The 72,089-nt window shown below is 38.5% G+C and overlaps 4 protein-coding genes and 1 pseudogene across 4 annotated transcripts; 2 read left to right on the forward strand and 3 right to left on the reverse strand.

Moving 5' to 3' along the window:
- The first annotated feature begins 13,529 nt into the window (after positions 1-13,529).
- Positions 13,530-16,330, forward strand: LOC131682320 (RUS family member 1-like). The gene is made up of 5 exons (XM_058963707.1): positions 13,530-13,790; positions 13,848-14,030; positions 14,094-14,232; positions 14,300-14,611; positions 14,671-16,330. The coding sequence occupies exons 1-5, from the start codon at positions 13,724-13,726 to the stop codon at positions 15,221-15,223; spliced, it is 1,254 nt and encodes a 417-aa protein (XP_058819690.1). The 5' UTR covers positions 13,530-13,723; the 3' UTR covers positions 15,224-16,330.
- A 193-nt stretch (positions 16,331-16,523) lies between these two features.
- LOC131682321 (RWD domain-containing protein 4-like) lies at positions 16,524-17,463 on the reverse strand. The gene is made up of 3 exons (XM_058963708.1): positions 17,183-17,463; positions 17,025-17,131; positions 16,524-16,968 (listed from the first exon to the last, which is right to left on the reverse strand). Exons 1-3 carry the CDS (start codon positions 17,288-17,290, stop codon positions 16,566-16,568), a joined length of 618 nt encoding a protein of 205 aa, XP_058819691.1. The 5' UTR covers positions 17,291-17,463; the 3' UTR covers positions 16,524-16,565.
- Positions 17,464-23,126: 5,663 nt separating this feature from the next.
- Positions 23,127-24,065, forward strand: LOC131678611 (probable DNA replication complex GINS protein PSF2). The gene is made up of 3 exons (XM_058958830.1): positions 23,127-23,146; positions 23,241-23,523; positions 23,577-24,065. Exons 2-3 carry the CDS (start codon positions 23,279-23,281, stop codon positions 23,938-23,940), a joined length of 609 nt encoding a protein of 202 aa, XP_058814813.1. The 5' UTR covers positions 23,127-23,146; positions 23,241-23,278; the 3' UTR covers positions 23,941-24,065.
- A 1,928-nt stretch (positions 24,066-25,993) lies between these two features.
- LOC131679917 (uncharacterized) lies at positions 25,994-28,619 on the reverse strand (annotated as a pseudogene).
- Positions 28,620-29,019: 400 nt separating this feature from the next.
- LOC131682322 (TNF receptor-associated factor 4-like) lies at positions 29,020-48,535 on the reverse strand. The gene is made up of 3 exons (XM_058963709.1): positions 47,839-48,535; positions 32,701-32,805; positions 29,020-31,010 (listed from the first exon to the last, which is right to left on the reverse strand). The coding sequence occupies exons 1-3, from the start codon at positions 48,064-48,066 to the stop codon at positions 29,919-29,921; spliced, it is 1,425 nt and encodes a 474-aa protein (XP_058819692.1). The 5' UTR covers positions 48,067-48,535; the 3' UTR covers positions 29,020-29,918.
- Between the last annotated feature and the right edge of the window lie 23,554 nt (positions 48,536-72,089).

Consider the following 72,089-nt stretch of genomic DNA (forward strand, 5'->3'; position numbering starts at 1 on the left):
AAAATATTTCAATTCTATTCGCTTATAAAGAACATCCTAAAGTAGTGCTATGTAAACCAGATAGTGTTTAGTTTAGTTATTAGTATTTTATGTTTTAAGTGTATACTATATTTTATCGTTGTAACAAAACGGTCTACTCTTGTTTGACGACAATAAATAAATAAATAAAGGCAGTATTGGAGGAGCAGAAAAATGAATTCAAACGTAATCGTACGCTGGCGGAGGGAAAAAATCAGTGAGAGCTGGTAAAAAGTTCACTAAAGCTGCCGAAACTAAGTCTACAAAGGTTAAAAAGACTAAAAAGTGAAAAAAATAAGTTTTCCACTGATACATTTGACGTGTTTAACTTATTTTACCAAACTCGGCCAACCGAGCCCTGGGGTTGGTTGGCCGATTTTTCTTTCCGCATTTGTTTGCTAATAACTTTTTCCCTGATTTTTTTCATGAATGAAAAAAATTACATATGTACTCAAGGGTTGTATCTTGATGACAGCGCAAACCCGTTTTCAAAAAGTCTAACCAGAATGAGTACAGAAATTCCGAAAGCAAAACTCGGCCAACCAGCCCCGGTCTCCCCTAAACCATACAATATAATATGATGAAACCTTTTTTATCAATCAGAGATGCCAGGTACTTTTTTAAAATGTCTGCAATAATAATTTTAAAAGTCTGGGAAGAACAAAAATGTCAGGAAAGCTAGTGTAATCACAAGCCTTTTCATTCAAAAATCTGTAAATATCTGCAACCAAACTAAAAAATCTGCAAATATCTGCAACCAAACTAAAAAATCTGCAAATATCTGCGTCATTGAAGAAATCTGCAGCTTAAATTACAAGTCTGCGAATTTGCAGGCTTGTCTGCAAATCTGGCATCTCTGTTATCAATTGCGACAAGTATCTAAAATACACTGAAATGGTTTTGTCGTGGAAAGTTTTTTATCAATTTTTCACGAACATTTTAAAATAAAAGGTCAACTGGGTCATTAAGCTATATATAGTTTTCCGTTCCATTCGATAAATTTTAGGTCCAATATACATAATATAACATTATTTCAAAAAAATTTCGTTGTAATACTTAAAAACGATTTTTTTGTTTTTTAAAATAAATCTTATGTGAACTTGGCAACCATACATAGGAAAACTGCGGTTGTTTACACCTGGCCTATCAAGACAACACCCAAAATGAAAAAAACTATATGCATTGGATGGTGTTTATGTCAAATTAAAATAACCCTGCGGGAAAACCGGGAAAACATGTAATATTTTTTTCTGACAGGGCATCATTTGTCGTGGAATTCGATATGTCAAATGCTTCTGATAGTGTCAAATCCAGACTGTCAAAATATTTCTTTATTTTAAATTTTAATATTATTTTCACGTTTCCTGAGTTGGAAAAAAACATTGTTGCAATCACGAAAACCAGCTTTATCGATGTATGTAATAAAAAATATTTTTTTTCTCTCATTTAATGACCCAATTCGGGTGAGATGCACCGTGGTCCTTAACCCAAAAATTGCGAAAAAAGTATTTTGTGGCTCTTGTTGATGTTTTCGTGATTAGATGTCTTCAGCTAAGTTTCATGAAACTTCATTACACCTATAAAACAGTTAGCACCTTAACTTTTCTTAAGGGGGTAATCCCATTATCAGAAATGTTTTTTTATTCAACAGTATGATATTTTTCTTTCGCAACCGTGTGTAATCATTAAGTTGGAATAACTTTATCAAGGGTGCCCTTTACCTATGTATTTGTGGGGACGATATATATCTTTGCGTTGGTAGGTGTTCCTCAAAAGCTGTTTTTGCGGTTTCTTCGTACAATAAATTTATACCGGTTTGAGAAAACTTCATTTTGAAAAAATTCATCGTTTCGTTGAAATTTTCGGAATTGATATCAATACAAAAATAATGCGTTCGCGAAAGTTAGTGCCTGAAACTTTAATGAATAAATCTAAGTAACTAATACTAATAAATCGGCCCAAAAATGCATATCGCCCGTTGAATATATAGATAAATAGACTCATAATCCTATATGCAACGGTGTTAAGACCGTAAGTTTGTGGATATACCGTATTAGGAAACTAAACCTGACGGTAATGTTCATTTAATGACAGTCCGACGTGCAAAAAATACATTTTTGCTACGCATCCTCCACCATCGAGTGCGGCACCTCAACTGCAATTTTGATGCGGCATCTATCCCAATTGTAGGGGAGAGATGTCGCACGACAATATTTTCCTCTGAAATTGTAGATGACCGTGTCCATGATCAGAATGTCTCCTAAAAGGTCCCAACCATTCAACTGATACATGATTTACCAAAAAGATCGCCGCCATTCAAAAATAAGTTAAATTTTAATGTTGAACTGAAAATTTTCGGCACTTCGCGATGCAACTGGGCGCACATAATCATTAATAATATTTTTGTGGGTTAATAATCAGGATTATTTTACATCACCAGTGTTCTAATTCTTCGAAAGAGAAAACAAACTCGCAGTCATATTATCGTAGTAAATAAAGACGCTGAATCCCTCTAAATAAAGACTCCCCATCTCTATCTTTCTTCTTCTAGTTCTGGTTATTTACCGTCGGCCTATTTCCGCTACGAGGCCAAGCACCGACGCCAGAGAGGTGACGACTCCTACTATCTAGACTAGATATCGACCTATCAACTTATGGACCGGGGACCAATAGATTTATTTCCAGAGGGGGAACAACTTGACAGCTCCTATACAAATCGTTGAAACCACTTTTTTTTGGGTCTGTGGGTCTAAAATGGCGGATAAATCTTTATTCAAGAGCAATTTCTAAAAAAAGCGTAAACGTGTTCACAGTTGAAATTTTCTTGTTCAGATTTTTTTACTTCCGATAATTCATTTTTGAAGACTTTTTGGGTTTGGTGTTTTTTTATGATAAAAATAATGCATCTTTATTCCGATGCATTATTTTTAAATGATTCATGATTTTTTGGAATCATCAGCATACAAACCAAGCGGCGCTTATGCTAGTTAGTGAACATCTTCATTTAGTTTTAAGATATTAGGTAGTAATATTTGCATTGCAATGTAAACAACACACACAATGATACTAGACTGTTTTTCTCCCTATCCGATAGAAAATGAGCAGTCATCAGTTCTGAATTTTGTGGAAACCTTTGCACCGTAAATATCGCATGAAGTCAGAAAAAACAATCGAAGTCAATCCCGCCTTTGTAAAATACGAAGTGAAATATGATAATCACAAAACTAAATGTATTTAAGATTAACGACAAACTTTCGAAAATTGTCATATGCGAAAGATATTTCAAGGGCGACGGGAGAAGAAAAAGTTCACACTAGAAGCGCACTCAAATCAAATCATGCATATTACATTTTACATTCGGCACAATTTGTAATACTTTTATGAAACTCCAAAATGACGAATTAATTTGTTTGTATTTATATTAAATTATTACGCTGTTTTGAAATGATCATCTTGATTACCGCTTCCGAATGTAAATAAAGAAAACAAGTTCGTAAAAGACGTCACGGAATTATTTTCTCGCATTGAAATTTACAGTATCGCAATTTGTGGACGGCGTTCTATGGTGGTGACATCATTCGAAACACGGTGGTTTCATGCAACTTAGGCTAAACGTCAAGTTGCGGGAGGGTTGTTTATTTCTCACCTCAGAAAAATCTCAACGACATCAGCTGGGATTTAACCCGCACCAACTGGAGTGAGTGAGTTTGAACCGGAGGGGGAACAACTTGACAGCTCCTACACAAATCGTTGAAAACACTTTTTTGGCTCCACGGGTCTAAAATGGCGGATCAATCTTTATTCTACACGGTAAAAAATTGTCACGTCTAATTCAAATGATGTTGCACTTGAATCAGTTTATCATGTATCACTAACAATAGACCTTTCTTGTCAGACCTAACCCCCATTTTACTTAATTTTTATCAAAAGAGCTCACATTTTTAGGTACAAATCCGTTAAAAAGAGATTTTTAAAACTTTTCCTGACTTTGTAAAGATTTTTAAAAAATTAAAAAATGCAAGAATGTTGAATATTTTTTTCACCATTGCAAGAATGGTGGGGCACGAAATATCCGTTTCGGCAGCACTGTTTACCATATTTCCGATTAAGTTATCGGCAGCACTGCAAATGAAGTGGTGAATTGCGGTACAACATTCAATAATGAATCCAATAAAACTAAGTGAATCTCAAACTGTCAAATTTTATAAAACTGCTTGAAAATGCTTAACCTCACTTTTTGATAGTTTAGAGAGTTTGTTTACATGGACATAACTTTTTCATTCGACCACAATGCGAGCAACTTGGTTCGAATTGTTTGGTTTTTTCTGGTTCGCGGTTTTATTTTGAATATTTTGCGGGCGATTAATCAGTTCCCATAATTCAGCGTCGCGCAATATTTGTCTCCTCCACAAATGCTCACATGTCAAGTGGGGATATTCCAGCAAATGCATTGCCTAAAGTCACGATCTATTACCTTTCCAGATCGGATGCAGCCTGTGGCCATTTTTCAACCAGAGATCTCTCCCGGATAAACCATTGGAAATTTTATTCGGAATCCTGAATAGAGTCAGTATGGATTTCAGTTCAAATGCAACAAGTGATTATGAAACCGATTGAGTCGGAATTGGTTGCATTTGAGCTGGAATGCATTCAGAGTTCCGAGCTGCTGTTCCTGAATAAACTCTGCACACTATATCGAACTTTGTTGGACTAGTTATATTATATACCGACAAAATTTCCATTTCTTTGTACCGTTCCTTTGAGTCCGCTTTGTTGTAGGTTAGGTTGCGACCTAAAGTTGAGCAACATTACCACAATGGCCGGGAGTTATCGCTTAACGATCGTGCGAAACATTTCATTCTCTGTATAGGTCTATAGAGATCCGTCGAAACAACCAACTAAGCCCTCGTCGGCTTGAACTTAAATACCTAAAGAATAAACTGAGTAACCCGAAATATCCTTATCAGCCCTCTTACGTAGCACATACCCGAGGCGTCCCAAATAGATTCCGTTAGTACGATTAGGGGCATGAACATTTATGACGAGTAAGTCTCTCGTTAGAAGTCCAGCAGTGTACCGTATACGAGCAACTTGGATACAGGCTCCTTCTGCTTTAACGTGGGCAACAACAAGAGGATGCCACTTAGATACAAGAATCGCTAAATTTCTTTTCCGATTTATTGAAACGGAACCAGTATACCAAACATAATTTTTCGTTTCGCTTCTTATGGAATCAATATTAGCTTCCTGGAGTAAAGCGACTGCTACCTCCTTTTCGAAAAGGCACTGATCAATCCGCTCTCGCTTCTCTGCTCTTCGGCAACCTGAAACATTCCAAGTGGCCATTCGCAAAAGGCCCAAAATATTGTTTACTCGCATTGAGGGTTGGCTCCTTTCATCCGGTGATAAATGAGTTGAGTTTTGTTTTTGGGGAAGAGAGTTTGTCGCACTGTTTATGTCTCGTGGGTGGGGGAACTGGTTGGATGCATAGCGGACGAATAGGTATGGTTGTTTGTTTGGCAGGGAAGTTGTGTTTAGTGTGGGTTGATGGGATTGGAGCGAGGTCAGAGTTACTATATGTAGGACTTAGGATTGAAGGTACCGGATAAATTGAATCAGGAACTGTGGGTTGTAGATCGATCGGAGACGGTAATGCACTAACATAGCTTTCTGGGTTCGTCAGTGGTTCTTGGATACGAATACAGTCAATATCACCTGTTCCTTTTGAATGCGCAGGGGCGTCGAGATCGAAGTGATCTCTCGAAGGCTCCACAACAGTAGCTGAAAAGACATTCTAGTGATATCTATTTAAAAGTCAAGTGAAAGAGAATACACACCCACAGAGCAGGAAATGGGAGGTAAACTCACGCTATCGTAATGACTTCCTGTATAATACTAGGCAATTGAACGGTCCACGGTCGCGACTTCTGGTGTGAAGATGATTGGATGAGTAGTATTAGCTTGCCAAACAACCACTTCACAACAAAAAATTTCAATGGCAGCTGAGAGACTCTCTTCGCCGCCCCAAGTCCCATCCTGCGCTAGCATCTCCAGATACATCAAAACACATTCTGTCTCACTGATATTATCCGAGCAAACTTGATCCATTGCAGTGGGAAGAAGAAAATGCCAATATCTCTCAAGATTAGACTGCAAATGATTTGAAATTAGCTTCCGCATATCCATCACGGAACTTCGAAACTCTCTATCGGAAGGATGAATCTGAAACAGCTGGTGCACGAGGCTCCCGTAAAGGCAATTGCCATCTCCCGGAATTGGCTGGATCCACAACACCCGATCACCAGCATTTTTCTTAACTGGCTCAGATTTTTTAACGCATTTGGATACCATTTTAAAAATCGTCTCCTGTAGCTACCAAATTTAAAGACGCAAATAAAAATGGCGGATTTATGAGAATTTTTGTTAGCCTGCAGCAGGCTCGTACATATATACACGTATACATATACACTTCGTAGAATGAGCTCAAGATGATACAGGTGGGCACCAAGGTGGGCACATTTATTTATTAATTTATTGATTTATTCATTTATTTTTTTCCTGCTGTGTGCGTTTGCCATTTTTCTTTGACGAAGCCGGTGAACGGGGGGATGTTAGCATAAACAAATGACGTTGTGGGCTTTTGTGTTGCCATAGGTTTTGTTTGGGTTCGGTCATGGTTGTTCTTTATCGGTGGTTTCGAGAAGGAAGGTGTCCATAGGAGCTTGCATTGGAAAATCCAAAGTGGGGCTCGGCTTTTTTTCTTCTTTTCATCGTCCGCTGAGGAGTCGGGATGCTCGTCCGTAGGTTTGTGTTTGCTTCCAGTGGCCCGACCTCCATGTTTGGTTTTGGAAGTGTAAAACTGGCACAGTTGGGAGTGTCAGATGTTTCAACCTTTCTTTCTCTTCATCTTGTATTGAGCTAAGATTAAGTAGGTACTATTTGGAGAGGGGGGGGGGTCGTATTTGAATTGTGAACTGCAGATATTGTGTAATATCATTTAGTAGCGTAGCATCGATATTTTTTTCTGTTTCGCGTTCTCATTGCAATATCCGAACGTTTACTCAAACGAGTTGAAAAATTTGAAGTTGCGTGATGTGTGTGATAATATCTACAAAAGACCATTTATAAATTCTGCCACGCTACTATGGGGAAGAGCTATGGCAAATTATGACATAAATGGATGGGGAGCACTCCACGTGCCTTGACGCAATCGGCCGTTCTAAAGATAAGAAATTCCATAAAACATGTGACACTTTTACGTATAGTAACAGTAATGTGCTAAAAAAAAAGCATCATTTGGTTCGTATTAGACAAACGGGATATAAAACGCGGTAATATAAGAGAGTTAGTATTGGGCAATCTTTGCGTGACATAATTTATGAATGGCCCACAATACCACTTTTCCAATTTGCTGAAATTTATGTAGATTAACGCACCGCTTTAAACTCATTATTTATGGTCCATTTTATATAGCCGACAACACTCCCGACAGCCGGCTGTCCGGAGTTCAAGTTGTTTTACATTTGCGGATCCTACAGTCAATAAAGTATTTAAACTCCTTGTACATGAAAATATATTCTCAGTCGCATCGCTTGCTTGAGGCGAATCCTGACTAACAACCCATCCACAACCCAATCCGTGGTACTTATGGGAGTGTCACTGAGTCGGGGCCTTCCGTTAAGTAAGTACCACATCAACACTTCCTTTCTCATCCCAAGTTACGGTAAAGATGGTCGTGGCCAGCAATGGTGGCTCTCAGGCGAAATTCTCGCTTGGACTGGATCAATTGTTATTCCCAAACAATGTTCCTCAAGTAGTCTGGCTGGAAATGAGAGTCATCAGTCTGCAATCTACGAAATATACCGTGCTTACGCAACGCAACGCAAAGAATAAACTGAGTAACCCGAAAATGGCGGTTAGAAGTTTTCACGAAGAGGCCATCACTTCCTGCTTTGACGCTCAGTATTAATTTTCTGCTCAATCTCATGCGAAGGGTTTAATGTTCGGAAACCATCAGTAGGATAAAACAAAAATTATTTCACAATTGATTTGTAAATCATACATGTTCAAGAGCTAGAATGCACGAAAACAGGAATTGCGGTAGTCAAATATTATCCTTACATTTGGGACCTGGAAAATTCATCGAACGACAATCGTTTTTTTCTCTTGTTTAGTACCAATCCAAAATGTCGGAAGTAGTGCGCTATATAGAGCATCACTGTATGAATACAGCGTCCCAATTTATCAGTTGAAGTCCCTTTAAAAGAGGTTACTATGATTCTCTAAGCAGCTTGAGGTTGATTTCCTTTCCATTCTGACTTTGCAAGCTGTCACTGATGGGACGTGGGGAAAAGTTAGAGTAATGAGCTATGATAATAAGTAAAGCTGAAGCAATAGGCAAACAATAAGCTTAAAACAAACATTGGACGGTCGACTTGGGGTGCGCATTTGGGGACGCAGCCACCAACAAAAAGCTAAATATACCAAATACATAAAAAAATCAAATGCATAATTTTACTCGAACATGTCTTTCCTGTTTAATTTTTATTGGATTAGATAACCGAACTGATACTCCATCCACGTTATCACTATTTTTGACTATATGACTTACAAAACAAGACAGACAAGCCCCAATCCAGTTTGTGGTTCACCAAGGTTCGATGAATTATTGGTTAGTCATTTCGCATATAGTAGAATTCCAGAACTATCCCAAACGCAATAAGCGCTCAATAAATCAAATAATTCACTTTCAAACAGTTGGACATTGTCGGCGAGCACTCATTACAGATTGAGCAGCAGCGCGTGAAGGCAAATAGTAATAAAAAAGTAACAATGATAATAATAATGAGCGCTTCATCGCCTAAAGTAATCAGATCATCATGTGAAGACTTATCGCGCGATCGATGATCATGTTCGGTTCGGAAGTTACCGACATGTTTGTTTACATATACTTATTCATCAACCAGATAGCAATTGTGTGTGTATTTTCTATCCAGCGCCAACGTATGAACCAGGTTTCCAATCTTCATCCTTCTTTGTATTGAAAAGTTCGATCCACTTGTCGAGAATTTCTATTACCAGACGACAGCTAAATTTAACACCAACTTCTTCAGTGGGATGTTTGCAATAACGTCTTCCGCTAATGTGATTGAACTTGTGCAACTCGTTCGCAATGGTTAAATATATCAATGCTTGGTGTCCACGTTATAATCATCGGAAAACTCTTCGCCAATACCACATTGAGGTAAATTCATCAGCGATAGCCGTCGAAGTTGTCCTCATGTAACTAGCGTAGGATCGACGGTAAAAATCAAAGTACCTCATATCTATTGAAGCGTAATTTAGTTAGTTTAACTGAGAACTTGTAGATCCTGTAAAGCAGTAACTTACCCTGAATAGTTAAACAAACGACTGTCTCACAAAGTGTGTTCGATTCAAGAACCATCGCGGAAGTAGCACTAATCTACTATGGACCAAACATGAAAGTAGCACTAGTCGGTTCCATCACACTGTTTCAATCCGTCCTGGATTTTCTTTTTGACATGTGAAAGAACTGCATCCAACAGTACGAAGAGGCCTTGCTCGTGTGCTTTATCATCAAATATTTCCTCCCCTGACGTTCCATAGCGGCGAAGAAATTTGTTAGCTGACAGCCAAAACAAGTGTTAATTTTCTTTCAAAGAACACACACAGAAAAAAAAATTGGAAAAAAATAAGTTTTTCGCCTTTAGCAAAAAACCGACCAGCACATACTCTAAGTTGAAAAATAAAACTTTTATGTTTAATGGCATCCTTCCATAGCTTAAAAGTAAAACTTTTACTTTGATTATTTTTCTTAATTAGCTTGAAAGTTTTGCTTTCAACCAAACAGTGGGCGTTGGTTGTTTTTTTTGCTAAGAGCGAAACCCCCTTGCACCAATATTTTTTACTGTGTGCATCGGAGGACTGAAAAATAATGTTTTGACAGGTATATGAATGAACTATTTTAGCATCAGTGATGCCAAGTCTCTTTGTACAATAGACAGCAGTAGAAATATAAAAGTCTGTAGATTGTCACAAAAGTCTTCAACAAACTTGATAAAGAAAATGTAGTGTGTTGTCATTTTAACTTATCAAAAACGTTGAAGATTGGTTAAAATTAGCTGGCATAGGCTTTGTTCTGCGAAATATTCGTAATCTGCAAAAAATCTGCAGCGAAAATGCAAAATCTGCATTTACTTATAAATATTTGCATATCTGGCATCCGGAGCTGATATTTTATTATTCCCCACAGGAAATTCATCCAAATGGTGTAAAAATATGGGGAATCAAGGCAAGTTAGGTATTCAGAATATGGGGTTAAATGAGCAGTTCGGGCTATTTTTGATTTTTTCAATAGTTAGAGGAATCAAATCATCGCGGCAATATGCAGTAACGAATCGGGGATGAAAAAGGAAGCGTTCTAGCATATAAAATTTTTGACGAGAAAGGTCTATTGAAGTGATTTAGCATTGATTTTCTAAGGATTTATAACTGGTATCATAATGACCTGGTCTTTGAAAGCTATTTAATAGAAATGATCTTTAAATTGAAATGAATATCCGTTGAATTAGCACCACTGTACTATTCTATTGAATTTGAGTGGTTCCATCTTTAATTACAAGTGTCAAAACACTAAAGTCTTTAATCGACTACAAACGTATGCTCGGAAATAGGAGCAAAAATGGAAATTTTGAATTTCTAAAGTAATGTAGAACGTGAGTTTACTTGTAGTTAATTAATTATGTAATTATTTGTTCTCAGGTAATCCATAATGGGATATACCGTAAGGAGTACGTATATAGTTAAATGCAAGATCTATTAGAAGCAATGTACAACACATTTCAAATGAAAGTGATTTGCTGTTGATTTCGTAGTGCTTTTAAATGATCCATTCCAACAGAGTGACACATCGCATTGAAATGTTGAACAAGTAGTGCGAAATCAACTGCAAATCACTTTCCATCAACGTGAGGATTTTTTACCGTGTAGACCAATTTCTAAAAAAGCGTAAACTTATTTACGTGAAAATTTTCTCGTTCAGATTTTTTTACTTTCGATAATTCATTTTTGACGACTTTTTTGGGGGTTTTGTACTGTATTGCTATAAAAATAATGCAACCGTACTCCGATCAATTTTTTGAACTTATCAGCATACGAACAAGTTGTGTGCATAATAGTTAGCGAATACTTTCATTTAATTTCAAAATATTATGGTAATAATAGCACCGACATGACAACTAGAACGATTTCGGTGAAAATTTTTTGGAAAATAGTTTAAACTACAGACACTTTATATAACAGACTATAGCGGAGAGAAAAACAGTGAAACTAGCAACCATGAATGTAAACTGGCATCACGGAAGCTTCCATAAGCTTTGCATTGGCTTCCTTTTGTACTTCTTCTCTCAAAACCCTCATGTTCGTTTGGCTGCACTTTTTGACAGTCCGTTTGGCTGCAATTTTTGACATTTCGCTAGTCTGTGTAAAGTGTATGTAGTTAGTACTAAAGAGACTAGAATAACAAAGATACCCCATGTTCCGTTTGGAATTCCAATTTTACTGTCAATGTCATTCCAAACGAACAAGAGAGTTGTCAATCGTAAATGTTTAGCATTATGTGGCATTGTTTTTAAGGAAGTATTGTTATGCAATTTACTAAAATTACAAAAGATTTTAAAGATAAAAATTATATCCTCAAACCAAATTTTTTACAATACCATCGTGTTTAGAAACGCTAAAGAGAAAAGGGCTTGGTTTTATGGGAGCATGAAATCCAGCATGAGGGTAACGAATACCACATGATGCAAATAATAAATTTTGGCCTAATATGGTATTGCTGTTGCAAAATACGATTACCGCGGATATAACTATGTTTTAGCTGGTCGAGGAACTCAGCAGACCAGAAGTCGCATCGGATTTTTATATTGGTTAGAAGAAACAAATGGAATAACAGCAAACAAGTTTGGTGAGGCTTGCACATTTGCAGTGTTGCCTGTGACCTGTAGCCTGGTTGCTAGTTGAATTGTTTTCACTGAATTAAGATGGCGTCTCTTTGTTATTCTAGTTTCTTTAGTTAGTACCACTTGAGCCATGAAAAACACGCGAGTCCGTCCGTCTCAATTAGTCCCTGCTATTAATGTCCAATATGACACTGCTTCACGAGGCTACGATGCATACCCTTCCCGGATAACCGTCCAACCAGAACATCATGACATACCTCCCAAGCAGATGTTATAGAGAACATCATGACAGCATCAGAGTACCAATAATTATCCGAACTATCAACCGTCTTAACGCCCCTGCAATTACTGGCTGGAAATGAAATCCACTGCAATCAACCTTTTCCCTTACTATTGCCTATCCCGAGATAAACTAACGTTTCGTCGATTTGTTGCTATATGTGACACAAATGAGTGCGAACGAAACAAAAATAAACGTCAAACCGTTTTTTCGCTTGCACTAATGCAAAGTGAACATGCGCGTAATTAGGCGCACGGCTTGGTGGCGCATGGCTGAAATGTCTCGATGTGGATTTTAGAAAAAATCGCAATAATATAAGAAGGGAGCCTCTTAATGAGCCATTATAAATAAAATAATAAATAAATGTTGCACTTTTGACTTAACGAATAATTGTAATTGATAGTCGTTACAGTGTGCTTGTTGAGATCTAAGACAAGACGTGACAATCGGCTTCTTATTTTACCTTCGACTTCTTTTTGGACATTTTTACCCTGCCGAAATCTTCCGAATAGTGTTCCTATTTTTATTAATGAAAATAGAGTCTTGTTAATTTATTTTATGCCGACAATATTTTGTATCTTGAATCCACTATATTTACGAAGGGACACAGATAAGGTTAAGTAAGGTTTGATGAAGCCATTTTCTGAAAAATTTTAGATTATAGTGTGGTTTCTGTCTTACTTTCGTTAAAGTTAATTAACCACGTATGCGGTAAATGCATGATAAATACTTGTTTCACCCCCCCCCCCCCTATTGTCACGTCTTGTCTTAGGTTGAGATTGATACAAATCTTCTTAAACTTTATCTTGTTTTTGTCTTGATGCATTAAAACCCAACGATCTTAGGTTAGCAGGCCTTGATTGCTGTGGTAGATAATCAAGCTTCAGTTTTTGGAAGGAAATGGATGAGAGCAGACGTAAAACCTCTGGTCACGACACCATGTACTTTAGAAGTGAATAATCAGTCTAGTAAAGCTACCGCATTTGGGCCAAAACAAAAATATTTAAAAAAAATCTTGCAAACAAATAATAATAGTAATGATAACAATAATAATAAATCGCTTTTAAATTTCAAATTGAGAAAAAAACATTTTGGCACATTCAATATTACCCAACCTTTGAGTAATCCGCATTTTACCCAATTTTGAAGGATATACAGTTGGATGAGTTTTATTTGATGACGGGTATTTTTCCACCAAAAACACTTTAGTGTGTACGGCAACTGACAGCATACTTGTTTATTCAGTTGTCAAAACAAGCAATTAGAATCGCGATTAAATTTTGTCGATTTACGAGCAGAAGAAAAAAAATATTTGCCAAATCTTTCAGTTCTTATGTTTTTGCGCTAATCCAAATTATTTGCAGCAGTCATTGTTCACAAAATTTGCATCTCAACCAGTTCTACCAATCCGAATCGTGAACGGAACACCGCGCTCCGAAGCAGGATGAAGATCCACTTTCGCGAGCAGTATGGTTCAACTGGGGAGGAAATTCTCTACGTAACACCAGACAGTAAGTAGCAAACAAACTTTTTTTTGTACGCTCAAGATATTAAAATTATTTTTCCAGATCAAAATTCGGTTGTCCGGGTGAATGTGAAGGGGGAGAAACCAAAACTTCGAAAGCGATTGAGCTTGAAACGATTTTTGCAGAATCTGTTCCTACCCGCAGGCTATCCAGACAGTGTAAGCAGTGATTATTTGGCTTACCAGCGATGGGACACCGTACAAGCCTTCTGCAGTACAATTAGTGGTTAGTATGAGAAGGATGCTGAAATAGTTTGTTGAATGTAATATAATTTTATTTTAAACGCAGGGACCTTGACTACACACTCCATTCTAAAAGGGGTTGGCGTTGGAAGTGATATGGCAAATCCGTTGTCCGCCACCGTTACTTGGGTGCTGAAAGATGGTACGGGACATTTTGGTCGAATTCTATTTGCCTGGTGGAAGGGGTAAAAATAAATTAAATGCGCTGCAGAGCGCTGGGGGGTGTAATTCTTGACGATATTTATGTTTCAGAACGGAGTTGGACATAGATTCGAAAAAATGGCGCATACGGGCCGATATTCTTAACGATGTTGCCATGGCTATTGATCTGTTCGTGTTACCGTGCTATCCGAAAGCAGCTACCTTTATACTGTGTGCAACAACTACGATGAAAGCCATTGTCGGTGTGGCTGGTGGAGCTACACGCTCGGCTTTAACCCAACACCACGCCATTCGGGGTAATTTGGCTGATGTGGCGTCTAAGGACAGTGCGCAGGAGACCTGTGTAAATTTGATCGCATCGTTTATAGGGTTGTTCCTGTTGACCCACGTGCAGGAACAGAGGTTAGTGTTATTTCTCCATTTTTTCGGTTTGGGCGCTATTTTCATTGTAATATTTTTAGGGTTCTCTATGGTCTGTTCCTGTTCTCAATTCTGTTGCACATATATGCAAATATTAAAGCAGTTAAAGCCGTCTGTCTTCGCACTTTCAATGAAGCTCGCTATTTAATCACATTGGAGGAATACTTCAAGACTGGAACGATTCTTTCTCCGGAGCAGGTGAATAAGCTGGAACGGGTTACAATCGGCCAAACGGTTTCGCTCACGGCTCGAGTAGAAATAGGCTGCTCTGCTCGTGAATTAGGGCAGTATTATCGCAATTGTTACGACTTGGAGAACGTAATTGCGTGTTTTGACTCGCGGGAAAAGTTTCTCATTTCCGAAACGCGTCGCTACGTTGGAGTGTATTTGCACTTTACTGTCAAACCGTTGGACATTATCAAATCATACTTTTACGTGGCATCGTATCTACAGGACAAGAATCAATTACGCGATCGCTACTGGGAGATTCAGAACAAGTGGAACGAGTTCCTCAATCTAGCTCAGTGTGAGGGTTGGAACGTTCAAGCGCATCTGTTAAAAACCGACGAGTACCGTTTGGATTGGAGGATATAAAAGATACGTTTAAACACGGCCAGGAAGCGTCGTGGCTACTCAGTGAGAGAGATTTTAATTTAAACCAACCGTAGCAGTAGAACACAACCAGAAAGAACAGTGAGCAATTAATACATTTCAAAACCTTCCGTCTTGTAACTGACACGCGAGCGACTTTTAGGGTGCCAAACAAGCAATCTAGTCTCAATTATCGTAATTAAGAAACGCACTGCAAGCATGTTGGACCAAATTACCGAAAGAAGTTCAAAGTAAAGAAGCATTGAATACGAGACATCGAAAAATAATATAAGAGCACAGCGTTTCCCAGCGTCACTATCTAAATCTAACAAATTTTAGGAAATATCCTATTGAAACGAATAGCGTTAATAGTGCTATACAACTAAGCGAAACTGAAGAATACCGCAGAAAATATTTTTCTAAACATTCCAATTAGTGAGTGCTTCGGCCCGATGGCGGGCCAAAATTGCGACGTAGTGTGTAAGAGTAGGTCGAGTTTAACCAAAGATTTACCAAGTCACCCGTAAATTTGTTTGCGATAGAATCGACAGCAGCTAAGAACCCGAATTTTACTACTTTCGCTTTAACATTACAAATCAGAATCCTAGCGAGACCGTGTCGCGCAGGTTTAAGCCAAACTCACATCTTTCCGATCCGATTCAGTGACGGTTCAGTACCGTGGAAGGACACTAATATTCTTTCATGCAATTCAAATGTGAGCATTTATATACACTTGTCCGGCACGGTACTGTACTGAACCGTCACTGAATCGGATCGGATAGGTGTAAATAGTGCTTTAATTATTAGTCATATCATCACAACGACTCCTTCCAATAACGGTTGAAAACGCGTAGCGTTTGAGCCAGCGAAATGGTGATCAGTTGCTGGTAGTTTTAACATAGCTTCTCAGTCCACTCCTAAAACACATCAATTTGTAGTGATTTACGTATCAAAAACGAATATCAATTTCAGAAAGTAGAAGTTAGAATAGAATTGCTTTTAAACAAACGAAAAATTACGCTCGATGCGATTTTATGCTTGGTTTTGTACCTCGCATGCGTTTTATACTCCCTTGAGTCGCTTATAAAATTTTAATGCTGCTACGTATTTTCTTTTTCTACGATGACATAGAAAGCAATTTACCTTTTGCTATTCCACTTTCAAATTGTATAAGTAGATAGTAACCCGTGTTTACTTTCAAAATTTTCTTGAGAGCAACGTTATAGACACTCAACCTTGAATCATCAGATATTGGCAGACAAATGGATTTCTTTTTCCCTCTTCATCAAATGTACCTTCATCATAATAATGTTTGTCTTTTAAGCGAAACCAAAACTGCCGATTTTCATTCCACTTTCCCGCCCGTCTGCGACAAATGTTTCACTATATCCACCCAGTCCCAACCCCTCGGTCGATTGCCTTTGTTATCCACTCGATCCCACTGCTTCCGTTTCTGTGCTTTGGTCAGTTGTTCCTTTTTCTGGTTGCCTCCTCCACCACCAGTCCCACCAGCGCTGGTTCCCCTTTCGTCGGGATCCGCTTCGTCCGAACTACCCAGCTCTGCGCACTGTTGGTGGTTCGTCCCGATAATCTGCTGATCAGCCCCGCAGTTGAAGTTCTCATCCATCAACAGTTCATCGACCTTGTCCTTAAGGCACTCGAATAATGTGTAGGTCATACCGCAGCCAAGCCACTGTTCCCCTTCTTCCTTCAGAATCCCAATGATCTTATCTTTGACAGAGCGTGAACTACATTGAAAACACCGTGAAAGGTGGTTGAATACAATGGATATGATTAGGCTTACACGTTTTGATTGTAGAACGTATCCATGTTGATAGTGGGAAGCTCATTTGGGTACGTCTCATGCCAACAGATTTCTAACAGAAATGATTTACCTCCTTCTTCGCCGTACTGAAAGAAATTGGCAGTTGAGTAAAGATTTATTTGAAACTTTTATTTTACCTTGTATTGAAATGTTTCCGCACTGATTTGCTTAAAGGAATTATCGCCTTCATAAATGGAAGTTAGCGCCTCGCGTTCTTCAGTCTGCAATTCCTTTGTTTCGGACATTATGGAGGTGTAATTCTTCTAAGCGGGACTGTACAATGTTTAACTAACTATTAACTATTGCTATCGGTGTTCACTGGAATCTATTGAGAGCAAAACATATTTTTACTAACAATATAAAAATACAGCAAATATTACAACACCATGCATGCCTGAGTTTTGTTTACTTCTTGTTTTCTTTTTTGATATGTAATAAGTGACATTGACAGTTAACGTATGCTGTCAACAGAATTTACACCGTCAAGCGGGATCGTCCCTTTACACAATATAGTATAATAAACCGTTTTCGCATGTTTTCACCCAGTAAACCAAGAGGCGAGTAGGCAGGTTAAACTGAATGCTGGCGATCGGTACACTCAAAAAAAAGTAAACGTTATGCCTATTGATTTTACACATAGATTTTTGCAATTAACGGAGGCATACCCGGATAGAATTTTACAATAACATTTACCCTACAAACAATCATAAAACAATCAATATTATAGTTAGTACTGTTTCAACATTGTTCGATGCCAAGTTCTCACAGTAGATTAACAATAAAATTTCATGTACCAATAAATTTCACTGTTCAGCAAAAAACTGATACAGTGCATTCACATTAAATTTTACTGTTTTCGAGAAAAAAATGTATGAAGAAAAGTTGATTTTTTTAACGTTAAGATACATAACCACCCCCCTTTTTCACTGTAAAAGTCTATTTTACATTGAAATTTACTGTAAAAACGTTAAAGTTTATTGTTTTTGTATTGTAGCATAACACTAAAACTTACTGTAAATTATTGTAAAATTACTGTACTGTCACCGTGAAAGTCATGGTTTTGTTACTGTACATTTCTATTCGGGTATAGACACTATTTGCTGGCACATAACCCTAATGTGTGTATTTACAAGAAATATTAATCTTACATTCACATTTCATAACTATTAGGCACATAAAACCCCATTCTATAACAATATGCATATATAACTTATGTGTGTATACACAGTTTATACAGTTGACACATAGAAGGTATATGTGCGCATGATAACAATAGCATTTCTTCTTCATATGAATTTTAAGCGGTTTGAAGCAAAAAAAAATAACGTTTGGATTTTTTCAGTGTAGGCTATTGTTACTTTGTTCTACACGCGGAATTTTATTTATGCATCGATAGCATACTTCTCGACAAACATATGATTACGGCCTAAAAGCCAACTGTCAAAATCCACTTTGAATGGAAATTCCAGACAAACCGTTACGAGTCGAACACAGTTCACAACAGTTTATGAAAGAGAAAACTTTTCTCTTTCGTTTACTACCAACATCTGTGATTGGCGTGTAACGGTTTGTCCGGAATTTCCATTCAAAGTAGATTTTGACAGTTGGCTTTTAGGCCGTAATCATATGTTTGTCAAAACTTTTCTATCTGCCTCTAGTTTCTTCTGCTGTAAATTTTATACATTGTACATATTCAATATATTCTTTCATTGAATGCTTACTAGAAGTGTCTGCTAGAAAATGCATAAAAATCACAGCAGAATAAAAAAGACAGGAATAGAAAGTATGCTAACTATGCATATTATTATTTCTCAGTGTAGGCTACCCGCCATAACTTGCCGTTCACTCATTCTGTCGCTCCTGTCATCCGCTATGGAGATATACAGATTTTGACAGTAGTCAACATATGACGGGCCTAGCCGCATTGGGTTGCTTAGGTTTGAACAAAGGTTGGCTAGGAAAAAATGGCTGCCTAGCACCCGGCCAAACCATTCGGAATTTGATTCGGAATCATGAATGGAGTCAGTATGGGTTCCAGATCAAATGCAACAACCGATTCCGAAACCGATTGAGCTGGAATCGGTTGTTGCATTTGAGATGGAATCTAGGGGCAGATCACTCTAGGAATGTATAACAAATTTGCATCAAATTATAAAAAAATGCATTTAATTTCTATTTCATTTTCATCAACTTTGCACTCCCTCGCACAAAAGTTTGTTTAACAATCGTCCTACGCTGATCCACTTTGTTCAACGTTGTGTTGAATATAGGGCTAGTTTTTTGTAGGGTTTTGACGTCTTACACGCAACTCAAAATACATTGCACGCAACGCAAAATACATTTTGAATTTCTATTTTGATGGAAAGAAATTCATTTAATATCGCTGATTTTTCAAAATGCATCACAAGTGATCTGCCCCTAGGTTGGAATCCATTCTGACTCCATTCAGAAATTCGAACCAGTTGCGGAATGGGTTTAACTGGGCAGGAGCTTGCGTTCACTGTAAAAGTAGTGTGGGCAATAGAGATAATTGTATAGAGATGCGCCAAAGTTCCAATCGAACCCAAAACAACGGTTCCAAACGAGCAATGTAAACAAATATGACGGATTTAGAAAGTAACTCGTGGGGAGTAGATTATGTTTACATACATAGAGTGAAAACTTATATACATAACATACTAAATAACTTTAATGATACAAATGAAGTACAAGTAAATTTAAACACATTTTAAACATTTACAAAGCTTTTGATCGATTGTCTAGTCCCATATTTTATATAACTGGTAATCTACCGTTTTACGCATAATTGTCACATGTTACTTTTTGATCATTTTCACTTTTTTTTCATCAAACAGTCCTTTTTGAAGTATATTTTTAGAAAACACATCCAAATCATACAGTTTGTTCGAAGACTTCGTGAAAAAAATATCAAGTCTGTTTGTCTCATTGTTGAAATGCTACGCATAATCACAGAGAACAGACATCCATCTTCAGCATTCAACTTGTGTAAAATCTCTAACGGTTTCAAAGGTAGTTGGGATATCCAAACCAGGTGCGCTACTGTCGTCATGTTTTTTGTGGCTGAGTTCGACAGAATTGACAGCGGTTATTCCTCTACCCAGTCAAACTAGTCCGGAACCGGTTCGGACATCCAGCATGAATTCCAGCTCAAATGCATGAACCGATAGAGTCGGAATCGGTTATTTCCTTTGAGCAAGATTCAATACTGAATCCATTCAGGATTTCGAACCGGTTCCGAAATGGATTTGACGGCGCTAATGTTTATCGTATATTAATTCAAATGTTTACACACGTTTTTTAACTATTTTTGTTCGATCATGGATGTCTGTTCTCTGTGGCATAATTTTCCCACTAACAAAGAAACCCAAAAAAATGCACAATAAAAAAATAATTACGAAATACATTACGCTAAATGCCGGAAAAATTGATGGAAAAATACAGGTTCATTAAAAAAGAGATGGCAGTGGTAATATTAATTTACTGCAGTGAGAACAATCCTGTAAAGCTCATCATCACTATCGTCGCTTGCATAACATGGCGAACGTATCTAGGATAATGAGTCCTATTTTCGCAATGTTCCTATAATCACGCTACCCATTTGAAGCCGTTGGATAGTGCAGCGTTTGTTATGTTTTTTCAACAGATTGGGTCAAATGTTAGGGCGGAAATTGGGGCACTCGATTCGAGCTTTCGTTGCGATCAAACACTAGCATTCCATCGTTTTAGGCCATTTGTGGTATTAGGTTGTTTTTTAAGCACGAAGCAAACTTGTTTAAGCCAAGTTATACGCACTCCATCGAGTGTAGGTAGAGTAATTAATGAATTTGTGACATACCCTCCTTAATAGGGTGAAAATAGGAACTTTGCCTAGGGGCAGATCACTCTAGAAATGCATAACAAATTTGCATCAAATTTGAAAATTTCCATTTTTGTATCAACTTTGCACTCCCTCGCAGAAAAGTTTGTTTAACAAACGCCCTACGCTGAGTCACTTTTTTCGACGATTTGTTAAATGTAGGGCTATTTTTGTAGAATTTTGACGTCTTACACGCAACGCAAAATACATTACGAATTTCTATTTTGATGGAAGGAAATGCGTTTAATTTAGCTGATTTTTAAAAATGCATCACAAGTGATCTGCCCCTAGCACTTTACCCTATTTCCAATTTTGATGAAGGCAAGAAATCTCCCGAGTAACAAAAAAACTCACGACATACGGTAAAAAATGAGTAATAAACATCGTTTGCATAGATCGTTATGGGGGACTGATATGCGTGGAATCGTCCGGTTTCTGTTCGATTTCTCGGCATAACAGTCCCACTTAACAGTTTTCGTCAAAAATAAAATAATTGGATTTCTTTAATGAAAAACTGGACTGATTATGTTGGAAACGATAGCAATGAACGCAATTCTAGACAATAAATCATTATTTGTTGAACTGTTTCCCTCCAGATTGCTAATACAATTTTCATCTTCAATCGCGTTTTTTTTCAGTTGGCAGTTTTGCAACATGGGACAATTGGGCGTAGAATGGCAGTTGATGCAGTGTCTGAACATAATAAACCTATCGACCAGTTTTCTCCTATTGTCGTGATCAAGGTGCTTATAGTTCTAAGGTGATTCGTCTTTGGCAGTAACTAGGTGAGGAGTGAGGTAAGCGTGCAGCAGACTGCGGGGATGAAAAGTGACAGCGAACAACTTTGTTTACCCACTGAAATCCAAGCAAACATATGGAGAGAACTAGTAAACAATGTTGTTAGCTGTCGTTTCTAAAACCAACATGGCTGATCGGCGTTTTTGAGGATCGTATCACCTGAGAATAAAAACTCCTTGGTCGTGATATTCATCATAAATATTAATTTTGAATGGCATCAGCAAAGTTCCAACTGTGCGACAATATTGTTATTTTTTATTAACTGTATTTTCGATATATCCTCTCTGATGCAACGAAAAGCATTTGCACATGCTCAGTTATCTGGATCAATGCGTTTTCGAGTTGCATGAGTGAGTATTTTGCGAAATATTTCTCAATAGAAATTCGTCAAGCATTAATTAAGAGAGCAAATTACTCGCTGTTTACACAAAACTCCTGGTTAAGGCTAGTTCACATATCGGAAAACGTGTCACGGGATTTGTGTCCCTGTATATTTTAAAAGGAGCTCGGGATTTCAAATCCCATGACGGGAAATGAGTCTACACAAAAATGACAGTATTCCTGAAGTGTAAATCCAACCGCGGGAACATCGCGTGATTTTAAAAATCTCCATACATAAATCCGGCCGGAAACTATTCAACACAAATTGTTTCCGACGGAAAAAATAGTATTTTTATAAGAATTGCAATTCGCTGCAAGTTAGATACTTTTTGTATTTTTAAGATGCAGCAGAATTTTTGGTTTGACAGTTTGGAGAGATCTCGGCGGGAAATTTTCCCTGATCAAATCCCGACGCAAATCCCGTGCGAAATCCTGTGATCCATTTCCCGAACTGTAAACAAGCCTTTACTAAAACTAGCAGGCAAAATAACTTGATAAACCGTGCAGTCAAATTCACTGTTTTTCTCTCCGCGTGTAAGGACATTTTGAAAATATTGATTCTGTAGAATTCAAATGGGATTGACATATTGAAGTAGTCTTGTCAATATTTTTATTGACAATATTCTTGTCTCGTGTAGGGTTCGCTTTATGATTTTGTGTGTAAAGTGTTCAAAATTTGATATTGCGATTTTTTTTCTAAAATCCACGTCGAGACATTTCAGCCATGCACCACCAAGCCGTGCGCCGAATTACGCGCATGTTCACTTTGCATTAGTGCAAGCGAAAAAACGGTTTGACGTTTATTTTTGTTTCGTTCGCACTCATTTGAGTCACATATAGCAACAAATCGACGAAACGCTAGTTTATCTCGGGATAGGCAATATTTTCCTCCCAAGCTCACAACAAGAAATCTCATGTTTTGACTACATGCACATTTTTGAGTAATTGAGTGACTGCCACTCAATATTGAGTTGTTATGAATGAGCGTATACTCCAATACGAACTCTCCGAATAAATGAGTGAGCTAGATTTACCGTGTAATGCTGTAAGTTTTTGTTGATATCAAAAGCGCGCAATTTTATGAAAACAAAATAAAATTTACTGTTATCATCTATTTGTAATTCGTATTTTATTTATAGTGATAATTTATAATAAACTGTTTTAGAAAGTGTACTCAATGGAGCCGGATGAGTTGGAATTTATTGGTGAAAACTCGACTATCGGTGTTATTCCCAATTTCAACCATGATCCGATATATCTCATATCTGGTGCGGTTGGTCCCTTTCGGGGTGGACATCCGATACACATCCCACTATGGTTGGCAATTCATCTGAGACAGCAGCAAAAGTGCCGTATAGTGCCACCTGAGTGGATGGATCCAAGGCTACTGGAAGACATAAAAGAGGAAGAGAAGCGGACTAGGTAATTACATCTCCAAAAAATGCAGAATTCTCTATAGCTCACTATCTTTGCAGGAATTTTACCAAAATGCCCAGCGAACACTATATGGTGGAGGCGAAGCTAGTACTCAACACCGCCCCAGAGGATGTCCCCCAGTCAGATGAAATCAAAACCCTTATAAAGGACATTTGGGATACTAGGTGTGCCAAACTGCGAACGACGACCGATGTATTCCTGAAGGGCGAAGGAGAAATGATAAAGCTGGATAATGTAACCATAGTAGAGCTACACACTATCAGAACTTTTCTTCTGCATTCGATGGATCTACTCTCGCGGATACAGCAGGCCAAAAAGGGGTCTGGCGGAAACATGTCCTTACCAAATCAGACCCTGATGATGACCAGTATGAGTGGGTCACATTCACGACACTCACAGTAGGACTCAGAAGCGTTCGCTTTACCTGAAGTCCTATTTACGGTTTACTTTTTCTTAAAGGCAATCGATATTTATGTAGTCTATTAATCAATCGTTACAAATAAAAATAAAAACTAGCCCATGATCAACGGTCACGTTTTTCTTAACCGTAAAATAATAGACGGTAACACTAATAAAGTTACTGTGGTAGTGTTCATGTTGCTTCCCTCAGTATAATGAATGGCGACGATTAAAACAATGGGTTCAGTGGATTTTGCGATAGTTTCTTTTCAAACGTAGTTCTCTTGATCCTATCTACGCTGATTGGTACTGATTTATGAATAATAATCATTGCTCCTACATATACATCTAACCTTAGTAGTGATTGTTATAGTACGTGTTATCATTTTCAGTTCAGAAATCAGTTTTCGTCCAGCTTTCTGATAATGATGCTTCCTTTATTATAACTAGTTAGCTCTGCTTTGTTTTCACTATTCAGTAATGTTTCGATTATAGATAATAGAGGGTTATTAAGGAACCGGGGATATGCAAAGGTCGAGAAAAAATTGATATACAGAGGAGAGTTTACGCGTAAAGCTAGCATATCTTTGTTATGCTTTCTCGTGCAATACGGGCTACTACATAGTTTTCTAACCGAGAGAACATTTACAAGAAGAAAATTCTTTGAGTGCTGTCGTGAATTTGCTAATAGTGGATGCGTATATCGGCATCCTGGAATTCATTCCGTTTGGGTGTTGGATGGAACAAGAACTCACTGCCACAGTCGCATAATAGAATACTTGCGATCCATGGGCATACATGTAGTTTTCCTGCCACCATACACTCCGTTTTTCAACCCAATAGAATTCGTTTTCGGTTACTGCAAAAAAAAACTTCAGCGAAATTATGAGGAAAACAGTTCCACTTATAAACACTCATAGTAATAGACTCGCGGATGTAAAAACCGCAAAACTGGCAACTAGAAAAACAAGCGCGTTAAACTGGCATCACCCAAAAATGTGCAAGCTCGAACGTGCTCGACTGTATTCGATCACCTTTTTTTTATTAAAATATTTTTTCAAGTGGTTCAATATGTGAATCAAAAGAGAAGTTATACGTTTGATACTGAGCAATAAGAAATTAAGAAAAGCAAAAAAAATCCAGTTTCTTTAAAAAAACACAAATTTAATGAAAAAGAGCATAAGTAAAATGTTTTTTATTCTTTTATATAGAAAACAGTAAATATCTTTCTAAATAACATTGTAAAATACTAACACGAACATGAAAAGTGAAGCCTACTGTGAATAACAAAATAATTTTTTTATATAAAATCACAATACTTGTTCTGCTTATTTTCATTGTATGACGTCATGCTCGTTTGGCTCCGAATTTTGACAGTTTGTTTGGCTCAATAAAAGTACCTTCGCTGGTCTATTACTATGAGTGTCTATAGTTCCACTGACCTAACAATAAACATTTCGGAAACATTGAACATGTTCTCTGAATTCGATTGCACACGTATCTACAGTAAATACGGATATTATCCTGGTGGGAAATTCTATGTTGTCGCAGGACTTCACCAAAACAAACTATTTGAGGTTAGACGATAAAAATGGTCTGTACTAACAGGTTATCGTGCTCAATAAAATTACAAATTACAAATTAAATTAAAAATGAAATCTAGAGAAAATTTTCAATAGGACGTAAGTAACAAAGAGAGATTCTCTTTGGGGTCTTTCTCTTCTGTTCATTACTCAGCCATTTCAACATTTTCTACTCTACTCTTTGCGTAATATTCTAGTAAAAACCGTCGGCTTTTGATATGTACTGGAAAATTAGCACAAAGTGTTGTAATGACGTCGTAATAAACGAAAGAGAAAGTAAACAGAGGCTCTCAATGTTACTTACGTCCTATTGAAAATTTTCTCTAGAAATATTGGTAAACGAGTTATTTTTAATACATATATTGATCATGTGAAACATGTTTTATTTGCTTAAAAATGAACAAACGTACTTTTAAAAATCGATCGCTGTTTCTTCGGACTGCGAGTTAGATTATCGCATTGCGTATCACTCGCTACACATGGTCAATATCTAAACAATCAATTGCATCTTCCGCTAGTTGACGCCCGAAGCTATCCTCAGCCACAACCGCACCTTCTACATCCGAAAGTAAATTCGTATTAGTAGATTGCATTATGCTTAACGCATTCAATCGTAGTTACATTGCGTTTGCACAAATCAGCAATTGACTCATATCAGCCTGAAGGTTTTCCAATGCCTCCTTAAATCCGAGATTGACATTCTGTGCGATTCTTATATCATTCTGCGTGCTGTTCAATACATTTTGGCTTCTTGAGGGGTAGTTTGGAACAAGTGAATTAGATGTTGAGGAGGTCCTCGCGTTTTTAATGTTTCCCGCTCAAACGAATCCTTGCTGAAAGAGAAGCCCATACTGAGCAATTTATATCCGCAGAACGATATATGTCTTTATACATCTCCTTTAGCTCTTTCGTCAGGCTATTGAGCACCTGATTCGATGCAGCTCCAGCTCTATCGCGCTCCTCAGGCTTCAACAATTTGTGTTCGTAGCAAATCATACACATTTGCCGATGCAACAGATGCAGAATGTACACAGATATTAACTTCTTTTTGTAGCAACTTTTGTAGCCTTTCTGGTTTTTCAAAGAATTGAGCCGGTTTGTAATTTCGCTTTGAAGCTTTAGCACAGACTTTTGTCCGGAATTTCCATTCAAAGTGGATTTTGACAGTTGGCTTTTAGGCCGTAATCATATGTTTGTCGAGGAATCAAAACCTATGTTTGAATAAACCGGGCAGATGAAAAGATCACAAGTTTGCGTGCAAGCGTTATTTGGCACACAAATTCACAGAATAACTCATGTTAGAAAGAAGGAACCAATCCCTATGTTCGATTACACCGGTTATACGAGTTATACGAGTACACCGCATCAGTTCCTTGAATTAGGTAATGCGCAAACCTTTGGCTTCACCACAAAAAATGAATAAAAAAAATTAACTTTCTGAGGAATGGGGCATTCTGGGGAATGAATTTCTAGGGAATGATACATTCTGGGGGACGGAGGGGGAGCTTGGGTTGCTTATCTATCCTTCCAGCCATCGTATAGTAGATACACTTAATATGTGTATCTACAAATGCGATAAGCAAAGGGGAAAGTAAGGGTTATGTTCGTGGTCTGGAAGGAGACTTGCTACAATATACGGGTCATTCCTCGCGAAGTGTTGCCAAGGCCCTTAATTTTCTTTTGATCGTATCTCCGGTTCTGTTTGCTCTGGAGTCTGACCGCGGGATGGCTTTTGAGGAGGATTGTTCGGGGGGCTGGAAAGTGTGTTGGTTTTTGGCGACAGTGTTGCCAGCTGTATGGTTTTTTCGGTTGAGTATTGAAGGTTGATTTTTTTCTCAATGCATATATTTTGGTTTTGAGAAGTCTAGTGCCATCGTGTTCCTCGAACATTTTTGCATAACGAGCGCTTATAGTCTCAGTGTGGTTTGGGTGGGTCCTGGGATGCACGGTTTTGAAGGGAGGGGATCGCAATTTCCCATATAAAATCGCAAGCGCTTATCACTAAAAACCAACTTTAGTATTCCGAGTTCAAATATATTTTTTCGTGAAGTAGACGAGAAATGATGACAAACTACGTTTTTGTTTTGCTTCTAGCAGATCAAGGTCGATGTTTATGACCGTTTGAAGATTTTCTCAATTTTGGCCAATAAAAACGGATTTTTATATGAGATATTGCGAGTTTTTCCCTTCGGGCGGTGTGTCTCAGGATGCGCTCATGTTGTCTTGAGATGGTAGGTGTTTTGTGTGGGAGTGTCTGAGGAGCGCGGTGGCATTGGAGTTTTCAAGATTGGAATATACGTGTTGAGAGAGGGATTGACTTTTGGTATTTGGCTGGGAAAGTCGCATGGTTGCCGCCAAGGATTAGAATTTTTTCTAGATATCTTGAACAATTTTTTTCAGGGACCGTCTTGTGGTTTGATTCTGGAGTGGATGGAGCCAGAGATATGATCAGAGGGGAATCAAGGGTTTTGGCGGTTTGCCAGGGCGGAGGTGCTCCCATGACCCGAGGGGTGGTTCAACTGACACAAGGATTTGGGTTTTTGTGTGTTGGCTCTGGATGAGCGGTTCCTCCAGGTTTGGTTCGGGTCCGTGACGGTCGATTTCAAGTTTGCATTTTTTTTTGATCACGCGCGGAATGACCCATATGCAACTCGGTGCAAGAGAACGAAACGATCAGGAACCAGGAAGGAGGACTACGAACAAGGAAACAAACAACAGAAATCGTCTACTTATTTATTATAACTACGATACTAATCACAATTATTTTGCTTTTCTTGTCTCGTTTCAGCAAACCAAAATCTCTACTATCTCTTCATTTTCTGCCTCCGATTATCCTCTATGTAATGTATCTGAAGCTTGTGGGACTGGTTAACAGCCGGCGCCTGCTTGTGGAAGAAACTGGTGTGCTATACGGACTAGCACATACGAACAGTTAGCCTTTGTAGGTCCTCATTTGACAGAGTCTATATGGGCGGATGAACGCCTGCCAGGGTGTGGGCTGAGAAATGGGGATGGCATTCTGCAAAATGGTTTTATATTTCTTTTAATGACCCATTTGTACCTATGACGGGACTTACCAATAGATGTTTTCGTTCTCATTTTTTCTGTTCCTTCTATCGTTCGTCTCACATAACCTCTCTTTTTGCCTCACATAGTTTAAATGGACTGGCTGAATTTGGTAGTATCAACGCTGCATTTGACGTTCGACTTTTTGCTAGTCGCATGTCTCGTCTCAGATTTGTACTAGTGGTGACTATAGGTCTGTTCCAGTACCAGGAGAAACTGGAAGTACTCCGGAGAAAATCGTTCCTGTACTCTCTTCTTCTCTTTTTTCTTCTTCTGGTAGCAAACCGGAGTAAAAAGGAGCAAAGATTTTTTGCTCCTGTTTACTCCGGAGTGACTTCCGTGTACTGGAACAAACCTTATATATCATATGCCCAGGCAACAATGACTATTCAAGGAAAACCTGTCATCATAATATTACTAAACGAAACAACTTCCATTATTTTGATTTGTATTTGTGCTGATTGTTCGCCACTATTAATATGTTATTCTTAAATGCTCGATTGGTTAAATACACCCTTAGAACTATTTGTTTTGAAATTGATACCTATCATCTCCAGTGCAACTGTTCTTCACTCGAAGGGCATTGAGAATCCCATTTAATTAACCTAATGACTCGAAACGTTCGCTTATAACCTAAAATTTTTCTGCAGACCTCCGTGTTTAATAGCTGAGGGTAAAAACTAGATATTTTAATATAACTAAAAATTTTGACAGTGCAGTTTCCTCGGCGGAAACTAACGGAAAAGAAAGCAATAGAGGAGTGTCTTTTTTGATTATGATGTAAGCTTTGCATGACTTTCAGCAGTCCCTGTCCCGGAAGGATCATTCGGACCTAAGTCAACTTTGCGCAAAGCCATCCAAACAAAACTTTGGCATGATTCCAGCGGTAGTTTCCATGTTCGGTTTCAATCCTCATTCTGTTTAAAGAGGGAAAGAAAACTACGAGAACAAATAATAATCCTGAGCATACACACATACCTTAAAATCAAAAATGAAAAAAAAACTAAACTGATAAGTTAACAATTGCGTAAATTAAAAATTGAGATTTTCAAGCTGATTCGATTGATTTCGCGATCGATATCTCGGATGTGTACAGAGTTTTGGTACAAGCCGCGCAGTTTGTGAGTGTCGCGTGTCTCTGATTTTGTGGCTGTTGTATTTACAGGGTCTGTTCGCCTACGATTAGATTCGCTTGCTATATTTACAGGTCGCGAATTGTAAGGTAAATGCAGTTCATTGTTCTCTCGTTGTTCTTGTTGTTATATGCTTATAAACTAGGAGTCTTTTGATCATTTCCAGCAGTCGCTGGGGCTCGTTGGTTGCATGCTGCAATTACACGGCGACGATTTTGCTCGGATCCACTTTGACGCGTAGAAATACGGTATCATCACGGACAAATGGCCTACGACTGAGCAGTTCGTGGGACACGAATCGTGGGAATCCAAATCCTAGAGCATCCGGCTCGGTTGAGGGGCGCTGGAAATTTTCCCACGATGGATCCGGAACGAACGATTCGGCAACACCACCCTGACCACCCATGCTACCCTGCTCGAAGAGGGTGAAAGTGACCGAGTGAGAGAAAGGCCACTTGAGAAGCGCATCGTATTCACCCGGCAGAACTTTGATGTAAACGGACACGTGAGTTCCTTCACCGGGACCGTTACCGTTGAGAAACATTGAAGCTTGCAATTTGTAGCCGTACTGGCTGGTGTAGAATGGCGGTGAGACTAATTCGAGACCGTCTTTGCTCTTGGCTTCGATCATTTTTGCCGACCAGTCGGTAATCTTCCAGAGTAGGGTACCTGTATAATTGGTGCTTAGTTTCGCCATAGCGTTTTTCAACATCGTTATCTGTTGCCCCTGACGACCTGATAGGGCAACCATCAGCGACAGATGAGCTGATGTGTTTGACTCTAGGTGGGACTCTAAAAGATGGCGAGGTCCTTTGAAACGACAACCGGCTTCTTTGAAAGTACAAGGCACCGACAACGCTTTACATTCATCACGCAGGTGTGACTCCAGATCAGCCCTAGCGAATGGACCCGCTTCGCAACGTTGTGGGCATGGCACCGGGCTACGGGGACACGTGGCTCCATGAGCGGACAGAGTATCAGCACTGAACTCGCGGCTACAGTGAGGACAACGTCGCAGCCGCTTGCCACAGTCTTTGGCACGATGGATGGTCATGCGGCCTCGGACGACCCGCGCACCGCATTTCGACTCGCAGTAGATCGGCTCCGAGCTACACGTACCAGCGTGCTCCTCTAGACCGATGCCGGTGAACTCGACGTTGCAAAATTCGCAGATGGCACGACGCAGAATGCAGGTGAAGGCCAGATGATCGGTCATCATGACCCGCGGGATTTGCGAACCGCACTTGTTGGGACATGGGATCGCATCATGCTTGCAGGTGTTCAAGTGGGCCTGGTGTGACAACGAAAGAGAGAAGAAAATAATTATTAGTGGTTTGCGTATTTATGGGTTCGAAATGGCAACTGCTCTCGCTGGAAGGGTGAAAAAGAAAGCAGGAGCAATACAATAAAAAAACTCATGTCTAACTGTGCTCTCGCTCATGGTGGAAGTAGTAGTAGTAGCAGTGATAGTAAGTACGTTTAAAAGAGGCTTAACGGTGTTTTTTTCGATCCGATTCCATGCATTGGCCGGTGAAGTTTTAGATACCAAATCTACTTGAGGCTTGTGGCTCCGTCGTCCACCGGCAAGATTCTAATTAATATTGAATTAGCGCGATAGCGCGTCCGTTCGTCCGGTCAGAAATGATTCTGGCTGTGCTGCGAATAACGTGGACGCGAGTGAAAAAAACAGCCAAGATCAATTTAAAGTCAGAGGTACAGTTTTGCGTAGGCTCGACCATACCAAAAGCAAAGTGTTGATTAATCTGCTGGTGGCCATTTGTGGAGTGCACCGTTCGAGACGAGAAATGGAATGGAAATGTACAGGTTGGCCGTGAGATTGGATCTCCCGCCTGTTGTGTACCTAGCTGTCATTATTTACCTCACTTTGGGATTAAAAGAATTGATTGTATAATGTTCGGAATCAAGCATTATTTACCCTATTATGGAATATTACTGTTTACCATGCATTGCTCGAAAAGTCGAGCAATGTAAATATAAATAGAATCGAATATACGAGAGCAGGTCTCTTTTACAACTGACAGTTTACCGAGTGAAGTTCCTTATCCGAAAGTCCAAGTGAGTTGAGGGAAGATTAGTCCGTTAGATATTCCGGTGTTTGTAGGATAATACAGTACAGAGAGCTGGTATGCTATTGTTCCTAACCTAGTGCGGTAAAGAGCTATAGTTTAAGCCGTATTTGAATGACAATATCTCTTCGGGGGTATCATCGTTCTGTTATCTCAATATCCTCTCGGGGCTGTTGATATGTCCGCTCATCGACAAGTGTCTTTTATTTCCTTGGGAGTAAAGCATACTTCCGTATTGTCTATGTTCTCTGTGTCGTTATTTTCATTATCCCTAACCTTACCACTTCCCCAATTCTTTCCTTTTAGGAAATTTCTAATTCCTGAAGGAACAGAATCATGAACATTTAGTTCACTCCGAAAAATGTTCCTTTAAGCGCATATGATTTCCAAGGAAGCATCAGAACAAATTAAACCAACTGAAACGTGGGGTAGTCCAATCACATGGGATCACTGTATGAAAATGGATCTGTCTTTAAACCTGTTTCACGAAATCGAATGTTGCGCATGAGCATGAGAAAAAGTCACCGACTACTGCACTACCAAACAAGTGTGAGCGGATCACAGTGATGCCATCAGTGTACCTGAACAATTGCTCTCGATCACTGAAGTTGTTGGCAACTAGGCGACATTCCACTGCGCAGTGTCTAACTCGAGAGATGGCACGAATAATCGGCTTAGAGTGCCCCCCTTCCCTTCCTTCCCCATAGGTACTGGCTGCATTTGGTCTTTTTTAATCGCCTCTCGAAAGTAGGCAAACCCAACAGCCCACAACTACTTAGTAGGTAAATAATAAGCACCGCAAACTCGGCGAAGAAAACCAGTTTAGGGCACTTAGCGCAATTCTCGAAGAAATAGAAACGCAATAATGGGTCCGTTGGAGGAAAGAATAATCACCTTCAGTTTGCGCAGCTCGTCGGACCATTTGCAGCCCTGCTTGTGATGGATGCAGAACACCAGCGATCCCATGATGGCCTTTTCCGATTCCGGGTCTGGATAGATCTGAAATAAAAGATACAGAAGTGGCGTTAGAGATTTGTGTTGAGGGTTTCATAGTCTGAAACTAGCAATTAAACGTCTCGATTAGGATTGTATTCGAAATCGCTGGAATGATTTGCATTTTGAACCGAAAGATCCTGGCCCGGATTCGGGTAAAAAAATAAGAAACCAATTATGACCACACACCTAACCCCTTTCATTGGGACGTGAAAGTTTCGGGCTAAGTTTGCCTTTGAAGAACGGAAATCAAAACAGAATATTGAGCAACCGATTAAGCAGTCATGTAAACACCGGACGATTCGGTTTATCCTCCATATAATTAGGTCCGCCAGAGAAGTGCTTTTATCGTTTACTGTTTGATGAAAGAGTGACGAATCAATTCGTTTTAGTCGGATACTCAAACTATGATGTTTACTCGAACCATCGGGTCCGATAAGACTAGAGGTTTTTTTCCACGCGTATACCTTCCTATGCGTAAAGGTGGCTCAAACTGCCTATTCATGACATCAATCACAGCCGGTCCTACATAGCAGTCCGTAGGCTGTAGTACGCTTCGCATTGAATGAATAATGTGTGGGAAAACGACCAGCTAAAGTGGCTCGTCAATCTCAACCACTCGGACAAGTTGACCTTGTTACACTTAGGAGACCACGCGAGCAGTAGAAATTGTGTATTGGTACTTTTCTCAGTCCCATTCTTATCAACTCGTAAACACAGTCGTAGTTCAACGATCCATTAGCGTACATACACACCGGATCAACGACGCGCCAATCAGTGCGATTAAAAGACAGTTAAAGCAGCAGTTTCAGTCAGTCCCATTAAATTCTTCCGCTTGGCCCCCGTTGAACCCCGGGGTGCTTTGAAGAGCCACGCGTAATCGTAGTACACGGCGGTGCGCAGTTACTTGCTCGATTCGAATGCCTGCTGCACGAAAGGGTCACCGGAAATGGGGCCCTGATTCAAAAGAAGAAACTCGTTTTGTTTCTTCTTTCCTCTCTTTAACAGTCCGTTCTGATTGGGGATAGGAGATTGTGGACCAACGCACCGTGTGCGTCGCCACGATCGAAACTTCTCGTTGATCGATCTACCTTTTGTACCGTGGCCGCCTGTCTGTCGAATCTAATCGATAATTAATTGTACGCCTTCTACGATCAGCGATCAAAGGCGGGTGTGGCGTTCGTTTTGCCTGATGACCCAAGAACAAATTCAAACGGACGATTAGAGGTGTCATTGACAGTTTTGTTTTACTGAACGGCGAGGCTCTAATTTAGAACACGCTTCACGACTTCTGCGGTGGTTCCAGCAGGGGAAAGGAGTTTCCTGTCCGGAGATGGAAAGCGGTACAAGAAAAATAAAATGAAATAAAAAAGAACATCAACAAGAAGCACGTCAATTTATCGAAAACGGATGCTTTCATAAAAATTTATACTTTTCGAGTGTTTTCCTTTTCTATGTTTCTTTTCATGTAATCATAATATTTACACTAGCAGAACGCATTCCCATCCCTCTCGGTTATTGTGTTTGCTCTTCGCGAGATTGCTTCCCCGCACTTTTCACTGTTTGCCGTGAAGGAATCTTTCCGGGAAAGTTATGGTGATTTGCCAGGCAGCTAATAAATCAATAACCTTTATATTGTTATTCTCTTTTCTCTCGTCTATAATTCGTCTGCCATCGGCTGGTTTTTCTGTCGGTGTTAAGTTATTTAATTTACAGCCAAGCACGCTGATGTTTTCTCAGAACAAACCGAGCATTTGTCCCCTGTTGCCAAAGAAAAGTTGTACAAGTCTCTCGCTTTTTTTCCTTTTAAAAAGATAAGGTGGTACACAGTCATAAAAATCCGCATATCTTCACACGGGAAGGTTTATGCCCGGGTGATCTTTCACCAGATAATCGAATGATGGTAACGGCTTTGCGAGAGTTCACCGTGCACGGAACTACCAAACCTTAGCTTGTTATTATCTTGAACCTCGCCGTGACTAGTATTTACATTCTGATATTTATTTGAGGTGAATCTTTTGCGCAGCTCGGCTGTAGTTATTTGCACAGTTCCGTCGGTTGTTAGACTATCCGGGTAGGTAGCTTCTCTAAAAAATATGCACATTTGTCTGTGACTGGGGTGACTGCCTTCTGGAAAGCAAACAAGCACGCTAACGCGATTCCTGCAATATCCCGAGTGCCTACTAACTGGTGGTGTTGTGAGTTTGTCATCGGCATAGCTATCACATACACTAGGTACACTGAGATCAAGATCTCGTATAACCTCCGTTTGCAGCAAGGAAACATTACACTCTGCTCAACACTACTAGGACCAACTTCTGAATTATCTCTGGCGGATTTTGCAATTCTAAATCAGCAATGGGCTCTCTCCACGTAGTAGATCCAAAACACTGCATTTACTCTTGTCAGCAAAACTTACATTTTCGTAAAAATAAAAAGTCGCAAGACGTGTGACTTTTTAGATTCTAGTGTCTAACAAGGACCAATTTCGTACTGGATTGGACTTATCTAACATTAAATTGGCGTAACATCACCCACGTCTTAAGCCCGCATGCGTAAAAAATTGGTTATGTCCAAATTTTTCCCATTTGAGAATTTTTGCAAAGTGCGAGACGTTTGGATCTTGTACCAAAAGATAGTTTCGGATCAGATTCCTTGTCGGCAAAAAAATTCTTTGCTAACTATCGAGACATCATTCAGTAACAGAAGTTGTTGACCTTTTACGCAAGACGTGTGACATTTTGAATTGTAGTATCTAACTAACGCCAATTTGATGCTGGTTTAGACTTATCTAACTAGCATTAAGTTGGTGTTAGTTACTGACGAGGAGAATCCGAAACACCAAAAACCATACTTTAATTTCAGATTAGTTCTTTCTGTTGTCTGATTTCACCATAATTTTGTTTAAATTTTTAAAGTTGTCGGTCTAAAACATGAAATGAAGCCAATACATAAGGAATGTTTAATAACAGGTTGTGAATGTTAAAGTGAAGTAAAAGTAAAAGAAAATTTTGATTTCGCAGTGCGTACAACTTTTTATTGAAAATCTTATTAAACTTGTGAGTATGTAGCCCAAACACAGGTGGCAGCACAAAGTCTGTATAAAAAAATATAATTTCTGTGCCTAGTGTAAATAGCAAAGCGTTGTTTCGTACAAGTTCAAATCAAAATAAACGAATAGAAAGCATGCATTACAATGACCTGTATTCGAAATTTTGGGGAAAATTGTCCTCAATCGATTTGAAAGCCGGTGTCGGGCGGGTTAAAATTTTTTTTGCGCTATTGCAGCCAAGAATAGAACCACTGGGAACCTGGCGACTAACAACATGCTAGGAGTTCCTATGTCAAGGTATTGATCCGTACCAATGACTTAACTGGGACGGACCGTAAGTTTTTGCATCATATCCTTTATCCATTCTATATTGAGTAAATCACTGACATATAGTTACCTTTTCTGATTCGCTATTCTCGATTGTGTACCAAAGTTTTAGGTTTCTTCTGGCGGTTGTACAATAGCCGTGAAGGAGGAAGTCTAATTCTACACTAAGTAACGGCATGTATTAATATACCGGCTCTTCCACGTCAAGGTATAACTTCCAAACTGGAACTATATACCGACAAATCTACATTGGCGAATACCTCCACAAGACTTTTTGAGGTTTCATGAAGGTCTGATACTAGCTTTGTACTACTTTGGCTTTCCTAAACAGTGGTAAACATTTGAACACTCCAGAACTTCACTCTGTCAGAAAAGGTAGGGCCATCGCAAGTTAAAACTTTGTAAAATCACACTCCTGGTCCTTTCTTTAAAATCATCCAGTGCAGTGGGTCACTCTTTCGAGTTTGAACCGTTCATACGGTAGTCGGTCTTTGCCAGTATTGCTCTTTTCCCATCCATTCTTCTTCTGAACTGCCGATGGATCAAAAGCCCTTGTCGTTGTGTTTATTATATTTATTACGCATGTCGTTTGCAATTTGACATTTAACCCAATTATGGAAACGTGTCTGATAGGGAGAGTTGAGATGCCAACTCGTCATTAACATTTCGTAGTGAATTTTCATATTCATTTGGGATATCTTTTATACTTGTTGTACGCTTGCTTTGTACTGTACTAGTTTCATTTTACAGAACAATCTGAAACACGCGGATGAGGTACGGCCACACGATTTGGCACCGCATAGTTCCCGTGAGCTAATTGCAAAATTCATGCCACAATGTTGAGCACTGAAATCCGCTACGGCTGATATTTGGAGAATTTTCTTCTCAGGGATTCTAAACGATGTACTTTTCGTGTGAATGCTGCCTCTTGGTGGCCAACTGATGATACAAATTCTCATATACACGGTGAGTCAAGTAAACCCTATCGTTTTGAGCCTTTGCGAATTGCTCAATTTGAATAAAATAGTCAGTAACGACGCTGAATCCCTCTGGATAAAGACTGGTCACGTCTATCTATCTGTCAGTGTCATTCCAATCGAGCACGAGACCTTTCAATGACCCTCGTTCCAAAAGGATTCGAAGCGATTTTCTTCAGATTTAGTGCTTTTGACAGGTCTTGTGCTCGATTGGAATGACACTGACAGATAAATTATAAGAAACATATAGAGATGGCGAGTCTTTATCCAGAGGGATTCAGCGTCTTTATTCGTTACTTTTGGCAAAACGCTTTTAAACGATTGTAAACAATACTCGGAGCTGTCATTCAGCCAATTTATAGACAGCTGATGCCAGTGCGACAGTTGCGCGAACGGTCTCAAATTGGTTACACTTTGAGTGCGGGACCCTGTATTTCTAAATGAACATGTTCATATCTAATTTGGTAACCGGAGAACAATTGTTACGGAACTAGTTGGAAAAGGACATTATATTCGAACAAACAAACGACGGCAAATAATACGCGAAATTTTGAATTTTATAGATAAGAAGACCGAAAGTCAGGAGCTTTGAGAGCTCCGTGTAGTTACCTGCGTCTCCAAATTGCTGATCGATATTATTTACTATCAGTTTCGATCAGAAATTTAAAGACGCAGACCACATGCAGTGCTCCAAACCTCCTTCTTATCTACGGAATCACAAGTCACGTACATTACTTAGAGACGCTTTGCTCTATAGTCTAGTCTAGTCTATACATACGCAGCCAATACATGTGGGGATCTTGAAAAATTGCAGACATTTGCCTCCAATTTTTCTTGTCATACTTGTGATCAGGCATTGCATTTATCGCTCATATGAGTAAATTCGTCCGGATAATTTGCTACTGCGACAATAAAAACTCACATTTTCACACGAAAAGTTATTGGCACTCACACAACTTCTCCGGATAAATATAACGTCTTATTTCTCCGGGTAAATAAAACCGCCGGAGAATGAGCGAATGAGTTTATCACGGTATCCTTTTTGCGCTCGCTGCCTTGCTGTCGCTGCTCCAAAACACGAAAAAACAAGTCCATCCTACTTCTTTGGCACTTTTCTTTGAAATTGAGTGTATATTTTGACGCTTTTATTGATTTCCACGAAATTAAAATATTATCACCTTCTCCGATGAGAAGGAAAAAATCAAATAAATTTTATCCGGATCATTATTCCTCACGCTGTTTGTGGAGATGGAGAATTTTATGACTCATCTTATCTCGGAAAAATTGGACATCGGATAAGCTTCTTCTCGCGTGAGTACGAGAGAATTACAATGCCTGCTTGTGATGCATATGGTGCGACACAATTATTATGGCCGCTAGGCCAACTTTACGCTTTGCTTTCATTGAGAAATTCAACTAGACGAAATAAGGGTCGCCTACATTGACGAGATACACAAGAATAAGATTCTCTTACTTTGGAGTGAATTCCAGAAAGAAAAATTATTGATGAGTATTTTTGTACTGATATATGGTACCATCTAGGGCATTGAAAAAAAAATACTCACTTTTAAAAGTTTCAGAGGCCCCCCTTTCATATTATGACAAAGGTTAAAGTAAACTCAGATATCATATTTCACATCATTTGGACACATCTAGATCCCCGCCCACTTCGCTTGAAGTTTTTTACATTGGCTCTATGGGAAAATATGGGGGGGGGGGGAATATATTAAATTCCATGAATTTAAACTTTTCTGCAAAGAATAAATTCTTAGCAGTTAAGTTAAAGTAGCTTTTTTTTTCCAAAAAATAAGAGAAGCTGGAGTTTTGGGGCATTTTGTCCCGCAAATTCTCCTTTCCTAATAACCATTCTGCTCTATGCTGCAAAGCATACATTTTTTGCAGTTTATCTGGTGTGAAAAAAATCTCAGAAAATGAACACTACCTTCGAGATGTTGTGGTCCTAGGGCATTTTGTCATTCATATAAAATTTAATCATTTTCTCGTGTATATATCCCTATTATTCTTCAATCAAATTTTATTAAAAGTATCTTGCTGAACGTGAAAAATTCTCAGGAACCATAAAGAAAAAGAAGCGTTGCCAGCAAAATTCAGAAATATTTGATTTTTTGACGTTTAGTTGATTGCTTTTTTCATCAAATGCTCTAATACTCTAACTTCCCGTATTTTCCCCAAAAATCAAACATTTACTATGGAATTTTTTACACTTTCTAGTATATTTAATAATAATTTATTGTTAAATGGAGTTGATATGTGCTATTTAATGATAAAATGTGGAATCGGGACTAAATGGCAAAAAATCTAATACATCTGAATTTTACCGATGGTAAATCCACTTCTATTTTAATTCAATAAATTAAATATGATTGAAGAATATTAGAGATATATGCACGGGAAAATGATAAAATTTAATATGAATGACGAAATGCGCTAGAACCCCAACTTCTCGTACTCTGAGAAAGTGAATAAAAAACAGCAAAATATGTATGATTTGCAGCATAAAGCAGAATAGCTATAAGAAAGAGGGGCTTTTTGGGACATAATGCCCCAAAAGCCAAACGTCATGCATTTATTGAGGCACAAAAACATCTCCATAGAAGAATAATTTCTTCGAAAAAAGGTATAATCTGTAAATTCTTGAGTACTTTAAAAGGTATAACATTTCACTTGCCTCGCGTCTGTCATCGCTAATTTACCCCAATCGTATATTTTAAAAAGAAGTATGTTTACAAAACAACTTTTGTTTGTGAATCTTTATCTACACGAATAATAAAAGCTCCGTTAACGTACTATCGTAAAATATAATCATTCGTGGAATAGATTAAAAGCACCTTGAATAACACAACATGTTTAAAATCGAAGTTAAAAATTACTTAAGATACAATACGAAAGACAACGCCATTTGGCTAATGGAAACAGAGAAAAGGGGCCTCCGCCAATTTAGCCCAACCGCCAACTAGCCCCGGACTCCGCTACCTACAGCACTGTATCTTTTTCGTAAAAGAAAAGTAAAAAATATTTTTGGGGCCTTAAAGGATCAATCCGGGCACCACAACAATAACCCTCTCATTTAGCTCTAACTCAGACCCTAGAGTAATATTCCCTACACATTATAATGAATAATTTGTCATGCATTTTTTGTACGTTTCATTTCGGTACCTAGCGACAAAAGGCACTTTGCAGCCTTAATTTCTTTTTCCCTTTGACAGTCGGTTGTCGAGAAAATTCAGCTCAAAACAATAGTGCGGAACCGGCAAGGGGAAACCGGTTTTCGGTACACATGACCGCTCGCGGTCCTCTTAACATACAGACACAGCCTATACTATAGGACTTGAGTGGGTACTATATGATCCATAGGAGACACATGAATCATTCACGGGTGACTTACCGGGTTTTTGTTGTTGTGCGCGCGCAGTAGAAACCACGACCGGAGAAAACGCAGAGGAAGGTAATTAAAAATGTAAACTTTTACGGTTAGAGCAGCAGAAAGAAGCATCCAAAGGTGACTTCCAAAACACGGACCGCAAAAATCATGGCCATAGTTTTCTCTTGTGGGGAGCCTTGTAAAAATTCATAATAACCATAAACAATCAGGAACAATTGTTCACTTAATTGAAGCTCGGCAGATCTTCGCATCAAAAAGGTTTCGCTGAATTGAACACGAAATTGAGCCACCCAACAAATTAGATCATTCGAAATCAAGGTGTTAAAATTCACTCCTCCTGAGCAGCATACAAACTTGCGGTTGCGCCGAATGAATCCAGCGGCAGCCAACGCCTACTTTGTATAGGGGTTCGCTCAGGTCACAGCACCCTGGGTGTTGGTTCGACAAGAAAACCGTCTCTTCGTTGCCATCCAAGCTGCAGATGGTCGTTGCCATCTGTTCTACGACCAGCATTTTGCAGCAATATGCAAAATTAAATGAACGACTGAAAGTGCTGACGTTGGCGTTTCAGGGCCAATGTTTTAGCAACTTGCTGTTTAAAACAAGAAACAAAAATGTGCTACCGAAACGAAAGAATGCAGGTAGAATTTGCGTCGAGTGGAAAGTTTGCTCAGCAATTTCTACTGCTTGTGTTGCTGTTCATTGAAATTAACATTCTAGATAACTCGATGGCAGTCGTAGAGTGTAGGCGAGATCAATATTTTACTGTTTGTAGTGCTGTTGTTTCAATTTAACCAATAATTTTTTTGTTCGTCAGGAAGTTGTCCATCAGCTTGCAAAAAAATATCGCAGGAATTTGCAGTATAATAGATGATGCATTTGCTGTAAAACCACAACTTAAATCAGATACATTGCCTGTGGGAAAGTTCAAGCATATTTATATTCTTTCCACCACCTTCGGGCAGCCTTGGGATATTTCTAGGGATGTCAATGATATAATGGTGTTCTGAATTATGACTAAAAATTAGTTAACTTTGCCATTTTTTAAAAAAAAACCTAATTAACTTTGTCAATCTCGCTTAATATTTGTTTTGTCTTGTCAAAAGTTTTTTAAGTATATGTCTACTGAGAGAATTATTTTTTTTGCATAGGAAAGCTAAAATGTGGTCAGTAGAATCTCAGCACTAGCCCTGCAATTGTTCTGTGCACTAGGCATGGAGTACGGGCTTTACCGAGAAAGTAAGTTTCGCAGCGGAATGTAGTACCAAGGTCTAGCTTCTTCATGTTTTTCATAAAAAAAAAGTTAAGGTATTTGAGCTATAAAAAGTAATAACTGTAATTCTCATACAACCTGCGAGCAGTACAAGTTTACGCAGTGCCGTTGCTCTGACGCCGCTCAGTGTGCTTTGTTCGACAACGACCTCTGTATCTCCTAAAACATGTAGAATTAGTACTCCTATTTTGGATACATATTCTTGAAAGACAAGCTCATCAATGAAAAAATAAAAAAATGAGCCTGCCCATCCCTTAGAAGATGGGCATCCCAATGTATTCGCGCTTCACCCAAACCACCACCGTAGAGAGCCCATGACGAAAAGGATGAAAGGAACGGATGAGCAACAGTCAGTGCTGTTTGGTGACTTCATTAGAACAAATGTGAATGGAATTTCAAATTATTGTGCATACCATTCCCAGCGCGCTCAGAGGAAACCGTCGCGTCACAGATAATCAGACATTACATTTGATACGCTTGCTAAATTGACACGAGGTGTGATCAGGAATCGCTCCGTTTGTCAGTGACCGAGTTCGAGCGACCGATCGGTGATGCAAGGGAAGCGAAAAAATGGAAATGATGAAATATTTATTGCCGGTGGTAAGTAAATATTAAGACAAAGCTAGTATGAAACGGAAATTGAACCGTGGACTGCAATAACATGCTTCGTCAGCAACGATTCTCTGACGGAAGTTTCGTACGATCAGGTTTCTGTTCGATTATATTTTGTGCAAAGATGCAAAGATTACTCAAATTTACTTGATCCAATTATTATACCTCGATGGTTCATTTCCGTCGGCTGTTACGTTTGTTTTTGTTCCCAAATGATAAACAGAAAACACGGACACATTCTTCTGCCGCCTCGAATCTCTAGCTTGGGTTGTTAAAAATTTACAGGTCATTTCCCATAGACCTAATACGATACGCTTTGAAGATCGCGATCTTTCATTATTTCGATCCCAGCAACCAGGTCTCTTCAGTGCAGATCGGGGAAAGAGATCACTCTGTCAAACGTTAGTGTCGGCGCGATCGACACCAATCCATACAGCAGCGTGGTGGGAACTGGGAGGGGCGGCAACATCGTTCTGTGCCGTTTAAAACGTGTCTCGACAGGTCCACAACCAGCTTGCACAAGTCCGTGTTTTTGCAGCCTGACGGTGTAGGTTTTGTGCCTTTTCTGAATCATGAGGTAGGCTGCGTTTATACCTTGGGAATTTTTGTATCATTGTGGCTTACTTGGCCTCATTTTTTCACCAGCAATTTGACGTGCGCTAATCTGTTTAACTAACGCTATGGCAACGTTTCTTCAATGTAACTTATTGTAGGTCCTATTTTGACAATTGATTGTCAAACTACATGGCTCCTCCATGCGTCTGATTTGACGTCAATGGTTCTCTGGGTGATTTTTGTTCGTAATCATTCGGTCTTTCTGAACACACAAGTAAAATATGAGAATGTCGAACTTGTTTACGTTACTACTAAAGAAGCTGAATCCCTCTGGAAAACTCGCCGTCGAGCACGAAACCTGTCGAAAGCCCTCAATCCGAGGAAATTTTCTTCGATTTCTTCTCGAACGAGGGTCATTGACAGATCGTGTGCTCGATTGTAATGACACTGACAGATAAATTGTAAACAAAACGATAGAGGTGGCGAGTCTTTATCCAGAGGGGTTCAGCGTCGTTAGTTACTACGTGCAAAATTACTTAACTGTCAAATCGAAATCCCATTAGCCGAGAGTTTCTGGTTACACGCCGGTCATTACGAGCGGGATTAAAACACAACCGACCGGAACGATCAAATTTAAGAGCTACCCATCAATGAATCTTGACTTCATTCCCAGAGGAGGCCTTAGCCAGTATCCGAGAAGATGGAATCACTAAAAATAAAACTTCTCTTTTTTATCTACCATACTCTACCACGCGTTGATCGTTTCCTCTTCTGGTTTTATTATTATTTTCACAACATTCTCAGCCTTAGCTGCATTGTCTTGAACCGGCCGCCGCCGCTGATGGGGAATGAGATGAGGAAACTGAGAAACGGTACCACAGAAAGAGCAGAACCGAGCTCGAACACTCCCGGAATCGTTGAAGTGAAGTGCCCACCGTAAACACCCCCATCCCCTCCTTTTGCTATAGCAGACCGATGCAAGGTATAAGGAAAAGCGAGAAATTACTCCAAGAATGTAGAAAATAAACAGCAGCCCCACACTACGGGAAAATGTATGTAAAAATCGATAAATATACGATTCCGTAAACATTTGCCCATAGCTCAAATGGAGATCTTAGTGGTGGCGATCTCCTACATAGGTGTGGATTGCAGTGGTGGAAGCCGGTCACCACATTTTTTTTGTTGCAGCTGTTTGGAACCATTCCTATCGATGGCCGATCGCGAGAAAGCTATGGACCAAACTAAACGAACAATGTTTGAGGTATAATCAGGGCCGTACCGATGTCTTTTGGTGCCTTTGGTGGATTCTCAATTTTACGCCCTCTTGGTATTTACTGTAGATTTCTTTTTTTAGTTTTCTTTTCGAACAATAATTGGGTACCTTCAAATAGTATGTTTTTTGACATAGAACAATGCTTTTATTTTCGTTATAGAGTTATGGACTTCCAGCAGCTTCCGGGTCTACTGTTCTTCACCACCCAGCGTTTGATGTTCCGGAGCAAGTAAGGAAGTAGAAACTTTCAAAGTTTGCCAATAAATACAGGTTTTGGCAAGCGAGCTGCTCATGTGGCAAACGGAGTGCGCCGTTCGTGATTACCGGGACTGTAAACGGGGAGATCTGCGTCAAGGAGTATCTACTGAAGCGTCGGCTACCTCTGTCGAAGCACCCTGATGGCCCTACGATCTTCTGGTCGAATCTAGCTTCGAGCCACTATTCAAATGTTATCCTGGAGTGGTACGAAGCCAACGGGGTCACTTTCGTACCCAAGGATATGAACCTCTCAACGCACTGGAACTAAAGCCCATCGATAAATACTGGGCAATTACTAAGAAGTCACTACGGAAGCATCTCAAGGAGGTCAAATCTGAGGAAGACATGAAGAAATGAAGGTATCCATACAGAAGAAACTGCAGCCAGATGTACAGAACCTAATGAGTGGAATTAAGCGTAAGTTGCGAGCATACGGTTATGGTATTAAACTTGAATGAAATAAATATGCCAAAAGCTTACTAATTGGTTATATTTTACTGTATGAAAGTTTGAAAAGGATCAGTCTACTAATTAATTTTCTTCAGCGTTTTCCGTGATGCAATTTGATGTAGGACACCCTTTAATCGTTCAAATACGAGAGATGCGCGAACGCGTCTTTCACTGTATGATGATTATTTCTTTCAAAATATTGACAAATGATCTTAAACATGTTTGAAATATTTACAAAATATAATATAGGCAAGTAACTTGCTGTGAAGAATCCGAAGGATTAGAATTGGTCACAATTTTGAAATAATACGCTGCAATAAAAATGTCAGTTTTATTTTTCCGACATGAGGTCGGAATTCTCAGTGGCCCTAAAAACCCCCAAGTGATAATTTTCAAGCGAAATTATACAGGCAAAAATTATTGTCACAAAGGCTAGTGACTAATAACTTAATCTCTTTTGGGAGCTTGCAAGTTAGTCTTTTACGTGTGTTAACTTGTAATGTTTCCAATTTAGGACTAGTGTCAGTCTGGTGCCTTGGTCAAGTACTTAATTCCAAAGTAACCATAAGCATTAAGCCATTGTACAATATTGGCTATTCATTTGCACTAATGTTACATTGAAACTCCATTATAGTATTAACAATGCAATTAAGCTTTATATAAGCATCATGAATGCATACATGCTCAGCCGGAATATAGCATTATCGCTTGCTTGGTATAGGTATATAAAGCTGATATAAAGCATACATACTTCGAAGATCGTTAAAGCACGTTTGCTTTACATGTACTTTATAGAGCAAATATAAAGCCGATATGATATCGTAATGCTGTGGGTTTATTAGTTATGCAACTCCTTTTGAAGATTATATTGGGCATATTTAATTTCATTAGAGTATATGCAATATAGCCAAGGGCAGCAAAAGCAGCACACTTACCGTAAAGGAAGAGGCAAGGTACATCTGTTCGAGACTTACTAAAGGTAATTTTTTTTTAAACATTTTTCATATCATGTGAAAACAAAATCCCATTAAGGATATTCATTACAATGCATTAGAAGGGAGTCAATTGCGGTTTAAAACAGAACATTTCAATTTGATATGTTTCCTTTTGGTTCATCATACCGAAATGAAACATTAGAAATGGTTTAAAACCCATTTCGAAAAATGACAGCCAATTGAAGCTTTCTAATAGCATTAGTAGTGCCAATATTAGGCTTTTAAAATTGACATTTGTACGCTGGCATTAGTACCGCAAAAACGGACTGTCAATCTCTGCACAGTAATAGCACAATATTTCGCCCTTTTTGGCATAATACCAGCATTATATCAGTATATAGAGCTTCCCGGTTCTTTATGATTGCCCCATATGTAGATCTAAAGCAGATATTAGGCTACGTTACTGGTTGGGCAACAGTTTGTGCTGAAGTTTCTGCATATGTTTTGTGTTTTGTCTTCAGTACTACCGCGAAGGGGTTACATGGTGTGTTGATTATTTACAGTACCGACACGAGAGTGTCTGATTGTCATAAGTACAGTGCGTTGTCTAAGAATAGGCAAATCCAGGTTCTAGAGTAATGAAGGAAGGAATGGGGTACTTCAACCGCATTCTCACCACTCGAACACCGTGGAGAATTCCTTTTTGATATAGAGAACTCCTACATATTACGAAATGTTTTTTTTTAAGAGCAGATGTTCTCAGAGACAGACCATGCTTCATGTTGTAGCATAAAGCAAAGGTTTGCAACGATAAAGGTTACAAAAAACAGTCTAAAAACGCCTGTAGTAATTTGAAGTATTTCAAAGGGAAATTCGGAAGAACCGCCATTCTGAACAAGAATAGCGGATGAACGAGAATATAGTTGAATAAGCTCCAACTTGATTGATGTTTAATATCTATCCAAGTGGAAGTCTCGCGACAAAAATGATACTTGTTTGCTAAATCTGGTTTCGCCTATAACTGCGTGGTACACCAATGAAATAAATCAGTTGATCGGCATTGACCCAAACAAATTTCTCCTTTACTGGCGTTGACGTTATCGACACGTGTTCAGCAAAACCGACTGCTTAAAATACCTGAAAATAAGCAGCTGTAAGACTTTGTCGAATGTCTTCTCTCAAACTGGATCAAATTTATGCCTCTACCGATTAACGACCAAAACCTAAAATAAATCCACATATTTGCGATAATGAGTTAGTTTTATTTGGTCACAGCTGGAGCGCGCTGCCAGCTAAAAGGAAACACAGTTTGAGATACCGAAATTCCACCACTCGTTATCGCCATCGACGATCCACGCGGACATCCAGCTCAATCAGCTGCATTGTTTTGGTGGAATTTGGAAATCTCCAAGGTGATAACAAATTGCGTACATTCCAGTACTCCGCACTGCGGGGTTTTGTCGGTGTGAAATCATGTGCCTAATTGTTACTACTTGATACGTAATTTAAAGTCCTTTATGTGAATTTACTGTAATATAGCCCATACAAAACTTAACACCATAAAACGTGCGATCTTCATTCTAACAAAACTATCAAAACGGAAAACTTTATTCTCTTCTAAATATGTTAAATTTCTATTTTTTTTCATTAAATGTATGTTTTTAAGGAAACATACATTGTAATTGAAGATGGTAAAATTTATCTGCTTCTTTTCGATTAGTTCAAACAATCCCTAAAAAATAAGCATATAGTATCATAGTTTTTAAGTAAAACAATAATTTTTTTAAGTATTTATTCTATTGATTGAGGCAAAAACATGATTTAAAAATGCCAGCTAATTCTGTATTTCTAGAAAGTTGTTTAAAAAAATTCTTCAATAATTGATCAATGTCCCCCCGTTCTACGATATCCACACAAAACTTACGATTTGACTGATTTCCGTTATCGGCACATTCGGTGGCGGAGAAGGCGACGAAGTGGTGGACGAATTGGACGAGGAAGTCGTCGAGGTCGCTGTACTTTTGTTCCTCGGTGGTGCCGGGGGAGGCGTTATTGGCAACACGTTGACGTTGCACTCCTTCGAGTTTCGGTTCGGAGAAATCCGGGCCGGAAAACTGAGCGTTTTGGTCCACTGCGATAAGCTCCGTACCATGGTGACGGTCGGTGCAAATTTTCGGTCCACTTTCCAAAAAAAAAATATAAACTCAAGCTACCATCGGTTCTGTTTGTTCTGGTTAACACTGAACACTTCCCTTGCTAAGCGATCTTCACCGGAAGCGTATCTTCCTTCTTTTCTCGTAAAAATGCACTCTCTTCGGTATGAATACCATAAAAGCTGATCAGATGTAGTGCTTCAGTAGCTTCCTTTGCAGCTGGCGCTTATTAGGCCGTAAAACACTTGACACTTGATATCCGTTTTCCGATCGTCACGTAAAACGATCTCCCAAATCTCTAGTAATCTTACAAGGCCGAGATGCAACAACAAAACTGATTAAAATCTTCGCTTCGATCACATTACGCAATAAGAAGACTTTTACAGGAAGAGCACTTCACGAATATCAATCCTAAAATTTTCATTCGTTTTTCTAAACAGTTCAAAAACCGTCTGCACTAAGAAACGAGTTGAGAGCAACTGATTCGTATTGCTGATCGTCTGGAAGGGGCAAGCTAGCACTGCAAGCATAAAGCTGCACCCGTCGATGGGCTCGATGCTACAAACACAAACATAACTGGCGAAGTTGAAAGCCCTGAATTTTACGTGTCTCGCTCACGCCAATGGAACCGGGATGGCAATGTTTATGTTCGCTCTCTATTCTGTCTCCGCTTCGTGTTCCGTTCGGTTGGCACTTCGGCGTTCGGGAAATGAGTCAAACGATATGCCGGCTCCAGCCAGCATATGCTTCCATCAGAATGAATTCGGTAGCATAAAAACTGCGTAACCCGAATGATGTGATGTACAATGTATACTAGGACAGGAACAGAAATTACCCTTACACTTTGGTCATGCAATTTTATGAAATGCTGTCAGACACTGTCTTGGTTTTACTTCTGTCAAATTTTGGAGATTTTTTTTACAAACGGCTATTTGGCACGACTTATTGCGGTTGCTTAACAGAGTGGTGAGTCATTTAAATAATTACGAAAAAATAAAAATAAATGAAAACGAATATTATTGAGTGTCTATCGGATCTCGTCCACGCAACTTTCTATTGCGCGTGGATACCTTCTTTGGCGGCGGGAAAAAGTTGTCTGCACACCTACTGCATCGTGGGGGTCTTTTACTTTTCTCTTGTCATTCACATCAGTGCAGTGCAGTGTCATCATCGTTAATGCTGGCTTGGTGTTCACGATCAGGTGTTCTTTCTTGCTTATTAAGATTTATGACGAAATAATTCGGTACCATTTCAATTTTAACGGTCAAGAGCACTCGCGGGTCACCAGCGTAAAGTCGTCGTCTTGGGTAACTACGGCCTGAATAGCTACCAAAAATAAGCCATCGAAAATAAAAGTCGCAAGTATATAACATGCTTCGTATTACCCGTTTCAAAAATATTAAAATATAAATATCGTAAATAAACTTCAAGCATTAAAAAACTTGGAGAGAGATGCTTCAGCATAAGAATCGCTTAAAAATGTTCTTCCGTAAAACTCGGCAAGAATGAACCTCCAGTATAAAAACCGGTTAAAAATAAAGGAATCGCTTACAAGAGAATCCGTATATCAAGATTAAAAGTCGGCTAAAAAAAGCTACTTTGTAAGAATCGGACATATTTCTTTCCGGTTTTGTACTGAATATTTTTTTAACCAACTCTTACAAAGGAAAGTCCCAGTTCGATTTTTATGGTTGAAGTTTATATCCGCTTTTGATATTCTAATATTTTTAAACGGGTTTTACGAAGCAAATTTCATTTGTTTTTTAGACATGGAAAGCCAATCATTTCACCATGTTAATTATAATGACGCATCATTCCATTGACGGGGCTATTTTTAATATAGTTTGTCCTAAAAGATTGTTCTTGGAATAAATTACGAGTCGTTTATATAGCAAAGCGTGGCAAATTCGCGAGGTTCTTTGAGTGTATATATGCTAATAAGCATGCAAAGTGCTTTATACGATGAAAGAGAGAATGCCGTCCAGTTTAGTTTACGAAGTGCGCACAAATGAAATTGTTTTTGGACTGATTCGATGCGTTCTGCGTCACGTACAGTGTATGGGTCCATGTAGTATGCTGCAATATTCCAAAATCGGTCTGACGTATGTATTATATAATGATTTTATTGTGTAAGGGTCCTCAAAATTATTGCTGATGCTTTTAATAAAGCCAAGCAAGCTATTTGCTTTATTTATTATTATATTGTAATGTTCCACAAATGTGAACTTGAAGTCTAATATTACGCTTAAATCTCGTACAATTTTGAAATTTTCTACAAATCGGTTTCCCAAGTGTATGTCTATGGAGATATTTGAAGCTTTTCTGCTGAAGGTTATTGAGTAACATGTCTTTACGTTAAGTTAAAGTAGACTTTTGCGACAACATGTGTGAAAGAGATTGATTTCGTTTTGGAATTTCTTTTGTCTGTTTAGAGGGTTAAGGGGGTTCACTCTTAGGCAGGTGCTTAAAGCTGCAGCCTAAACAAGAAATATGCCATAATGTAGAACATTTTATTATTTATTCTATACCCAGGAGCGGTCCAGAAAAAACCAGATTTTTTAAATGAAAAAAATGTAAAATTGTAATAGGTAATAACCACAATTAATGAAAATCAGTGAAAAATTTGGTTTGCAGTCATTTATAGTTAGAAATTAATTTTTAAAATCGTTAAAATAGTTTAAAATTTCGCAACAAGTTGAAAATTTTCTGGGGGAGTGGTCTGGACCCCCATTACCCTCCACCTATGGACTCGCCCTGTACATAGCATTTTAACTTGGAAAACGTAATGGTCCAGGCTGAAGCTATTGATGTTATATAAACAGTAAAGTATTGATTGCCATCGAATAATTAATTTATTCATAATATTGTACGTTTTATTATTATTTTGATTTTTTCGACCATGGGACGACCGTCTTAATTTATGATTTCGCAAATAGTTTCCGATTATGCGGCGTTGACCGGGCCTTCCGCGATTATGAAGAATAGAATAGTTATTCAGAGATAACAGTAAGTTCGTCGCTGAAGTCATCGCTGTTTCTAGACCCTTTATTATTTATTTTGTTTTTTTGGTACGGCTCATAGCCTTAGCTTAATGGAGCCGTGGATCTTTGATATGCTTACAAAATTTATACAATATAAATAAAATCAAATGTCACTGATTATCCGTTGAATCTCGTGCATACAACTTTTAATTTCACGCGGAGATCTTCTTTCACGGCAGGAAAACATCTGTCTGCTCGCCTACTGCGTTAGAAGGGTCATTCTCTCTCATCCTTCACGTCAGGGTCATCATAGTGAAGGGTGGCTTGATGCTCGCGATCAGATGTTCTTCGCCTCATCTAACTGGTAACCAGTGTAAACCCGTCGTCGTTGTTATTAACTTCCTCACCGATGTAGGTTATAGTTGATTTTGGGGTAATGGATGCTTCTTTTACAGTTTTCATTATGGCCTGAACAACGGGTACAAATTAAGCCACCGTTTGTGGTTCAGATATTGGTGTTGAAAACTTAATTTTCGTTTAGGTATTCGTAGATGAGTTGACAATCGGTTGCGATGCATTCTCTCCTGTTTCTTCCACGTAAGATTGTTCACGGCGTGGTGCCTGATTACAGTACTTGCACCAGGACTTTTCCCATCATAGGTGGATTGCATAGCTTGTTTAATGGCAGTGCCGTGAGTTTTGAGTTTTATGGTCAAGTAGGAGGGGAAAGGTCTTTCGACCCTCTTCCTTACCACAAAAACGCCATTAGGCATATCCAGGAAAAAGTTTCTCCAGTGTAACGGATTCTACTTCTTTGTATTGCGACATGCATTTTGCAATTATCTCAGAAGGGGTACGAAGTGATAGGTCATGTAGCCTTACCTCTTTATAGTCATTTCATATATACATGGAATTGGAATTAACGTTTCACATTCAACAACATTAAGTTGTTCTTCAAAACGAAACGACCGTCTTGGGTTAACGTTTTGGACAATATCAATACTGCATTGCGGAGATGATGATACTGAATATCGGCGACTTCCTTAAGCCTAAGCTGCATTCTCAGCTTCAGAAGGCTTTACGAAAACTCTATCCTATTGAACAAAATTTAAAGTGAATAGTGCAGCGTTGGGTCAGAGAAGAGCTTTTATTGTCAACTTTACTCATAATAGCAATAATAAATACAAAGTTTTCTTTATTCTCGAGACAATGCATAATAGATCTAGTTTGGGGCGAATGACATACCGAGTTTAAAGCGCCGATAAACAATTTTGGATAAATCTAAAAACTGCTAATTGTCGTTCATTTGGTGCGATTGTATGCCTAACTGGCTCTGGAAGAGGTGAAAAGTATACTGTGCTATATAATATATATACCAAACCAGCTGCGTTGGTGTAGTGCCGGTTTGACGTTTGAATTGAGAGAATTATGGGATTAAGGGGAGGGGGAATAGTATGCAAATGCGAAATCTCAGTGTGCGTATTTTAAACGTCAGATATCTCAATGGAATGAAATACTATGGCGTCTCTGATTAACTGAGGTACTATGCAAATAGTGTTCCCTTTTCTGATCACCATCGCGCTCGGGTCACTTGAACAAAGCTGTGGGAGCAGACAGCTGTTTGTAGTTACTCGTTCGGTGGAGTGAGATTACACTTCCATTCACATTGTCGGCTCTCGGTTATGCGTGTAGATTGTAGATGTATGTATGGCTTACTTTCGGAAGAACCGGATAGCCTTCGCGAAGGCAGACAAGGCAACATTCACATACGGATAGCATAAGGTGTTTGGTACCATTATTGGTAACAGCGAAAGAGGATCAAAAGGAGAGAAGGAAATATGTCGATCTTCGGCACTAAATGGCGATGGTTCAGCTGCAACTGTAGTTGATCCTAAACACAGCTTTACCTCCCTTCGAGGGTCGATCATGTTCTTGCCTGTTTTGTTTTGTTCGATCCTGCAGTTGAGCTGTTTTCTTCTTAGCATGCTGCATGACCTCATGTCTGTTCCTGTACAGCTATGAACTCATCTAATTTCCTTCTTACGCTGGGGAAGAAAAGGCTGTTAGTGTTATCATATCACTTCTTTTATTTTACTTGAGAATAAGGCATACAAATCTATTGTACTGGTGCGAAGGAACGCACAGCCGATATGGCCAATGTCGTTGCGTTCATTCCGACACCAGCACTAATTTGTTGCTCATATCCGTTGAAGCTCAACATGAAGAACAGCGTGAATTCTTTTCTTCTCTGTTTCCACTGATAATGTCCTAATGGATTGAGGGACTCAGTACAAGATCGACTCAAGTTGAATTGAATATAACGGAAAATAACCAATTTGAAAAATTCTTTCCCTCTTTTAATTATTATCGATAATTTTAAATTGCGCATTACAATTCACGATTTTATGTCACTTGTAGTAGTGAGATTCTAGCTATCGCATAAAATGATAATGGTTATAAACATTTGATCAATAGTTTAAATCGATTGTGGATCTGTAAACTATGTCCATATATATATATATATATATATATATATATATATATATATATATATATATATATATATATATATATATATATATATATATATATATATATATATATATATATATATATATATATATATATATATATATATATATATATATATATATATATATATATATATATATATATATATATATATATATATATATATATATATATATATATATATATATATATATATATATATATATATATATATATATATATATATATCCCAATCATAACTAAATATATGTCCGTTTATCGTGAGACAAGCCGCAAAAACTCATCAAAGTCTCCGCATTATTTAATTTCATAAAATCGATTTTTTTTGTTTTTGCATCAATCGTTAGAATTATTATCTGAGAATTTTCTTGCTAAGTTTCAGTGTATAGCTGATAAACGTCTTTTAACTGTAAATTTCTTTTAATTTGATTTTTTTGCTTCAAAAGCATAAGCATAAGCATAAGAGATCGCCCGTAGTTGCTACTCCGTTATTGACCAGAACCAAATTAGGTTGCAAAATATTCATTGGAACAACATGTTTGGGAATAACATGATGAGCCACATTTTACAATCTATTCTGATCCCTGCATGCTGATCAATACCGACGCCGGCCACGTCCGAATGCAGATCTTCTGGGAAAGGAAGGAATGTTAGTCCGATACATGTTGCTACTAGAGACCGAGGAATTCTCTGCATCTCCACATGTATCATGGGATGGGGAGAGTTGTTAGTAAGTGTGCCAATAGCGTTATCATGTAATAATTGCTCTGGGCAGCCGGCTGCCGAGAATTTGGGAAATTTATCATTTGTTGTATTAATACGATTAGCAAAATAAGCACCTTGAACTCCGGATAGCCGGCTATAAGGAGCACTGCTTATATTTTTTAATAATATTCAATCACACAACGAATTTTTTCGTGATTTCTATCGTGTCGGTGCTGATTTTACCCGGCGATCGTTTGAATAAAATGAGGAATCTTATACAGAAGGTTCATCAGAATCTTCCACAAATATCGCGGAGTTGGTGGTTTGGAAGGGAACAGGGTCTAGGATTCGCTCCAAGCAAGCGATGCGTCCTGTATAGCATAGTTTATTAGGTAGTAGTTTAGTTAGTTTTCGAGAACACGATCGCTCGAAAAATAAGATCTACCGAGAGTATCCTATGTTTTCTAAACAAAAGCAATTTCACATCCACACAACCGATCGTGGGAGTATTGCCTAGAAAAGCTAATCTTATCTGTGTAATGGGCCGGATCACTATTTATTGCGACATTATTTAGACTAATTTCGCTATTCCTTCTCTACGATATATTTTTTGGGTTGCAAACTACCGAGTGATAAAACGTTATACAGACAGAGAGCTATGATAGCTCTAGATGTTATAAATCAACGAAAGTATTTCCTATTTCTAATATCGGATTGTTTGTGAAATACACGTATACGAACGATTATATCGAACATTGAAGGGAAATACAGAGGATCGTTAACCTGATGCACGGGCTTGTTACCAATAACGGAACTTGAAATTAGATTCATTAAAACAGACGCGGCGAATTTTCAGTACGTATTGACCCGCGATCATCGATACTAGTCAAATTAAAGTCTTATTGTCGCTGATTTCCGAACAACTTTTACGGTATTGTTTTCTCAGCTATATCGCATACTCTCATTCTGCTACTATCGGCAGAACGCTGATAGCTCCCAGTCGTCGCCGGTCTAATATCTGCAATCCCGAATATAAAAGACTCAAAACCTCTACTCATTTGCAATAAAATAATACAGTAAAAAAACAGTTGAATATCCAAGGCGGCTCATTTTTAAAGATAGCACCGCCGATGAAACACTCAATAAAAAATAGGTGACAAGGGACGCGGACGAAATTAGCTGAGCACCGACCGGCTTGTTTGCCACCTATTTTTCGGGCGAAGAATTTTGGGACGACACCTGGTAATCGCTAGTCGCTGGTGAAACGCCAATTATTTGAATGTCAATTTTTCTTATTGCCATATTTTTTCACTTTTCGGATCGAATTTTTTCTCTGAAAAACAATTTTTCACTATTTTTACAATGTACACTGTGTTTCTAGATGTTTTCTGTACACTTGTATTGTCCTTGCATCGGGAATCGACGGCCCGTAATGCGAGGAAAAGATATTTTTTTCATTTGCCGGAATTCTATTTTCACAAACTGTCAACACTCGCGTCTGTCGAAAATATGCCGAAAAATGCTTTTATAAACCACTTCACTTTGTATTGGCTCTCAAACGTGAAACTTTTTCGCTCGATGCGCCAACTGGATTTCATTTTCGGTACTAGTCAAATGATGATGAAAACATTTTCTTGCATTGATGATATAGTATGGTTGTTCTATTTTAATTGTTTTAAAATAAATATCACATAGTTTCACAAAAAACTTGATTACAGGTGATAAGAAAACACTCGTTCTTTCGTTTGACACCAAAACATTCAGTTGAACTCAATATTTTATTACGAATTATTGAGATCCGGAATTATTTTTGTATTTTTGAGGTTAGGTTGGTTGTTTTAGATATGGAAAATGTTTATCTAGAAATTGGACTTATCAGTGGATAACCTCGACTACCAACAACTACACTCTTTAATCCAGTGATTTTTGCCCACCTTCGAGTTTTCTATCGAAATTTCAATCTCTGAATTTCATTTTAGTATAAATTGAAATCGGAAGAACAAATGTGAGTGAAGTAACAAGAAATTTACCATCTGGATATTTTTCAGAGGAAGGAAACATATTTTCTTCACCAATATTACTTTTTATTAGAAGAAATAACGTTTAATTATAATATTGATTGAATTTAAAAAATTCAGAATTTACTTTCCAATGCGTTTTGACAGATGAAAATAAAAACATCATCATTGAACTTCCGTGCCCTCTGGCGGTCGACATCTAGCGTTAGATCACGAATAATTGTTAAATTGCACCGTTATTAACACTTTTGATAACCGGGAGACAGTAAACTGTGCCAAAAATGATGAAAATTAACCGACTCGAAGGGAGCTCTACGAGAGTCAACCGCTCGCGACGAAGATACACACTCGAATCTATTTGATTTTTTTGCTTCAAAACACTATAAAGTCCATTTTATGAAAACCATGTTTTTCAAAATTCCATGCACTAGTAGAAAAAAACTGTAACAGCTATATATACAAGAAAATCAATGTTTTTTAGATAATTTAGTTGTGCACAGACTGAACTAAAAATGTGCTAAAAACCTCGTTTTGCAATGTTAGTACCCCATTTACTGCGAATACTTTATAAAAAATTACTAAACTATCTAAAATTTCAACTATCAATCACCATAATAGACTATACTGTGTGGAAAAGCCTTCCGAATAAGCAACTATTTAAGTTTTTTGTTTCAGGTTTCTGGTAAGTGAGTTATCTGCAGTGAGCTGCCACGCGAGATTATTTATAAATCCGCCATTTTTATTTATTTTGCGAAATGAGAAATCTCAGTATGCGCATTCAAAAAAAAATTGTTGAATAAGTACATGTTCAAAAATACGCTAAATATTATTTGTTTCTTTTGTTGCAATCATGTTCAAAAAATCCTAAAACCACCTTTTTATGAGCCACCGTTGAGGTGACCCCCTTAAATGAGGATTAAAAAACTTCATAATTTCTGAAGTGTTCATATATCACTGATGTAAGGTGTCTCGGCAAGTTTGATCGATAATATGCCTCTCGAATTGTCTTTGAGAAAATGAGGTGACGGAAAGTTTAAAGCTGCAAATTACAATTTGAACAATGTCATAATGACAATATCCATAAAATAATTCAAAAAAATCATAAAGCTATCAATTTTTTAGGAACCATTGGCATAATTTTAGAGAGCACATGCCCCGTGATGAAAACAAGTATGGCGGGTGGGCTCACAAAAAGTAAATACTTACATCACTAACAAATCAGAACGAAGTAAGGCATCGCGTGGCTTTGTTTCCTTTGTATCTTTCTGTTTGTTCAAAAAATAAATAAAAACCACGCTAACACAAGCAAATTTTAAATTAATATTGTTATCAGTGGCGTAAAGATGTCTATGAGCAGAGAGTTCCAATTATGGGCGCCTTCCCAGTTAAGCTCAGTCGGAAATGAACCGGAATTCTGGCTGGTTCGTTAGAATCGGTTGTTGTTGGTTGGAGCCGGAATACGAACTGGAACCAGCCAGAATTCCAGTTCAGTTCCGGCTGAACTTTACTGGGTTGGTGCCTAATTTCGTTTTCTTTTTCATTCCGACTTTCATGCAATAATTTAGAGTTTACCTAGGAATAACACACGTATAATGACTGATCAAGATTTCTACGCGTCTTGATGCTCGCGATCAGATGTTCTTCCTTGCTTCTTGCACTTACAGGTCAAGAATGTTAACTCGTCGTTTTTCGCATTTGCTGCCTCGCTGTAGTGCTGGCTGTTGATGTTGAGGTACAGGACTGTACATGCGTTATTCTTAGTGATTTCTGGATATATTTTCCGTAATATGCTGTCTGATAACAAAACCGGTACCGGTACCGTATTATTTTTGTTTTGTGTAGGTGCAATAAGTGGTTTGTGTAATGATAAACGCATTGCACAAAATGTGATTTTGTCAACCATGGCAAATAAATTTATTTCGGCTAAAGTTCTGGCTATGCTGCTCTCTCGACTTGACAAACACATTTTGTTTTGTTTTGGTTTCGATGCGAATGGAATTAAAGGAGTGTGCAGCAGAAACTGTAAAATTCAAATATTTTCAGGGCCGTAGCATGGTCTTCTTGCGTTTATGACCGAAATTCAGTTCTGCGTCCCTTTTGGTGCTTACATTTCCTGGCGGTAGATTTTGTAGCAGATTGGCAAACCACTGGACGAGCTTTATTCCAGCTTCTGCTAGAAAGTACAATCCACTGCCCAATGCTTTTCAATGAAAAAAGGTACTTTCTTTTCCAATTCGACTTTAGTACTTACATGGAAACGGCACAGTTATCCTTATTATTATTTTATGACTTATCCTCACTAGGTTTATTAAACAGATCAAGACTCTCATGGAGGTGACGTCTTTAGAGAAGGGAAACCCCCACCAGCACGCTACGTGTCTACACAGGTGAAATGAAATTGTTAAATGTTGCGTCGTTTGTAAACGCTGGTAGCATGGCGCCCGAGGACAACTTGACAGCTCCCATATATTGAACTCATAAGCAAATTTTGTGGTGATTTGATGATGTCATGGCGGCTCGAATGCAGCAAAATTTGAAAAAGGCGCATCCCATTTACTATTTTCCATATCTAAAAAATAAACAATTTAAGCATTTCTATCATCAAATTTATTTCGCTGTTCACATTAGAAACTGTCCTCATTCCCCCATACTTAAACAGAAACATAGATTCCATTTGGAATTTAAAAAATCCAAAAGAGAATAAATCAATTTTCGGAAATACAAGAAGATGACTTTCACAATCAAGCCACTACCACTTATATTAGAATTTCCGAAAATCTTCCGAAACTAATCAACATCTCCTAAGTCATGAAATCCTCCGGTAGAGCCGAGTAACATGCCAGAATAATTCTGAAGGGATCCATACCATCGCAACATCTTCAGGACAGAATTATTGCAAAAGATGAACAAAACGCTGGCAGGAGTCGAACAAAACTATACATTCCTGGCAGCATTCTTGCTGAAACCGAGCACTACTGGTTTGCTGCCAGAATTCTGATAAAAGCACACAAATTTTATTCAAAACCAATTTTGCTAAATGTGTAGAAAATCCTACTTCCTAATTCTTCCGATCACAATACTAGAATTCTTGACTTTCTTAATGAACTTGAAACAAGATGTCGCAGGTTCACGAATTGTTAAGCTTGGTGATTTACTTTCATTGGCCAAAATGTTTTTCATTTACATTTCATTTATAACACCAATGATTTACCGATAACAAACTTCACACAACAAGAAAACCAAAACATTTTTAGGAAGGAAGAGAGCCGGTTGTTAAAAACAACGACTTCCAGCTAAATTTATAATAAGATTTATGTAACTTTGCTGACGGTTTCCAATCAGGGATAAATTTATTCTCAAATAATAGTTTTCTTTACCCACATTTTGGAATACGCTTTTTCTAAATGTTGTTCTAGTCGCATTAACGGCGCTCATAACACACGTAACGAAACACGCTTTTCTCTTGAAACTTTTTCGTGTCGTTGTTCGTGATAGTCGTACAAAGAAGGCATACTAGCGCCACCATCAAATCGGTGGTATATATATATATATATATATATATATATATATATATATATATATATATATATATATATATATATATATATATATATATATATATATATATATATATATATATATATATATATATATATATATATATATATATATATATATATATATATATATATATATATATATATATATATATATATATATATATATATATATATATATATATATATATATATATATGAAACAAGCACTATCTGTCAAGTTGTCCCTGGGTTGGTAGCATGGTCAGCGAATATGTCGGAAGCAATGTGAAGTTAAGTGTCTGTAAGATAGTTTGATAGTGTAGTGAAAACAACAGAAGATAATCAGAACGAAAAAATGCGAAAACTCATTTGCAAAAAATCGAAAGCGACGCGGAAAACCGAAATTTTGCTGAATATTTCGGACATGGCCATTAATACGGAGCACCGATAATCACCGACCCCCTAATATTTCTCAGAATATCGTAAGCCTTTCTAATTGTCGTAGATATTCGTGGAACCGCTATCCTAAAACATTAATTTTGACAACTGAATCTAATTATCTGGTTTTTTAGAAAGGAGATACGTTTTTCATTTTTTACCACCCTAAAAAAATCATTATAATGGTAAAACCGTGATTAAAGCAACAATTAAAAGTGAAAAAATAACAGGTAAGTATAGTAGAAAGCTTGAGGCTCCTATTTTATGGAATGATTTTTGTTTGGGTGAAAGCACATATTTTCAAGACGCTCACTACTTTTGTGCTAAATGAGCGTGCGGGGCTATTCGGACCCCCTATTCCATCAAACACCGTTCAGCGGCTTGCGGCTACGCCGACGATTGCGCATGCCACAGCAAAGAAAATACATGATGCGCCAATCGACAGCTGTGACATACCAGATAAAGTTTTTGTAACGCAATTTATTTTTGTTTCCTATGGAGTTTCTTCAATAAATATTTTATAGGCAAAAAACACTAAAAAATAGAGGTTTGAATTGCCCGGTAGGGAGGTCCTAATTACCTCTACATTGTAAAAGGATAGCAAAATGTAGAGTTTTGCAAATCTTTGCCTAGCGTTACCATACAGTGGTGCAAATGAACTATCCACCTAAAAGGGCGATTTGCTTAGGTAGGTCCGAATAGCCTCGGATTCCCTTACACTAAAGTTTTGTGAATTTTTAACATAAGTTCACTGCAGATTTGCCTGCAATATTATCATGTATCATCATTATTGATTTCAACCCGCCTCTATCATACAAAAAATCGAAAAAGTTATTTGAATATTTGTTCCTTCAGTAACTGTTATTCAAATTCCAGTTGCAAATCTTGAACTTTAGAATCGTGAATTCAGTAGACGCTAGGTATTTGAAGGCAACAGGCGACGCATCTATTCAGAAGACTGTATATCAAGACTAGTATACTGAGGAGGCAATTTTTGGGAGCTATGTTTTTTGATGTTGATTACGGTGCATATGATTCGATTTGAATTACCAGTTCAAAAGCTTTCACGAAACTCTGGTTATGTCTCAAACGTTACTCACCTCCAGTTTTGCACAAGAAGCATTTGTGATGTGTTGGTATTAAATGTATTAAAGTAAAGGTGGGTGACCACACTTTTGCTTTACTATCAAATGAGTCGTTTTTTAACTTTTCATTACTACCGTAATTTCTGCCCCTTCTATATATTCTTAAAGCTTTTACTTTGCGCCCAACAGATGGTAAAATGGATGTCGAATATAGTCGGAGACTCCGGCTCCCATTTAAAATAATACACGTCGAACTCACTCTGACAATGTCTGATATTCTGATATATTGAAATATTCAGCCGTGAAATATATCTCGATACTTCGCCCAGATAAGCTCAAATTTCTCATACCCTGTCTAAAGCAATCGAATGACATTACTGGTGATAAGTATTTCATGAAGGACTACCACGTCTACATGTCCGCCCCCAAAGTTGAAATCGATGGTGAACCACTGGGTTGGCTGTTTAAAGGACACCTTGCTTCAGTGGGCATGAATTTTGCAGGCAATCACACAGAGCTGGACAACATTTGGGTAAAAGGGTCTAATACGCCTCCCTTAACAGTGGCGGATCCAGGGGGAGGGTCCTGGGGATCCGGACCCCCTCCGAAAATTTTTAACTTCTTGAGAAATTTTAAAATAGGTTCTATTTTAAATTCGTTCTACACTTAAAATCATTCCAAACAAGATTCGACCACCAACACTGATTTTAATTAAATGAGCGTATTACATTTTACGTATTGCACAATGAACATTTCAAAATCGATATTTCGGACCTCCTCCGAAATTTTTTCTGGATCCGCTCTTGCCCCTTAAGCAAAAATAGATATATTTCAACGTTTGGCACCATCATTTCCGCAGCAACTAGTTTAATTTATTGCTATATTAGAAAATAGTTCCTACTTTTTGTTAAAAGAATTCAAATAAGAATATTATTACACATTTTTTCAAAGATGCTCAAATTCTGGTTTCTTCGCTCACCCAGGGCGAAATGCCCCCAGTTACAGTGTAATAGGCCCCACAACAATCGGAGAGAATGCCCCACAACAATAGGGTTATATGCCCTAATCGAATTATTGAAATTTTCATCATGCTAAAAAAAGATCATACATTGCATGAAACCTTATTTTACCTAAAGAAAATCAGTATTACTGGTATTTTAATCTCATAATTGGTCTATTAGTTACTTTGCGGTTGTGCTAAAAATGGGGCATACCATCCAGAGCTTAGTGGGGCGTTTTGTCCGGTGATGAGCTGTTGTGAAAACATAAAGAAATCTACAAGCACACATAGTTTCAAAGAATTTCAAAAACTTAGATAAGAATTTATATATTCTATTCTTCTTGTTGCTTGAAAGAGTTCTACCAAATCCGACTCTTCCCATTTGGTTGAAATGCTTATAGAAAAATAGTTAGAACTTACATCGAAATGGCTCTTTTGAATCTTTAACGTATATTGTTGCTTTGCGAAATTTTAAAAATGTCAAACTAACTTAGTTAGTTGATTTCATGAAATTATACTGATATCAGTCATTCCTAGTTTTCAAACAATTCTGGGATCATAGGAATAGCAGTGGGGCGTTTTGCCCCAGTGGGGCGTATTATACACTTTTACCCTATATGTCCCTTCAAACTCGTATAGGCTATCTGTATCGCGCGACATGCATTGCATTAAATACACGCAAACGGCCATTGTAGTAATAATATCGGTTTGAGCAAGTGCGCAGAGTTCGTGCATTGAGGATGCTGAAAATGTGCCTTTATTATGGGGAGAGTCCACATGATCCAGTACCATGCCCCGCAAACAAACAGCATCCGGAGAATCTGAAGCGTTTTCTTATAAAACGCTCTAAGCCCTCTTTTGCAGAAATACTAAATAGAGCAACGTCGTTCACCACGACAGATCATTATGCTCTTTTGGCTCTGAAATAGTGCTACTCTGACGGTCCCCTTGTGGGACATCTGTTGCGGCTTTTTTAAAAACTATAGGCAGATGGGATTCATTTTATAGGCTAAATATTTTCTCTTTAGAGGCCACCAAATATAATAGCTCGAGGATGCGTTGACACAAAGCTTAAGTAACCAGTCTCCGGTCTAAAAAATTAGATTTCACACCAAGAGTTTTCAGTGCTTCCAGGAACACCAAAAATGGTTTAACATTTCAACCAGAGATTCAACTTAGTGCAGTACTGGTTGGGACTAGCTAGGGCACCGGAAACTCTCGATTATTACTACCAGATCATTGCTAAAATTTTGAGGAGGTTACTTGCTTTACTATCCTTTAATGTGGCTGTTTTATTTATGTTACTATCAAACTTTGAAATTTAGCGATAATATGCAATAATTTTCGCTATTTTTTGAATTTGAAATGCGAATAACGTTCGTTATTTATTATTTTATCCACCTTACATTAGAGAACACTATTAGTTCTTGTGAACAAAACTGAATTGGACTGACCGTTCCGTGGCATTATCTTCTGGCATTTTTGTGGAGTCTCAGTTTTGCGTCTCTTTGATGTATAAATTGGCTTTCAGTTCGACTTTCCAACAAAAATTTTGCTTGTACCTGGCAATGAAACACTTGTCCTGGATTATATTCTTAATTCTTCTCACTTATTATATAACGTTGTTCAAGATTTCGTCGAAATTTCAATACAAACAAATATTCGATGTTATGGTTGCAAAACATTCAACATAAACTGGCGTGAGATATATATGCTTTCTTTAGTACCGGAGGTATCTGAAATTCTGGATATTCTCCATTAATGAAAATAAATCCCAGTACATTTTCAACCGCAAGACATTAATCACGATATGGAGTGTGCTTTCTGTTTATCCCTGAGACAGCACGAAACGAACGACAGTTGCATTTATCATGTGTGCTTTGTCAGAAGAACAAAACAAACTGTTACTGTATTCGTGTTGTGGTTATTTATGGAGATTAGTGGAACACTTTGGCGAGAAGTGGTGCTCCGCTCAAATACGGTGTCTATTGACTTCCGATCGTTTTGCATAAGCCCGAGTATGACAAATGAGGTCAGGCCTCGGGAAGTCGCCTTTATCTAGCTCAACCACGACAGAAATACAGTGCTGATAGCGTTCAATAAATTCGTACAGGCGTAATGGTTCTATACCAGCACGTGGTTGGGTGTGACCACGCCAATAGACGTATCACCATGTACACGGGCGATGAGAAAATCGATATTGGGCTACATGATCTAGTCGCACTTGGTGGCCATTAAAAGTATAAGGTTGCAGTTGGAGAAGTGGAATTAATTCGAACGACACTACTTTCCAGGTATTTTAATAATGCGATAAGGTTAGAATGAAGTTGGACCGTCTTAATCCATCCTACCTAATCCTGCAATGTAAAACACAATGCAGTAGTACTATTGCACGAAGCACTTCTTGTACATATCAAGGATGGTTCTGTGAAAAGAGAGTACATTATTGATAAACCTGCTCAGAAACTACTGAGGAAATCTACGAAAATAAATTCCAATGCACAGTTTCCAATACCATAATCTGAACCACAATCGATTTCGAATTTGTAGCTACAGTTCAGGTAACGATGGCAACTGCAAAAGCTGCGTCAAGTAACTCCAAGTAAACACCCAGCACCATCAGAGAGGAAGCTACCACCAAGGACGGAGGGTTCAAGTCGTAACCTGTAAGGGAAAGAAGCAAGGAGAACATCTGATCACGAACATCAAGCAGCTACCACGATAATGACGGATATGTAAAGTGAATCTCCAGAGGCGCCTCGAAAGTGACGTATTTTGCAGTGTACATCATAAATCTAGATCTGCTGGACCAATCGTTTCAAAAATGTTCACAGTATGGTAAAATAAAATTAAAAATTAATTAAAGTTATGTTTTACCAACAATCATTCAGCCTCGGAAATATACCTAATAGAAATAAAGTTATTTATTCAGCATTTAATAAATGGACCGATTCTTCCTTGCCGACAATTCAAATTTGTCTATGAATAGCGAATTTCACCACTCAACTATCACTTGCATTAACCCGAAATGTTTGAATTCACATCACGTGCCGCCGCTACAGGGATAAACCGGTATAGATCTTTGAAGGAGCCGAAAAGAGCCACCTTAAAAGCTTCGCTTAGCATGCACCGTCGCAAGACACTGACGATGAGTCAATATTTGCAGGTCGCATGCCTGTGTTGCTGATGGTGTCTTATGATTTCTGCTTATGTCATCGACGCCACCGTTGCCGCCTAATGCCGTTTGAGATACTCGAACCGGCCGGTTTCAAGCGGCATGAGGGACGGGATGAATCAGTGAGTACTATTGGATAGTTTAAACAAAGAAAATTAATTAGCTATTTTTACGCCAAATATCGGTCATGGCGGTAAAACTGCCGCATCAGACAACAAATTTAAATGCTCAAGCTGAGAAAAATGAACCTTTCTCTTAAAGCAACATAGCGATTGGTAGTTTGGCATGGTTTAGTTTCGGTGCAAATGAAATATACAAATCGAATAGTAGCTGATTTTTATGCAGTCTGTGTTTATACAGATACTAACCAAAACAAATAATAATTCCAAATCTAACACAAAGCAAAACGTGACAATTAAATCTAAATATAGATAATAGAGTTTCCTCTTTCTTATAGATACCTTCATTAATTGATAGCTCACTCCTCACGCTACTGTCTTGCAGATGTCGACTACATGTGCTATCGTAGTTTTCGTTTCCAAGTTGCAGCTTTTGGGAAACAACGCGAATCGAATTTAAAAGTTGAAATTTCTCAGATGGCTTAAATTTCCGATACAGCCTCCACGGTGCATTCACCAATCGACATCCATCGAAATACACCATTTGTCCGTCTCGACTCTAGCAATCGATAATCGAGAGGCGAAAAAAGAAGCAAAATAGGAAAGACCTCAACACCCTTGAAATCGAAAAAAGGCATTTTAGGCTAAACAAAAATAACACAGCAATGAATAGACGCAAAGTTTGGTTTCTCTCGATCACAATCACCCTCCCGTGCACGGTAAAAAATAAAAATGTTAATTTATATGTCATCACATAAATTTACGATATGGTACATGAGATGGAATACACCTTTGAGTTGGAAATTATATTTAAGCACTGCCCGATCAGAAACACATAACAAGAATATTTCAAATCTATATCTTCCGTTGTTACTTGTTATAATTTTCTGTTATTTTAACTACTAACGAGACCAAATTTATAATATAATATGTTACGAAAATTGCATTCTGTTACAATCTTGTTATTTCATTCTGATCGGGTAGTGTTAGTATTACATATAAGTTTTGTAAATGCAGATAGAATTCCAAGTAATCGAAGTTTGATTTTTTTTTTTTCCATTTTTTCGCGGTGTACTCAGAGCGTCTGCAGATCAAATCGAAGTGGCTTTGTCAGTTAGAGGATACGTAAAAGCCGTTACGGTTGAGGCTGTCTCTAGGTTTTGTGTCTTTTTTGTATTTGTTTAGACCTTAAAATCCACACGAGTTCGGTTGGTGCCCAATCGAAAGCGGAACGGTTTGTGAATTACTTTTTCGGCAGATTGTTCCGTAAATGCAGACGCGAAAAACATCGATTGGTAATATATTTGGATGATCGAGTAGTTAGGGATGCTAGCCGATTGTAGGTTTTATTCGAATATGTCTAACATTAATAAGTCGATTTTGTGCAAAATGCACAAAAACGCCACATAGTACAAGATTAAAGCGATTGGTTGCACACACAAAAATAATGAAATTTAAACGACATGTAAATCAATACGAATGTAAACATACAAAGATTGAATCAAAACTTTGATTGAAAATTACGTTAAAATCAATGCACTCAATTGGAGCATCAAAAAGCATACAATTTTACACTTTCATTCGTGTAATATTACATTGAAGTCCACTGGTTTTCCGTTTGAAGAAACTGTAATTTTCAATCCACGTGTGGAAATATAATAAAATTCATTGAAGAAAGCACAAGTCGTGTGGATTTTTGGTGGAACTTAATTTTACATTTATTTTCATGCTCCAAATATGTGCATGAAAATAAACTTAAAATTACAAAATATTTTTTTCTGTGTGGGACTGACGATCCGGAAGAACAGAGATCACTTTGCCGAATAAAACATTTTTGGCAAGCAAGCCAATGCAGCAAAAGACTACTTCGACCTAGGCAACAAAACTAATCATTTTATAGTACATACACACAAGCTATGTGTGTATTTTTTGGATAAATATCTAACTAACTGATAAGAAATTAGTGATAACGGTCGTAGGAAAAATGAGTATAGTAGAGATCTATAATGTTGAAAAAACTATCCTGGTTCGGTGGTGACTCCTGCGTTGTGTTCATGAACCAATCGTCGAATGTTACGGCAACCCGATCAGAATGCAATAACATGATTATAACAAAACACAATTTTTGTAACATATTGTGTTATAAATAAGGTCTCGCTGGTAGTTAAAATAACAGAAATTTATAACAAGTAACAATGCGAGATATAGTTTTGAAATATTTTTGTTATGTGTTTCTGATCGGGAAGAGTTCAGAGTAATAATATGATCGTAGCTCTAGGTCAACTTAGAAAGTTGAACTCTTAAAACCGTTGACATCGGTTAGATCCGTAAGAAATTCAACAGGAGTCTATGCTGATAATAACAAATGTATCAGAAGAGACTTTGATCAGCCATCAGCGATCTAGACATGTAATTTCTTGCAATTTATTGTCCATTTCAATAGCTTGGTCACCATTTAGTTCCTGTAACTCCGGCCAGTTTCCACCCACCTGACGACCAAATGGGGGGACCTCCCCCTCTCCCCATCGGGGGGGGGGGGGGGTATCTTTGAGTCGGACTTTTCCAGGGTTCTTAAACTCTGGCGATATCATCGACAAGCAAACCCTGCTACTGCAAGCAAAAGCATTGGATGGTGAGTTCGATGCCCGACTGACGATAACATGTTCACAATTTTGAGATCGGTACAACGTGTGTTAGGATGCGATCCGACAAAGATGGTTTCGGCCACAAAAGAAGGTAAAGGAACGTGGTACGTCTTAAGGACGATTTAGAAAAAAGGCATATAACGCTCTGCTAAGTTTGAACAAGCTGATCGGCAGGCAAAAGTATGAGGTGGTTTCTCACCTCACACTCAACATCACTCATGGTGTCGTTTCCGATATTGATACCAAAGACATGCGAAACGAAGAACTTCTTGACGAGCTGAAGGGTCAAGGAGTCGAGCAGTGCGTTGGATCACCAAGCTGCACCACGGAGTACTGAGCAATTCTCCTCTGATGGTGATATCTTTTCGTGGTTCAACCCTCCCCGAATACATTTACCTCGGACTAGGACGCACTACCATCCCCAATGCTGTACTACCGCTAAGGCAAATTCGGGCACGGTACAAGGGTGTGCCCCAACCAGGGAACTTGTCTGAACTGAAGCCTGAAACACTATTCAGATCGACATAACCCATACATCAACGTCCCGAAGTGCTTAAACTACAGTGGCGAGCACCCAACTACAGCAAAGAAGTGTTCTAAATACATGGAAGAGGATGCCACCATTAAAGCGAAAGTTTCCCAAAAGCTTTCCTTTCCCGAAGCAAGAGCTCTAATAGCACAATAGTGCAGATGCTTTGCCAAGACGATGGAGTTACTGCAGGATGGCAAACTTTTGGATCATCACCAGTTCACGTTCCGACGTGGGGCAGGAATCGGTGCGTACCTCGCCAGCTTAGGAGATGTGGCGCGCCAATGCGTAACCGACGGATTGCACGACGACATCGCCATACTCAACGTTGCGAAGGTATATAACACCGTGTGGCTTACGAAGTACTGCAACAGCTGGCCAACTGGGTGATCACCGGATCACCGCTTCTTAAGCGACTACCTGTCCGTTCGTAGATCCCGCGTAGGAATCGGGGGTACCCAATCCGATGCCTTTCCGGAGGACAACGGCGTTCCCTAGAGAACCGTTCTCGCTGTAACACTGTTCCTGGTGAACATGAACTCTTTGTTCGCCAGTCTGCCTGCGGCGATATATGTTTTCGTCTACGTCGATAACATCGTGTTGGTTGCCATAGGAAGAACCATCGGACGAACCCGTCGTAAATGAGCGGAATCATTCGGTTTTAACATGGCACCCGCTAAAAGCGTGATTACACACTGCTGCAACAAAAACCACATTGCAACCGGAAGGCTGATCCTGCTGAACTACCCGAGCAGAAGAAAATAACTTCTTAATACCAAATTCAGGTATACTGAACCCAATACTTGAACACCACAATAAGGTATTGAGGAGCCTTGCATAAGAGGTAAAGGGCGAACACGAAATTATTGCGACACATTCAACAGGGCATAAATTAAGGCACAAATCCCCGACTATGTACGGGGAACGTGCCATTTGAGCCAATATATTCTGATTCCTGAACATAACTTTTTTACAATCATCAACCAAAAAATCAACCAAATTTTGCACACTTTCTCATTGATGTGTATTGTTTACATGCTGTCAAACTCGAAGTCGTATTTTTCGAATCAACGAAAATGGAGGTGAACCAACGCGAGTCGAGAGAACAAATTCTATCCAAACACTTGGAATTTCCTGACCTGTCGCACCGGCAGTTGGGAAAAATGTTGAACATTCACTATTCAACCGTCTCCAGAGTGTTGAAGCGGTTCCAAGAGCGGTTGACGTTCGACCATGGCAAAGGAGCTGGAAGAAAACCGGGACCGGAGAACAAAAAGACGGAGAGAAAGGTGAAGCGGATGATTAAAGCAAATCCCAACGTCTCAAGCCGTGATTTGGCTAAAAAGATCGGCATGTCGCGGAGCTACGTCCAGAATGCAAAGAAGAGAGCTTGACTACATACATACAAGGTACAGAACTTCCCAAACCGCGATTAGCGGCATCAATCGACGGCTAAAACTCGGGTACGGAAGCTCTACGAGAAGATGTTGACAAAATATGGCTGCTGTGTGATGGACGACGAAACGTATATAAAAACCGATTTTAAGCAAATTCCGGGATTGGAGTTTTTCACCGGCAAGAGCAAGAAGAAGAAAATGTCGAAGGTGGCCTCCAAATATTTCATTTGGCAGGCCATCTGCTCTTGCGGACTGAGGAGTGAGCCTTTCGTGACAAAAGGCACAGTAAATGGCGAGATCTACAAATATGAGTGCCTCGAGAAGCGCCTTTTGCCGTTCTTGCAGCAGCATGACGAAGCTCCGCTATTTTGGCCAGATTTGACATCATGCCACTATTATAAAAGTGTCCTGGAGTGGTATGAGGCCAATTCTGTCCATTTTGTTCCAAAGGACATGAATCCGCCAAACTGTCCGGAGCTGCGTCCGGTGGAGCAGTACTGGGCAATGATGACGCGGAAACTTCGGAAGAGCAAGAAGACAGTCAAAGACGAGAAGGACATGTTAAGAAAATGGAAAAAACTGAAAAACTGGTACCGGATGACACTGTAATGACTGTGATGGAGGGCATCAAGCGAAAATGCGTTCAATTCTACACTCAAGGCTCCATCGATTAACTTTTATTTTGAAGTAAATATATGTATAAAACTACCCTAAAATTTTGGTTTGATTTTAAACATTATAAGAAAATTGGCAAGACATTTTCGATGTCGCAATAATTTCGTATTCGCCCTTTAAAATACCTGAACTAATAACTGAGACATGCACTACGAATAACTAGTTGATAATGAACCGTGTTATTATAATACCTGAATAATAACAAAACCTCCAATAACAAAATTCATTATATGAAGGTACTTAATAAGGCATTGATTTGGTATTTGAAAAACTCACTGTAATACATAAGTAACACTAAAATAAATTATTATACCTCATTAAGGTATTATGCAGGTATTGAAGATTGATTCTTCAATACCTGCATAATACCTCAATGAGGTATTAATAATCAATTAATACCAGGTTTTGGTATGATACCAGAAAATAGTATGCTTGGGTTATTGACCAGTTATTTTCTCTTGGACAGGTAGCGGTCGTTACCTACCGTAAGGAACCGAAGATTTTGGGGATAACCGTAGACCGTCGACACACTTCCAAACGTACCAAAGCCGACTGCCGGAGTCGGTTGCGACTAATCGTCACACTGCATTGAACATTAGCCAGGCTCTAGTCCACAGCAAGACGGGCTTGAGCTAACGTCCTGCAATACGGAAGGGCTCATCAACATTTCAAACCCGCTATTGGCTCTCAAACGTGAAACTTTTTCGCTCGATGCGCCAACTAGATTTCATTTTTGGTACCAATCAAATGATGATGAAAATATTTTCTTGCATTGATGATATAGGATGGTTGTTCTATTTTAATTGTTTTAAAATTCACTAAAAGTTTGATTACGGATGATAAGAAAACACTGGTTCTTTCGTTTGACATCAAAACATTCAGTTGAACTCAATATTTTATTGCGAATTATTGAGATCCGGAGTTATTTTTGTATTGTTGAGGTTAGATTGGTTGTTTTAGGTATGGAAAATGTTTATCTAGAAGTTGGATTTATCGGTGGATAACCTCTACTGCCAACACCTGCACTCTTTAATCCAGTGATTTTTGCCCACCATCGTGTTTCTATCGAAATTTTAATATCTGAATTTCATTTTAGTATAAATTGAAACTGGATGAACGAATTTTTAGTGATGTAACAAGAAATTTACCATCTGGATATTTTTCAGAGGTAGGAAACATATTTT

Source organism: Topomyia yanbarensis, chromosome 2 (assembly GCF_030247195.1).
Source record: "Topomyia yanbarensis strain Yona2022 chromosome 2, ASM3024719v1, whole genome shotgun sequence".
Lineage (NCBI taxonomy): Eukaryota > Metazoa > Arthropoda > Insecta > Diptera > Culicidae > Topomyia > Topomyia yanbarensis.

Bases quoted from the DNA above. Each gene is read 5' to 3' on its own strand.
- LOC131682320 (XM_058963707.1), top strand. From the start codon at position 13,724: ATGAAGATCCACTTTCGCGAGCAGTATGGTTCAACTGGGGAGGAAATT. The intron at 14,031-14,093 runs GTTAGTATGAGA...TTTTAAACGCAG, and splicing joins CTTCTGCAGTACAATTAGTG to GGACCTTGACTACACACTCC. The intron at 14,612-14,670 runs GTTAGTGTTATT...TAATATTTTTAG, and splicing joins ACCCACGTGCAGGAACAGAG to GGTTCTCTATGGTCTGTTCC.
- LOC131682321 (XM_058963708.1), bottom strand. From the start codon at position 17,290: ATGTCCGAAACAAAGGAATTGCAGACTGAAGAACGCGAGGCGCTAACT. The intron at 17,132-17,182 runs GTAAAATAAAAG...AATTTCTTTCAG, and splicing joins CGGAAACATTTCAATACAAG to TACGGCGAAGAAGGAGGTAA. The intron at 16,969-17,024 runs GTAAGCCTAATC...TTTTCAATGTAG, and splicing joins ACGTTCTACAATCAAAACGT to TTCACGCTCTGTCAAAGATA.
- LOC131678611 (XM_058958830.1), top strand. From the start codon at position 23,279: ATGGAGCCGGATGAGTTGGAATTTATTGGTGAAAACTCGACTATCGGT. The intron at 23,524-23,576 runs GTAATTACATCT...CTATCTTTGCAG, and splicing joins GAGGAAGAGAAGCGGACTAG to GAATTTTACCAAAATGCCCA.
- LOC131682322 (XM_058963709.1), bottom strand. From the start codon at position 48,066: ATGGTACGGAGCTTATCGCAGTGGACCAAAACGCTCAGTTTTCCGGCC. The intron at 32,806-47,838 runs GTAAGTTTTGTG...CTTTTATTTCAG, and splicing joins TAACGGAAATCAGTCAAATC to ATCTATCCAGACCCGGAATC. The intron at 31,011-32,700 runs GTGATTATTCTT...TTGTCACACCAG, and splicing joins ACGAGCTGCGCAAACTGAAG to GCCCACTTGAACACCTGCAA.